General features: G+C 43.2%; 1 protein-coding gene and 3 non-coding genes across 4 annotated transcripts; all 4 read right to left on the bottom strand.

Moving 5' to 3' along the window:
• Positions 1-26,003: 26,003 nt before the first annotated feature.
• On the bottom strand, positions 26,004-28,605 carry LOC119301161 (60S ribosomal protein L17-1-like). The gene is made up of 7 exons (XM_037578068.1): positions 28,559-28,605; positions 28,422-28,458; positions 28,271-28,311; positions 26,699-26,929; positions 26,512-26,614; positions 26,354-26,421; positions 26,004-26,242 (listed from the first exon to the last, which is right to left on the bottom strand). Exons 1-7 carry the CDS (start codon positions 28,559-28,561, stop codon positions 26,213-26,215), a joined length of 513 nt encoding a protein of 170 aa, XP_037433965.1. The 5' UTR covers positions 28,562-28,605; the 3' UTR covers positions 26,004-26,212.
• LOC119304710 lies at positions 27,178-27,316 on the bottom strand. Its single transcript, XR_005148427.1, has one exon. It is a non-coding gene; the product is annotated as a small nucleolar RNA snoR74 (small nucleolar RNA).
• LOC119304709 lies at positions 27,422-27,562 on the bottom strand. Its single transcript, XR_005148426.1, has one exon. It is a non-coding gene; the product is annotated as a small nucleolar RNA snoR74 (small nucleolar RNA).
• Positions 27,715-27,853, bottom strand: LOC119304711. Its single transcript, XR_005148429.1, has one exon. It is a non-coding gene; the product is annotated as a small nucleolar RNA snoR74 (small nucleolar RNA).
• Positions 28,606-72,089: the final 43,484 nt, after the last annotated feature.

A 72,089-nucleotide genomic window follows, 5' to 3' on the forward strand; every position in this document is an offset into this window, starting at 1 on the left:
AGATGATAAACCTAGACTCATTAGACGGGTTCTTTTGTTACAAGAGTTTGACTTACACATCACTCATAGGAAAGGAGCTGAGAACCTTGTAGCTAATAACTTGTCTAGGTTAGAAAACATTCTTGATGACCCACTACCTATTGATGATAGCTTCCTCGATGAACAATAGCTGTCATAAATGCTTCTCAAAACACTGCTTGGTATGTAGACTATGCTAACTATATTGTTGCTAAATTTATACCACCTAGCTTCACATAACAACAAAAGAAAAAATTCTTCTATGATTTAAGACATTACTTTTGGGATAACCCACATCTATATAAAGAAGGAGTAGATGGTATTATTAGACGTTGTATACCTGAGCATGAACATGAACAAATCCTATGGAAATGTAACTCCGAAGCCTACGGAGGGCATCATGCGGGAGATAGAACTGCACATAAGGTATTACAATCTTGTTTTTATTGGCCTACTCTTTTTAAGGATGCTTGTAAGTTTGTCTTATCTTGTGATGAATGTCAAACAATTGGTAATATTGGTAGACGTCAGGAAATGCCTATGAATTATTCACTTGTTATTGAACCATTTGATGTTTGGGGCTTTGATTATATGGGACCTTTTCCTTCCTCTAATGGGTATACACATATTTTGGTTGTTGTTGATTATGTCACTATGTGGGTAGAAGCTATTCCAACTAGCAGTGTTGATCATAACACCTCCATTAAAATCCTGAAAGAAGTTATTTCCGAGGTTTGGAGTCCCTACATATTTAATGACTCATGGTGGTTCACATTTTATCCATGGTGCTTTCCGTAAATTGCTTTATAAATATGATGTTAACCATATAATTAAATCGCCTTATCACCCACAATCTAGTGGTCAAGTTGAACTTAGCAATAGAGAAATAAAGTTAATATTACAAAATACTATTAACAGATCTAGGAAAAATTGGTCTAAGAAACTCGATGATGCACTATGGGCTTGTAGAACTGCTTATAAAAATCCTATGGGTATGTCTCCATACAAAATGGTTTATGGAAAAGCTTCTCACTTGCCTCTTGAGTTAGAACATAAAGCATATTGGGCAATTAAGGAACTCAACTATGACTTCAAACTTGCCGGTGAGAAGAGGTTATTTGATATTAGCTCACTACATGAATGGAGAACCCAAGCCTATGAAAATGCCAAACTATTCAAAGAAAAAGTCAAAAGATGGCATGACAAAAGAATCCAAAAGCGAGAATTCAAAGTTGGTGAATATGTTCTATTGTACAATTCTCGTTTTAGTTTTTTTGTAGGAAAACTTCTCTCAAAGTGGGAAGGACCATATATCGTCGAAGAAGTTTATCGCTCTAGAGTTATAAAGATCAATAATGTCGAAGGCACTAATCTGAAGGTGGTCAATGGACAAAGAATGAAGCACTATATTTCAGGTATGCCTGTTAATGTTGAAACTAATATTATTCAAACCATGACACCAGAGGAATACATAAAAGAGACCTTCCAGAACATTGTACGTGATACGGTAAGTAAACCGACTCCAAAAATTCCGCAAAAATATTTTCTATCAATTTTGGAATATTAGAAAGAAATATTAAAAAAGAAACATGCGGGAAGGCAACCTAGGTGCCCACTAGGCACCAGGGCGCGCCTGCCCCACCTGGCGCGCCCTGGTGGGTAGTAGGCCCTCGGGCACCTTCTCGACTCCATTTTCCTGTGGTATACTTGTTTCCCAACATAAAAATTATTTATATATACCCCCGGACGATTTGAACATTGTATCGCAGAGAAATCCTCTGTTCTTGTTTCGTGTTGTTTTTCTAACAAATCTAGATCACCATGGCTGCACCAAGCTCTTCCAAGGATAAGTTCTTCGAGAAGGTCATCAACTCCTACCTACCAGAGGTGTTGAACCACCCTCAAGCCATTGAGATGCGTGAGGGGGTGCTCTACATCCGAGATGTTTAAGGGCCCAAGAAGATGGGAAGTGTGGAGGCCAGGCTCGAGGCAGTGGAGCAAGAGATCTTCAAGTGCCAAGGGATGGTGGAGCGTGGACTCGGTGCCAATCACTCCATGATTACGAAATTCACCCATGATCATAAGGTGGATGGCCGGTCTATCAAGGACATCGTCTTCACCTTCAACAAGCAAATAAATTTTCTGCAAAGCCAAATCTATGATCTTCAAAATCAAGTTTTTGAGTATGAAGAAAGATTTAAAGGTATGAGTTTAGCTGCCAGTTTCAAGACTTAGGGGACTCGTGCATCCTCTTATGATGGTGAACCCCTGCCATGAAAGCCGGAGGACAAGCTTACCACACCATCACCAAAGAAGGAGACCTAAGCACACGGGTATATGGGCACTCCCCTTGGCTTGTGCCAAGCTTGGGGGAGATGCCCCCGTATTGTATCACCAGCACTTTTATTATCTTTACTTATTTTAGTTCGATCCTTAGTTATTTCGTGACTTAGTTGAATAAAAGTTTAGTATGATCTATTTTCGAGTGCCAGTTTCATGTTCTATCTATCTATGTAATCGAGTGAGAGTTATATAATAAAGATTAGTTTGAGTTTTTGCTTCTTATTCTTTTTGTTTCAATCAAAATAAAGAAAAAATGAATATATCATATGCTAATCTTATGGAAAGTAATGACATTACATAAGGAAAAGTATAAGTGGTAAAATTTATTGAAAGTTGACAAACATAGCATTGGTCGATGATGCAATTCATGAAAGAATTAATAAGGGAAGAGAAGATTCGCATGCAAATACACTATCTTGGACACCTTTTATGATTGTGAGCCCCCATTAAATACTTTATGCCAAATTGTTGACATTGGACAAGGAAGACAATGTAATGATTTATGTTTATTCATATTCACATAGAAGTTATATTGTCATAGATGCTCCAACATGTGGTGCTTGCTCAATATCTTTGCTAGCCAAAAATCCACACTAAGTAGAGATACTATTTGTGCATCCAAAATCCTTAAACCCAATCTCAAGAGAGTCCACCATACCTACCTATGGATTGAATAAGATCCTTCAACTAAGTTGTCATCGGTGCATAAGACAATAAATTTCTTCTAAATGTGTATGACCTTTTAGTGTAAGGGAAAATAAGCGTTGTATGAACTTGTGATGGCAAAGTAATGAAAGAGACGGACTGCATAATAAAGGTTGCTATTATAAGGGGCAATATAATGTGATGTTCTTTTGCATTAAGAGCTTCTGCATTCAAAAACAAAACGTGCATGACAACCTCTGCTTCCCTCCGCGAAGGGCCTATCTTTTACTTTTATGTATTTACTTTTTATGCAAGAGTAAAAGTGTTCTCCTCTATTCCTTTTTATTTTTCTCTTTTGCAAGCATCATGTGGTGGGGAAAGATCTAGGCACATATATCCCATTGGATATGAGTAATCATGAGTTATTATTGTTGACATCAGCCTTGAGGTGAATAAGTTGGGAGGCGAAACCATAAGCCCATGTCTTTCTATGTGTCTGGCTGAAACTTTTTGCACCATATAAATGTTATGAGTGTTAGCAATCATAGAAGATTAAATGATGGTTGAGTATGTGGACTTGTCGAAACGCTCCGATAAGAGACCCTTCCCGAAAATATGGTGAACTGCAATTGCAAAGTTGACTGAGAACATAGTTTATTGGTCTTCAATAAAGTTTATGCTTTATACTTCAGTGTTGTGATGAATTGTTACTTGCTCATGAGAAGTTTTGTGATAAAGTTTATTGATGTTATAATAATAAGCATGATGCTACTATGTCTGTATTTTGTTTTGTCGACACCTGAGGGAGTCCTGGATTAGGGGGTCTCCGGACAGCCGGACTATATCCTTTAGCCGGACTATTGGACTATGAAGATACAAGATTGAAGACTTCGTCCCGTGTCCGGATGGGACTCTCCTTGGCGTGGAAGGCAAGTTAGGCAATACGGATATGTAGATCTCCTCCCTTGTAACCGACTCTGTGTAACCCTAGCCCCCTCCGGTGTCTATATAAACCGGAGGGTTTAGTCCGTAGGACAACATACAATCAGACCATAGGCTAGCTTCTAGGGTTTAGCCTCTACGATCTCATGGTAGATCAACTCTTGTAATACTCATATCATCAAGAACAATCAAGCAGGACATAGGGTATTACCTCCATCAAGAGGGCCCGAAACTGGGTAAACATCGTGTCCCCTGCCTCCTGTTACCATCCGCCTTAGACGCACAGTTCGGGACCCCCTACCCGAGATCCGCCGGTTTTGACACCGACATTGGTGCTTTCATTGAGCACTGTGCTGTCACCATAAGGCTTGATGGCTCCTTCGATCATCGGTAGCGATGCGGTCCAGGGTGAGGTTTTCCTCCCCGGACAGATCTTTGTATTCAGCGGCTTCGCACTGCGGGCCAATTTGCTTGGCCATCTGGAGAAGATCGAGAGCTACGCCCCTGGCCATCAGGTCAGATTCGGAAACTTAAACTACACTGCCGACATCCGCGTAGACTTGATCTTCGACGAATTCAAGCCCATGTCAGGTGCGCCGCACAGTCATGACGAGCATGACGTAACTCTGCCGTCGGACAATATTCGGGAAATCGCATCTGCAACTACTTCGGCCGTCAATCTGGAACAAATTGCGCCATCCGAGAGCGGAGGGATAGACCCCGCCATGGAGGCCGTACTCTCAGTGGCAATAGAGCCGGATACTGACTTCACCCCTTACGAGAGCCGTGTCGCCGAACCACTGGATTCACCGCCTACCACGGACTCCGAGCCGCTTACATCTATGCCCGTCGAATCCGACTGGGCGCCGATCATGGAGTTCACCTCCGCGGATATCTTTCAGCACTCGCCCTTCGGCGATGTGCTAAATTCATTAAGGTCTCTCTCCCTGTCAGGAGAACCTTGGCCGAACTATGTCCGGCTAGAATGGGATGCGAACGACGAAGAAATTCGCTGCCCGCCCACCACCCACTTAGTAGCCACTGTCGATGATTTAACCGACATACTCGACTTTGACTCCGAAGACATCGACGGTATGGACGACGATGCAGGAGACGAGCAGGAACCACCGCCCACAGGGCGCTGGACCGCTACCTCATCATACAACATATACATGGTGGACACCCCTAAAGAAGGCAATGGCGACGAGACAGCAGAGGATGACCCCTCCAAGAAGCAACCCAAGCGCCGACGTCAGCGGCGCCGCTCTAAGTCCTGGCACAGCAAAAGTAGTGATACCGGCACAGGAGATAATAACACTTCGGATAGTGCCGAAGACAACCACAATCCCCTCCAGCACGATGTAGAGCCGGAGGATGAACAAGCCAGCCCTCCAGAGCAGGCAGCAGATGGAGAACCGGAGGAGGACAATTACATGCCTCTCTCCGAAGACGAGGCGAGCCTCGGCGACGAAGAATTTGTCGTGCCTGAGGACCCCGTCGAGCAGGAGCGCTTCAAGCGCCGGCTTATGGCCACAGCAAATAGCCTGAAGAAAAAGCAACAACAGCTTCAAGCGATCAAGACTTGCTAGCAGACAGATGGACCGAAGTCCTTGCGGCCGAGGAATACGAACTCGAGCGCCCCTCCAAGAGTTACCCAAAACGCAGGTTGCTACCTCACCTTGAGGAGGAAGCATTGAAACCTCATTCACCTGTGTACGATGCGGCTGACCAGCCACTGCGTGGCCGAGCCAGATAGGCGTTTCAGCCTGAAGTTCAGCCTGCACCCCGCTGCCACTCAATCAAAAATACCAAGGCCTGGGGCAATGCACGGGACCTGCGAGGCGTATTGGATAGTAAGGCAAAACTTGCAAGGTCAATATACAGGTCACGGGCACGCGCGCCAACACGGGACGATGATCGTCGCACCGGATACACCAAAAGCAAAAATCCGGCCGGGGCGAATACAGCAGACAAGACTCATATGAACTGCGTCGTGATATAGCCTGGCACAGAGGCGCCGCACACCCCCTATGCTTCACTGATGAAGTTATGGATCACGAATTCCCGGAGGGTTTCAAACCCGTAAATATCGAATCATATGATGGTACAACTGTATGTATTGAGGATTTCCTCCTTCACATCCACATGGCTCGCGGTGATGATCTACATGCCATCAAGTACCTCCCCCTAAAACTCAAAGGACCATCTCGGCATTGGCTGAATAGCTTGCCAGCAGACTCCGTCCGCAGCTGGGAGGATCTGGAAGACGCATTCCTTGAAAACTTCCAGGGCACTTATGTGCGACCACCGGATGCTGATGACTTGAGCCATATAACTCAGCAGCCAGGGGAATCGGCCAGACAATTCTGGACTCGGTTCCTGACTAAGAAAAACCAAATTGTCGACTGTCGGACGCAGAGGCCCTAGCGGCATTCAAGCACAACATCCGTGATGAGTGGCTTGCCCGCCACCTTGGCCAGGAGAAGCTGAACTCTATGGCAGCCCTCACGACACTCATGACTCGCTTTTGCATGGGCGAGGATAGCTGGCTGGCTCGCAGCAATAACACATCGAGGAATTTGGGCACTTCGGATACCAAAGATGCCAATGGCAGACAACGTCGTAACATACCAAAGCGCCACAATAACGGCAATAATACCGAGGATACGACAGTCAATGCCAGATTCAGAGGCTCTAGATCCGGTCAGCGGAAAAAGCCATTTAAAAGAAGTACTCCGACTCCGTCCAGTTTGGATCGCATACTGGATCGCTCGTGTCAAATCCATGGCACCCCCGACAAACTAGCCAATCACACCAATAGAGAATGCTGGGTGTTCAAGCAGGCTGGCAAGTTAAATGCCGAAAACAAGGACAAGGGGCTGCATAGTGATGACGAGGAGGAGCCCCGGCCGCCGAACACGGGAGGACAGAAGGGGTTCCCCCCACAAGTGAAGATGGTGAACATGATATACGCAACCCACATTCCCAAGAGGGAGCAGAAGCGTGCACTAAGGGACGTCTATGCGATGGAGCCCGTCGCCCCAAAGTTCAACCCATGGTCTGCTTGCCCAATCACCTTTGATCGCAGGGACCATCCCACTAGTATCCGTCATGGCGGATCCGCCACACTGGTCCTAGACCCCATCATCGACGGATTTCACCTCACTCGAGTCCTTATGGACGGCAGCAGCAGCCTGAACCTGCTCTATCAGGATACAGTGCAAAAAATGGGCATCGATCCCTTGAGGATCAAATCCACCAAAACCACCTTCAAGGGCATCATCCCAGGTGTAGAGGCCCATTGCACGGGCTCAATCACACTGGAAGTGGTCTTCGGATCACCGGACAACTTCCGAAGCGAGGAGTTAATCTTCGACATCATCCTGTTTCGCAGTGGCTATCATGCACTGCTCGGACGAACTGCATTTGCAAAATTCAATGCAGTACCGCATTACGCATACCTCAAGCTAAAGATGCCAGGACCTCGGGGGGTCATAACAGTGAATGGAAACACAGAACGCTCGCTCCGCACGGAAGAGCACACTGCGGCCCTTGCAGCAGAACCACAAAGCAGTCTTTCAAGGCAAACCACTAATTTGGCGATACAACCCCCGAACACCTTCAAGCGTGTCCGGAGTAAACTGCACCAGGATCGCCTGGCACGTTCAGAGCTCGCCTAGCAATTCAGCCCCCGTCCCAGTCCCAGTCAAGCGATGAAATCCGTGCCGCGCGTACATAATTACGCACTGAAAATACCATGGACATAGGCGGGGGCACGATCAGGGCACGTCCTACAATGCGGCTTAACCGCCCTAGGGGCTATATATCTTTATCATTTCTTTTCTCTTTCAAGGCCTCACTCTCTGGAAGCCCTTTCCGGCAGTATGATTGCCGGACAAATTACGGGAAGGAACAACCAAGGCGGCAAGAAGCTAAGATGTACACGGGAACCCCCAAGTGGTCTCTAATAATAATACCCGCTTTCTACTATCCATACGCAGCTTGCCCTTGGATAGGACATTTCGAATAGTCCTACTTTCTGCTTATTGCACTACCTGTATCAGTACACTTCGACGTATTATTTAAATAACAATGCATAGCATTAGTCTATTATTGCATTATTCATTCTTTTTTTCCTTTATGTCCATTTACGACAATCCGCACCCGTAAATTCGGTACGGTCAGTATGCTAGGGGCTTTCGTTTACCCCATAATACGGCGCGAGAAGTCCGAACACTTTCGACAGTGCGGCACCCCGAACTTATAGCATTATATGCATCAGCTCCGAATCATGTCTTGGGTCAATAGTTGGGTTTGCCCGGCTCCCATGCTTTGGTACCTTACGTTCCGCTATATCGGCTAATGTAGCGGTGGGAGAACTACTGCGATTGTGCCCCGGTTCTTCCAGACGAGCACCTCAATAGAGAAAGCCGAAAACTGACTGTCATGATAAGGCGAGAGACGGGTCGCTGTTCGAGAGGTCTCAAGTCCTTAAAGACTTTTTTTGCTTCGGGCGAGGAGTTGGCCTTGTCCGACTTAGGCGTGTATAGCGCCCCAAATTCGGCCTTCCGAATACCAGGGGCTTCGCCAAAATTTAAAATTGTAGACTTCTATGGCTAAGTGAGAGTGATAATGCATTATAGTCCGATTGCCTGGTTCGTTGCGCTGAACACCTCCCTTGAAGGACCCAAAATTGGGGTAAAGAGTGCTCAAGTTTATCCCAAACACCCCAGTACTAGTTACATGGGGGCAGAAGCCGACGACTGGCCAACTCTCAGATTTTGTAAACGGCCGCACAGAAGGTAATGTTTTAAATTAAAAAGGCGTTGCATAGCGCAGATGAACTTGTTTCATATTATAGGATCACACGAGCATGTTCATTCAAAAATTACATCCCTGGCACATTCATCTGCCACAAGGCGGGAACCCTTCAGGACACTCTCATAATACATCTCGGGGTAGCGATGCTCATTGCCCTCCGGCGGCCCCTCCTTCACCAGCTTCACGGCGTCCAGCTTCGCCCAGTGCACCTTCGCCCGGGCAAAAGCCCTACGCGCACCCTCGATGCAGACGGGCCACTTTATGACTTCAAGCCGTGGGCAGGCGTCGACGAGCCGCCTCACCAGACCGAAGTATCTGCCGTACAGGGGCTCGCTAGGCCACATCCGTACTATAAGGCCCCTCATGGCTTGTTCGGCCGCCTTGTGAAGCTTGACCAACTGCTTCAGCTGGTCGCTCAAGGGCACGGGGTGTTCCGTCCCAGTATACTGAGACCAGATCAACTTCTCCGTCGAGCTCCCCTCCTCAGCTCGGTAAAACTCCGCGGCATCCAGTACACTGCGGGGAAGATCTGAAACGCTCCTGGAGAGCTCCGAACTCGGGTAAGAAAAAGAAAAGTTTCCTTCACATGCTTGCTTTGCATAATGAATGCCTTGCCCGCCTCTATCTTCTTCACTGCATCAATCTCCTGGAGGGCCTTGTGGGCTTCAGCCTTGGCGCTCCGGGCGCTTTCGAGCGCCTTCTCAAGCTCGGACTCTCGCATCTTAGAGTCAAGCTCCAAGGACTCGTGTTTCTTGGTGAGAGCCTCGAGCACTTGCTGCACCTCGCCCACTCGGGCTTCTTGTTTCTCCCGCTCAATGCGCTCCTTGGTCGCTTTGTCTTCCACCTCGGACACCGCCTTCTTCAGGGTCGCCACTTCGGTCGTGGCCCCTGGAAAATGCATGATGATCCTGTTACTTTACACCCAAACTTCTTTTATTTTATATAGACAAGGTATTGCTTACCTTTGCTCTCCTCGAGCTGCCTCTTGGTAAGGCCAAGCTCGTTCTTGGACCGCTCCAGGTCCTGCTTCAGCGCAGAGACCTCCGCAGTACGTGCGGCAGCGGCCAGCAGCGAAGCCTGCACATACACATAGATATATTCTGATTAGACTCCTGAGTCATCATTTGATCCTCTATTCGGCCTTTCTACTCGGAGGCTGGCTCAAGCTTCAGTCAGTCCATTTTTGGCGGAGTGAACTTTCTCGATCACCGCACTCATGATAGTACGGTGCTCTTCGTCGATGGAAGCGCCGCGAAGCGCTTCCAACAAGTTGTTCGGTGCCTCTGGATAGATAGAGGACACCAGCACGGGCGGCTTGCCCCCCTTAACGGAGGGTCGCCCGCCGGAGTCCGGAACCACCGAAGATTCCGGTGCAGTGTTTGGCTGGGGGGCGAACCTGGAGCCCACGGGAGTCCGGCTCCCTTTGCACCTAGGGTCTGGAAGGTCGCCTCGAGGCACCCCCAGGACTGCCTCCCCTTGGCCCAGTGCCTGTCGAGACAACACCTCGATGTTGTCCGTAGGGCAAGGGGTGGAGGCGGTCGGAAGAGAACCGTTGTTCATATCCGACAAGTCCAACGAACCGCTCGACGAAGATACGTCGAGATGAGCTCGGGACGGACTGCATAATCATGTTCGGCATGAGGAGAAGCAGTGTAGTAAAACATACCATGAATTACTATGGTGTCCGGATACTTACGACTTCGCCAGGGGCTTGACCCTGGGTAGCCACTCATTGCCGCTGTAGGCGGCCGTCATGGAGCAGTCCGGAGGGAGGGTCCTGCCCTTCTTGGACCCTTCGGCCTCCCCGCTTGGGTCAGCCTTCCTTTTCTTGTCTCCCCCGACTGGGGGAGAACTTTCTTCTTCCTCCTCCTCGTTTTCGTGGGAGGAGGGCGCGTCGGAGTTATCGAACGATGAGTCCGATACAACCTTGCATCGGAGACCCTTTCGGGTCCCCGCGGCCTTCTTCTTGGCCTTCTTCACCGGCACCTCGTAAGGTGCCGGAACCAGCATCTCCGTCAGGAGAGCATCTGCAGGATCTTCCGACAGGGGGGCGGGGCAATCGATCTGCTCCGTTGTCTTCACCCAGTCCTGTTAAAGGCATGGAAGGCTTAGATCCCGCACATGATTAAACTGGGGCAAATGGATACCCTGTGAAATATAAAAACTTACCGGATTGGCGCGACGCTTTGCGCTGAGTCCGCGGTCCTCGGTGAGGGAAGGAGGTACCTCGGCGCCCTTGAACAGCACCCTCCAGACGTCCTCGTGCGTCGTGTCATAGAGCTCTCGTAGCGTCTGGTGCTTGGTCGGGTCGAACTCCCACAAGTTGAATACCCGTTGTTCACACGGGAGAATCCGGTGGAAGAGCATGACCTGGACCACGTTGACGAGCTTGATTTTCTTGCTCATCATGTTCTTGATGCAGGTCTGGAGTCCGGTCAGCTCTACCGAGGAACCCCAGGACAGGCCCTTCTCTTTCCAGGAGGTGAGCTGTGTGGGGATTCCGGATCAGAATTTGGGGGCCGCCACCCAGTTGGTATCGCGCGGCTCGGTGATGTAGAACCACCCCGATTGCCACCCCTTTATGGTCTCCACATAGGAGCCTTCAAGCCAGGTGACATTAGGCATCTTGCCCACCATGGCGCCTCCGCACTCCGCTTGCTGGCCGACCACCACCTTCGGTTTGACATTGAAGGTCTCTAGCCACAGGCCAAAATGGGGCTTGATGCGGAGGAAGGCATCGCACATGACGATAAACGCCGAGATGTTGAGGATGAAATTGGGGGCCAGATCATGAAAATCCAGCCCGTAGTAGAACATGAGCCCGCGGACAAACGGGTGGAGAGGAAATCGCAGTCCGCGGACAAAGTGGGTAAGAAAAACTACCCTCTCATGGGATTCGAGCGTTGGGATGATCTGCCCCGCATCTGGCAGCCGGTGCGCGATATCCACAGCCAGATATCTGGCTTCCCATAACTTTTTGATGTTCTCCTCCGTGATGGAGACCATCCACTTGCCTCCTGCTCCGGACATGCTTGGAGTGGTTTGAGAAGAAGAACGCGAGCTTGGGCGCTAGAGCTCGAGTGTGCGGGAATGGGTAAGCAAGGAGGAAGAAGGCGTGGGTGAAAAGAGTGAATCTTTGTCCCTTTATAAGGGCGGAGGAGGCGATGCGCCTCCCCACTTGCCTGGTAAAATCGCTTATTCCCCAAGCATCGTAATTGATGGTGCGGTTGGGTTACCCACGTCCGTATTGATGAGAATCCCGTAATAACGGGAACACGATCTCTGCTTTGACAAGACGTGCCAAGAAAAGCGCCTCGCGATATGTGCGGTGCTGGTTGAGAAAAATGGTTCAAATAATGACCGGGCCATGGTGTGATGTCATGCTGTCAAAACGTGTCAGCAGATTAGATTTGTGGAAATATAATTCTCTCTACGGTGGTATGTGGAACTTGTTTTGCAGAGACGGACACTATCCTTGTGTTCAAAATCTTCCATGGAGTATTTGGAGGAGGAAGCCGCCTTGCAATGCCGAAGACAATACTGCGCGTCGGACTCATCGTCATTGAAGCCTGGTTCAGGGGCTACTGAGGGAGTCCTGGATTAGAGGGTCTCTGGATAGCCGGACTATATCCTTTGGTCGGATTGTTGGACTATGAAGATACAAGATTGAAGACTTCGTCCCGTGTCCGGATGGGACTCTCCTTGGCGTGGAAGGCAAGCTAGGCAATACGGATATGTAGATCTCCTCCCTTGTAACCGACTATGTGTAACCCTAGCCCCCTCCGGTGTCTATATAAACCGAAGGGTTTAGTCCGTAGGAGAACATACAATCAGACCATAGTCTAGGTTCTAGGGTTTAGCCTCTACGATCTCGTGGTAGATCAACTCTTGTAATACTCATACCATCAAGAGCAATCAAGCAGGACGTAGGGTATTACCTCCATCAAGAGGGCCCGAACCTGGGTAAACATTGTGTCCCCTGCCTCCTGTTACCATTTGCCTTAGACGCACAGTTCGGGACCCCCTACCCGAGATCCGCCGGTTTTGACACCGACAACACCTCTCTTTCTCTCTCACTCACTCACTCACTCTCTCTCTCTCTCTCTCTAAACATGTGGACATGATTTTCGATATCGGCTTTCACTTGAGGACAAGCGAGGTCTAAGCTTCGGGGAGTTGATACGTCCATTTTAGATCATGTTTTCCTACTGTTATTTATAGTGTTTTTATTCAATATGACACGTTATGGAGTAATTATAATGACTTTTCTCACATAATATGCAAGGTTTACACAAAGAGGGAGAATACCAGTAGCTGGAATTATGGACCTGAAAAAGCTACGTCAGAGATACCTATTCTGCACATCTCCAAATGAGCTGAAACTTTACGGAGAATTGTTTTGGAGTATATAAAAATACTGGAGAAAAGAAATACCGGAGGAAGCCACCCAGGTGCCTGCTAGGGACCAGGGCGCGCCTACCCCCCAAGTGCGCCCTGGTGGGTAGTGGGCTCTCTGGCCCACCTCTGGTGCCCATCTTCTAGTACATAAGGTCTTTTGTCCTAGAAAAAATAAGGAGAGGACTTTTGGGATGGAGCGCCGCCGTCTCGAGGCGGAACTTGAGCAGGACGACTTTTGCTCTCCGGCGGAGCGATTCCGCCGGGGATACTTCCCTCTCGGAGGGGGAAATCGAAGTTATCGTCATCACCAACAACCCTCTCATCATGGGAGGCCTAATCTCCATCAACATCTTCAACAACACCATCTCATCTCTAAACCCTAGTTGATCTCTTGTGTTCAATCTTTGTATCAAAACCTAATATTGGTACCTCTGGGTGACAAATAGTGTTGATTACATATTGTAGTTGATGCTAGCTGGTTTATTTGGTGGAAGATATATGTTCAGATCCATTATGATATTTATTACTCCTCTGATCTTGAGCATGAATATGTTGTGTGAGCAATTACTTTTGTTCTTGAGGACACATGAGAAGTCATGTTGCAAGTAATCATGTGAATTTGATATTTGTTCGATATTTTGATGATGTGTATGTTGTGATTCCCTTAGTGGTGTTATGTCAACGTCGGCTATATGACACTTCACCATATTTGGCCTAAGGGAATGCATTGTGAAGTAGTTATTAGATGATGGGTTGCTAGAGTGACAGAAACTTAAACCCTAGTTTATGCGCTATTTTGTAAGGGGCCGATTTGGATCCATATGTTTAATGCTATGGCTAGATTCTATCTTAATTCTTCTTTTATAGTTGCGGATGCTTGCGAGAGGGGTTAATCATAAGCGGGAGGCTTGTTCAAGTAAGAACAGCACCCAAGCACCGGTCCACCCACATATCAAATTATCAAAGTAGCGAACGTGAATCAAACCAACATGATGAAAGTGACTAGATGAAATTTCCGTGTGTCCTCAAGAACGCTTTGCTTACTATAAGAGATTGTATTGGCCTATCCTTTGCTACAAAAAGGATTGGCTACCTTTCCACACCTATTGTTACTATTGCTACTTGTCAGTTGTTACAAATTATCTTGCTATCAAATTACTTGTTACGATAATTTCAGTGCTTGCATAAATTACCTTACTGAAAACCGCTTGTCATTCCTTCTGCTCCTTTTTGGGTTCGGCACTCTTACTTATCGAAAGGACTATGATTGATCCCCTATACTTGTGGGTCATCAGTGAACCCTGGTCCTTGGTGACATAAGGGGTCTTGCTCTGTTCGTTTAGAGCATCTATAGCCGGACTCTGCAAATTCGGCCCCTCAAACGCCCGCGGACGCGTCCGCGAGCACTAACTGGTCACGCCTCAAATAATAAAATCCACATCCGGACACCTCAATTTGTTGGGGAACGTTGCAGAAAACAAAAAATTTCCTACGGTTTCACCAAGATCCATCTAGGAGTTCATCTAGCAACGAGTGATTAGATGCATCTACGTACCTTGTAGATCGCGAGCGGAAGCGTTCAAAGAACGGGGATGAGGGAGCCGTACTCGACGTGATTCGAATCACCGAAGATCCTAGCACCGAACGGACGGCACCTCCGCGTTCAACACACGTATGGAACAGCCACGTCTCCTCCTTGATCCAGCAAGGGGGGAGGAGAGGTTGAGGGAGATGGCTCCAGCAGCAGCACGACGGCGTGGTGGTGATGGAGCTGCAGTACTCCAGTAGGGCTTCGCCAAGCACTATGGAGGAGGAGGGGGTGTTGGAGAGGGAGAGGGAGGCACCAAAGGAAAAGGTAAGAAGTCCTCCATCTCCCCCACTATATATAGGAGGGCCAAGGGGGGGGCTCCGGCCCTAGGAGATCCAATCTCCTAGGGGGGTGCGGCCAAGGGGAGGAATCCCTCCTCCCCAAGGCACCTAGGAGGTGCCTTCCCCTCCTAGGACTCTTCCTTTAGGGTTTCCCCCACCCTAGGCGCATGGGCCCTAGGGGGAAGTGGCGCCCCAGCCCACTTTGGGCTGGATCCCTTCCCACTTCAGCCCATGGAACCCTCCGGGATAGGTGGCCCCACCCGATGGACCCCCGGGACCCTTCCGGTGGTCCCGGTACAATACCGGTGACCCCGAAACTTGTCCCGATGCCCGAAATAGCACTTCCTATATATAATTCTTTACCTCCGGACCATTCCGGAACTCCTCGTGACGTCCGGGATCTCATCCAGGACTCCGAACAACATTCGGGTTACTGCATATACATATCCCTACAACCCTAGCGTCACCGAACCTTAAGTGTGCAGACCCTACGGGTTCGGGAGACATGTAGACATGACCGAGACGACTCTCTGGCCAATAACCAACAGTGGGATCTGGATACCCATGTTGGCTCCCACATGCTCCTCGATGATCTCATCGGATGAACCATGATGTCGAGTATTCAAGCAACCCCGCATACAATTCCCTTCGTCAATCGGTATGTTACTTGCCCGAGATCCGATCGTTGGTATCCCAATACCTCGTTCAATCTCGTTACCGGCAAGTCACTTTACTCGTACCGTAATGCATGATCCCGTGACCAGACACTTGGTCACTTTGAGCTCATTATGATGATGCATTACCGAGTGGGCCCAGTGATACCTCTCTGTCATACGGAGTGACAAATCCCAGTCTTGATCCGTGTCAACCCAACAGACACTTTCGGAGATACCCGTAGTATACCTTTATAGTCACCCAGTTACGTTGTGACGTTTGGTACACCCAAAGCACTCCTACGGTATCCGGGAGTTACACGATCTCATGGTCTAAGGAAAGGATACTTGACATTGGAAAACTCTAGCAAACGAACTATACGATCTTGTGCTATGTTTAGGATTGGGTCTTGTCCATCACATCATTATCCTAATGATGTGATCTCGTTATCAATGACATCCAATGTCCATAGTCAGGAAACCATGACTATCTGTTGATCAACGAGCTAGTCAACTAGAGGCTTACTAGGGACATGTTGGTGTCTATTATTCACACATGTATTATGATTTCCGGATAACACAATTATAGCATGAATAAAGACAATTATCATGAACAAGGAAATATAATAATAATGCTTTTATTATTGCCTCTAGGGCATATTTCCAACAGTCTCCCACTTGCACTAGAGTCAATAATCTAGTTACATTGTGATGAATCGAACACCCATGGAATTCTGGTGTTGATCATGTTTTGCTCTAGGGAGAGGTTTAGTCAACGGATCTGCTACATTCAGGTCCGTATGTACTTTACAAATATCTATGTCTCCATCTTGAACATTTTCACGAATGGAGTTGAAGCGACTCTTGATGTGCCTTGTCTTCTTGTGAAACCTGGGCTCCTTGGCAAGTGCAATAGCTCTAGTGTTGTCACAGAAGAGCTTGATCGGCCCCGACGCATTGGGTATGACTCCTAGGTTGGTGATGAACTCCTTCACCCAAATTGCTTCATGTGCTGCCTCCGAGGCTGCCATGTACTCCGCTTCACGTGTAGATCCCGCCACGATGCTTTGCTTGCAACTGCACCAGCTTACTGCCCCACCATTCAAAATATACACGTATCCGGTTTGTGACTTAGAGTCATCCAGATCTGTGTCGAAGCTAGCCTCGACGTAACCCTTTACGACGAGCTCTTCGTCACCTCCATAAACGAGAAACATTTCCTTAGTCCTTTTCAGGTACTTCAGGATATTCTTGACCGCTGTCCAGTGTTCCTTGCCGGGATTACTTTGGTACCTTCCTACCAAACTCACAGCAAGGTTTACATCAGGTCTGGTACACAGCATGGCATACATAATAGAACCTATGGCTGAGGCATAGGGGATGACACTCATCTCTTCTATATCTTCTGCCGTGGTCGGACATTGAGCTGAGCTCAATTTCACACCTTGTAACACAGGCAAGAACCCCTTCTTAGACTGATCCATATTGAACTTCTTCAATATCTTATCAAGGTATGTGCTTTGTGAAAGACCTATGAGGCATCTTGATCTATCTCTGTAGATCTTGATGCCTAATATATAAGCAGCTTCTCCAAGGTCCTTCATTGAAAAACTCTTATTCAAGTAGGCCTTTATGTTGTCCAAGAGTTCTATATCATTTCCCATCAAAAGTATGTCATCTACATATAATATGAGAAATGCTACAGAGCTCCCACTCACTTTCTTGTAAACGCAGGCTTCTCCATAAGTCTGCGTAAACCCAAACGCTTTAATCATCTCATCAAAGCGAATGTTCCAACTCCGAGATGCTTGCACCAGCCCATAAATCGAGCATTGGAGCTTGCACACCTTGTCAGCATGCTTAGGATCGACAAAACCTTCCGGCTGCATCATATACAATTCTTCCTTAAGGAAACCATTAAGGAATGCCGTTTTGACGTCCATTTGCCATATTTCATAATCATAGAATGCGGCAATCGCTAACATGATTCGGACGGACTTCAGCTTCGCTACCGGTGAGAAAGTCTCATCGTAGTCAACCCCTTGAACTTGTCGATAACCCTTAGCGACAAGCCAAGCTTTATAGATGGTCACATTACCATCCGCGTCTGTCTTCTTCTTAAAGATCCATTTATTTTCTATGGCTCGCCGCTCAACGGGCAAGTCAGTCAAAGTCCATACTTCGTTTTCATACATGGATCCTATCTCGGATTTCATGGCTTCTAGCCATTTGTCGGAATCCGGGCCCGCCATCGCTTCTTCATAGTTCGAAGGTTCACCGTTGTCTAACAACATGATTTCCAAGACAGGGTTGCCGTACCACTCTAGTGCGGAACGTGTCCTTGTGGACCTTCGAATTTCAGTAGGAGCTTGATCAGAAGTATCTTGATCATCATCATTAACTTCCTCTCTAGTCGGTGCAGGCACCTCAGGAACATTTTCTTGAGTTGCGCCATTTTCCGGTTCAAGAGGTAATACTTCATCAAGTTCTACTTTCCTCCCACTTACTTCTTTCGAGAGAAACTCTTTATCTAGAAAGGACCCATTCTTGGCAACAAAGATCTTGCCTTCGGATCTGAGGTAGAAGGTATACCCAATAGTTTCTTTAGGGTATCCTATGAAGACGCATTTTTCCGATTTGGGTTCGAGCTTTTCAGGTTGAAGTTTCTTGACATAAGCATCGCATCCCCAAACTTTTAGAAACGACAGCTTAGGTTTCTTCCCAAACCATAATTCAAACGGTGTCGTCTCAACGGATTTCGACTGAGCCCTATTTAAAGTGAATGCGGCAGTCTCTAAAGCATAGCCCCAAAAAGAAAGCGGTAAATCGGCAAGAGACATCATAGATCGCACCATATCTAATAGAGTGCGATTACGACGTTCGGACACACCATTACGCTGAGGTGTTCCAGGCGGCGTGAGCTGTGAAACTATTCCACATTCTCTTAAGTGTGTGCCAAACTCGTGACTCAAGTATTCTCCTCCACGATCTGATTGCAGGAACTTGATTTTCCTGTCACATTGATTCTCAACCTCACTCTGAAATTCTTTGAACTTTTCAAAGGTCTCAGACTTGTGTTTCATTAAGTAGACATACCCATATCTACTCAAGTCATCAGTGAGGGTGAGAACATAACGATAGCCACCGCGAGCCTCAACACTCATTGGACCGCACACATCAATATGTATGATTTCCAATAAGTTGGTTGCTCGCTCCATTGTTCCTGAGAATGGAGTCTTGGTCATTTTACCCATGAGGCATGGTTCGCACGTGTCAAATGATTCGTAATCAAGAAGCTCTAAAAGTCCATCAGCATGGAGCTTCTTCATGCGTTTGACACCTATGTGACCAAGGCGGCAGTGCCACAAGTATGTGGGACTATCATTATCAACCTTACATCTTTTGGTACTCACACTATGAATATGTGTAGCATTACGCTCGAGATTCATTAAGAATAAACCATTCACCATCGGAGCATGACCATAAAACATATCTCTCATATAAATAGAACAACCATTATTCTCGGATTTAAATGAGTAGCCATCTCGTATTAAACGAGATCCTGATACAATGTTCATGCTCAAACTTGGCACTAAATAACAATTATTGAGGTTCAAAACTAATCCCGTAGGTAAATGTAGAGGTAGCGTGCCGACGGCGATCACATCGACCTTGGAACCATTCCCGACGCGCATCGTCACCTCGTCCTTCGCCAGTCTCCGCTTATTCCGCAGCTCCTGCTTTGAGTTACAAATGTGAGCAACTGCACCGGTATCAAATACCCAGGAGCTACTACGAGTACTGGTAAGGTACACATAAATTACATGTATATCACATATACCTTTCGTTTTGCCGGCCTTCTTGTCTGCTAAGTATTTGGGGCAGTTCCGCTTCCAGTGACCACTTCCCTTGCAATAAAAGCACCCAGTCTCGGGCTTGGGTCCATTCTTTGGCTTCTTCCCGGCAGCTTGCTTGCCGGGCACGGCAACTCCCTTGCCGTCCTTCTTGAAATTCTTTTTACCCTTGCCCTTCTTGAACTTAGTGGTTTTATTCACCATCAACACTTGATGTTCCTTTTTGACTTCTACCTCTGCTGATTTCAGCATTGCAAATAATTCGGGAATGGTCTTTTCCATCCCCTGCATATTGAAGTTCATCACAAAGCTCTTGTAGCTTGGTGGAAGCAACTGGAGGATTCTGTCAATGACCGCGTCATCCGGGAGATTAACTCCCAGCTGAGTCAAGCGGTTATGTAACCCAGACATTGTGAGTATGTGCTCACTGACAGAACTATTTTCCTCCATCTTACAGCTAAAGAACTTGTCGGAGACTTCATATCTCTCGATCCGGGCATGAGCTTGAAAAACCATTTTCAGCTCTTCGAACATCTCGTATGCTCCGTGTCTCTCAAAACATTTTTGGAGCCCCGGTTCTAAGCTGTAAAGCATGCCGCACTGAACGAGGGAGTAATCATCAGCACGTGTCTGCCAAGCGTTCATAACGTCTTGGTTCTGTGGGACGGGAGGGTCACCTAGCGGTGCTTGTAGGACATAATCTTTCTTGGCAGCTATGAGGATGATCCTCAGGTTCCGGATCCAGTCCGTGTAGTTGCTGCCATCGCCTTTCAGCTTGGTTTTCTCTAGGAACGCGTTGAAGTTGAGGACTACGTTGGCCATTTGATCTACAAGACATATTGTAAAGATTTTAGACTAAGTTCATGATAATTAAGTTCATCTAATCAAATTATTCAATGAACTCCCACTTAGATAGACATCCCTCTTCTAGTCATCTAAGTATAACATGATCCGAGTTAACTAGGCCGTGTCCGATCATCGCGTGAGACGGACTAGTCAATGTCGGTGAACATCTTCATGTTGATCGTATCTTCTATACGACTCATGCTCGACCTTTCGGTCTTCTGTGTTCCGAGGCCATGTCTGTACACATGCTAGGCTCGTCAAGTCAACCTAAGTGTTTTGCATGTGTAAATCTGTCTTACACCCGTTGTATGTGAACGTTAGAATCTATCACACCCGATCGTCATGTGGTGCTTCGAAACAACGAACTGTCGCAACGGTGCACAGTTAGGGGGAACACTTCCTTGAAATTATTATGAGGGATCATCTTATTTACCACCGTCGTTCTAAGCAAACAAGATGAAAAACATGATAAACATCACATGCAATCAAATAATAATAGTGACATGATATGGCCAATATCACATAGCTCCTTTGATCTCCATCTTGGGGCTCCATGATCATCTTGTCACCGGCATGACACCATGATCTCCATCATCATGATCTCCATCATTGTGTCTCCATGAAGTTGCTCGCCAACTATTACTTCTACTACTATGGCTAACGCGTTTAGCAATAAAGTAAAGTAATTTACATGGCGTTTCTCAATGACACGCAGGTCATACAAAAAATAAAGACAACTCCTATGGCTCCTGCCGGTTGTCATACTCATCGACATGCAAGTCGTGATTCCTATTACAATAGCATGAACATCTCATACATCACATATAGATCATTCATCATTCATCACAACTTTGGCCATATCATATCACAAAACACTTGCTGCAAAAACAAGTTAGACGTCGTCTAATTGTTGTTGCATGTTTTACGTGGCTGAAGTAGGGTTCTAGCAAGAACGTTTTCTTACCTACGTGAAAGCCACAACGTGATTTGTCAACTTCTATTTACCCTTCATAAGGACCCTTTTCATCGAATCCGCTCCAACTAAAGTGGGAGAGACAGACACCCGCCAGCCACCTTATGCAACTTGTGCATGTTAGTCGGTGGAACCGGTCTCACGTAAGCGTACGTGTAAGGTTGGTCCGGGCCGCTTCATCCCACAATACCGTTGAAGCAAGATAAGACTAGTAGCGGCAAGAAAGTTGACAACATCGACGCCCACAACAAATTGTGTTATACTCGTGCAAGAGAACTACGCATAGACCTAGTTCATGATGCCACTGTTGGGGAACGTTGCAGAAAACAAAAATTTTCCTATGGTTTCACCAAGATCCATCTAGGAGTTCATCTAGCAACGAGTGATTAGATGCATCTACGTACCTTGTAGATCGCGAGCGGAAGCGTTCAAAGAACGGGGATGAGGGAGCCGTACTCGACGTGATTCGAATCACCGAAGATCCTAGCACCGAACGGACGGCACCTCCGCGTTCAACACACGTATGGAACAGCCACGTCTCCTCCTTGATCCAGCAAGGGGGGAGGAGAGGTTGAGGGAGATGGCTCCAGCAGCAGCACGACGGCGTGGTGGTGATGGAGCTGCAGTACTCCGGTAGGGCTTCGCCAAGCACTATGGAGGAGGAGGGGGTGTTGGAGAGGGAGAGGGAGGCACCAAAGGAAAAGGTAAGAAGTCCTCCATCTCCCCCACTATATATAGGAGGGCCAAGGGGGGGGCTCCGGCCCTAGGAGATCCAATCTCCTAGGGGGGTGCGGCCAAGGGGAGGAATCCCTCCTCCCCAAGGCACCTAGGAGGTGCCTTCCCCTCCTAGGACTCTTCCTTTAGGGTTTCCCCCACCCTAGGCGCATGGGCCCTAGGGGGAAGTGGCGCCCCAGCCCACTTTGGGCTGGATCCCTTCCCACTTCAGCCCATGGAACCCTCCGGGATAGGTGGCCCCACCCGGTGGACCCCCGGGACCCTTCCGGTGGTCCCGGTACAATACCGGTGACCCCGAAACTTGTCCCGATGCCCGAAATAGCACTTCCTATATATAATTCTTTACCTCCGGACCATTCCGGAACTCCTCGTGACGTCCGGGGTCTCATCTGGGACTCCGAACAACATTCGGGTTACTGCATATACATATCCCTACAACCCTAGCGTCACCGAACCTTAAGTGTGCAGACCCTACGGGTTCGGGAGACATGTAGACATGACCGAGACGACTCTCCGGCCAATAACCAACAGCGGGATCTGGATACCCATGTTGGCTCCCACATGCTCCTCGACGATCTCATCGGATGAACCACGATGTCGAGTATTCAAGCAACCCCGCATACAATTCCCTTCGTCAATCGGTATGTTACTTGCCCGAGATCCGATCGTCGGTATCCCAATACCTCGTTCAATCTCGTTACCGGCAAGTCACTTTACTCGTACCGTAATGCATGATCCCGTGACCAGACACTTGGTCACTTTGAGCTCATTATGATGATGCATTACCGAGTGGGCCCAGTGATACCTCTCCGTCATACGGAGTGACAAATCCCAGTCTTGATCCGTGTCAACCCAACAGACACTTTCGGAGATACCCGTAGTATACCTTTATAGTCACCCAGTTACGTTGTGACGTTTGGTACACCCAAAGCACTCCTACGGTATCCGGGAGTTACACGATCTCATGGTCTAAGGAAAGGATACTTGACATTGGGAAACTCTAGCAAACGAACTATACGATCTTGTGCTATGTTTAGGATTGGGTCTTGTCCATCACATCATTCTCCTAATGATGTGATCTCGTTATCAATGACATCCAATGTCCATAGTCAGGAAACCATGACTATCTGTTGATCAACGAGCTAGTCAACTAGAGGCTTACTAGGGACATGTTGGTGTCTATTATTCACACATGTATTACGATTTCCGGATAACACAATTATAGCATGAATAAAGACAATTATCATGAACAAGGAAATATAATAATGATGCTTTTATTATTGCCTCTAGGGCATATTTCCAACACAATTATCATATCTCAAATCCATACAAACTCATGCTACTACATCGATGCACACATTGTCCGACTAGTCCACCACACTACACTAAACATCCATCGGACCACCAAAATTTGCCATGTTTGGCTATGGTGGAGATCATCCACGGCTGCCCTTGCCCTTCCCGGTGCCCTTGCCGTCCTTCTTGCGGAAGTACCGGTCGAAGACGTGGTAAGGATCGAGCCGGATCTACTCGTCGTCGGAGCTGTCCTCATCGTCGTTATCCTCCTTATCCTCCTTCGATGGCAGTCCGACCATGGCACGGACCGCCCGATTCTGCTCTCGGGGCGAGGGCGCGTGTGTTCCTCCGCTGTCGTTTCTTCATAATGCGGGCGCGGATGGCTCCCTCCTCTGCGACAGCCCGCGCCGCCGCATCAGCCGTCTCCGCCATTTCCGCCGCGATATGGTCCTCGGCGTCCCTTATCCTCTCCTTCCCATGGCGGGCTTCCCATTTCTGGGTGGGACTCATAGTCTGCCCAACCGGTGATGGGGAAGGAGAGATTTTCCGGCTATCGGGACCGCGATGATCCAGCCCCAGAGGACCAGAGCGCCCGTTGATCCTACTCAATGGAGTCATGCCAGACAAATCCGTCCGTCGGCCGGGCGCTGTCCTCCCTGGAGCGACGGAGTGCAATGCGGACCGCCATTGCCTCCTCCAACCCACACGAGATGACACCCCAGTTCACGGATTCGGACAGGTCGGAGTCAGACCCGCTGCCTGCCATGTCGAAGGGAGTGGAGGGAGAGAAGTGTGAAGTGGCTAGGGTTTGATCCGGCGAGCGGATGGGGACGAATATATGTGGGGTTGGGTGGGCCTGCTTGGGCCGGGTCCGACGTGGCAGACGCGCCCGGGGCCCCCATATCCGCCCCATTTTTGGGTTGAATATGAGGTGTGTCAGTCAGCCCGGGCGTTTAAGGTGTCCGTCTGGGTCGAAAAATCATGACCGGTCAGTGACCGGGCGGGCCGCCCTGGCATTTGAGGAGGGTTTGGGGCGCTCGGTTCTAGATGCTCTTAGAATCTATGCCCTGCTCATGAAGACGAGGCAGGGGGCAGCTTCCTGAAAATGGAATAAGGTTCACCCTGCCTAGCCTCCGTTCTGATGATGCGTCTAGAGTCATCCAAGAGCGTGTGGAGGTGTGTCTCCGGCGGATCTCACAGGATTTGCTCAGTGTTGGTCTTCAGTGGAGTGTTGGTCTTTAGTGGATCTATTTGGATCCACTCTTTCCTCGCCTTCGTTCATGTGTTTGCATGTTGAATCCTTTCGATCTATTATTCTCTCCATCGACGATGGTTGCTATTTCTCGTGCAATGGTCCTCTAGGGCCTTAACACGACGGCTTTTTTTATTTTCTACAGCAACAAGTTTGGCCCGGCTCCGGTTAGGGGCGGGCGATGAAGGTGGCATGCCTTCAGCTCACTCCAGTACTTGTAGTCATCGCTAGGTGATCTATAGGCATAAATGTAATTTTAGCTCACATGTTTTCATTGCAATCTCTCTTTATTATAAGACTGACTCCTCACATGTTTTCATTGCAATCTCTCTTTATTCTAAGACTGGCTCCTACTGGAGCATCTATGTTAAGCATGGCAAAGTCATCCACTCAATCTCAAGTTAGCTTAGACGGTAGATGCCTATTATGGGTTTATCATCACGCGCAAGGGGGCGTCAGATACATTTGGCCATGGCCGCAATGTAGTAATTTCATCGACAATGTAGTTCCCGAGGATGCATGTTGTAAGTTTCATAACAGAAAAAAAAAAGGAAGGCGGATGATAGCTCGCCGTCATCCGTCTCAAACTGTCAAATGCACATCATCACAGCCGTTGCTCGTCCCGATCCACATCCACGCCTTCCCTCCCGTAACACCCGCAGTTCCATCCGCAAACACCCGTTCGCAGCATGATGGTGCCTGCGCGACTCACAGCACCATGTCAGGATGTCGCCTACGTACATCCTATTACCCGCCCTCGCAACATGTCGGTGAGCAGTTTCATAGCAGGTCGAGGAAGTGGCTGGACTTCCAAGATCTGTCTCACAGCACCGCCGAGGAAGTGGCCGGCCTTTCAAGATCAGATTGCAATAATGGCTGTTGTTTATGACCACGCCGTGCAGCACCGTAGCTTGGGCGCCATCGAGGTCCTGCATAGACAAACAGATCTTCTGGTCCATATAAAGCCCTCGTTGTTGGCTTGCAGCAGCCTGGCTGTTGGAACGAGGGAGTCACTCGACTAAGACATCTATGGAGACGACTTGAACAGCGGACAAGAACTACAAAGGTTTAGGTCTTCTTTGATTCATAGAATAAAAATTTTATAGAAATAGAAAAATCATAGAAAGTGAGACGACACAGGAATTCCTACAAAAATCATAGGAATTCCTACAAAAATCCTACAAACAAAGAGGCCTTAAATACACAGCACGGTTCGTAAGAATCTGTTTTGTTCGTCGAGGACACCGCAAAGGTCATTTAAAATCATGGTTTGGGCGATTTTTTATAAGCAATTTATGCGTTCCCTCAACTAAGTTATACAATGATGCAGGATAGCATAACGTAGGGATCATTTGAGGGATCAAACAGGAAAAACTCATACGATGAAAAATATTCCAAAACACAACAATATTGAATCCAGTACATGAGACGATCATGGGTTTCACAAAGTATGAGCTAGCAGTATTTAGACGACACAGATAACAGGCCAAAAATTTCCACTCAGCCAAACCAGATGCTACAAACTGCTCTAACGAATAGGCGGATAGGTTATGTAGAGCTTCCTTCTCTAGGCCTTCCTGGCGATCTGGGACTCAGCCTGCGCGAATAAAGATCAAAACACCTATTAGGAGAGCTCAAAACAGCATATACAACAAGAGCATCGCATAGCATGAGCAGCTGAGCAAGGATAAATGGAAAGAATACGCACCTCCTTCTTCACCGGCTCTTCCTTCTCCGACAAGATCAGCTCAATGTGGCATGGGTTGGACATGTAGGCTGCAACAAGATAGAGGGAGCCATGAGCAATTTTCAAAGATTGCCTGAAACATTACTACTAAGATGAAGCAGGTGTTTCAACAAACTTACGGTTGATGCGTCCATGGGCACGGTAGGTCCGGCGCCGCTGCTTCTGGGCCTGGTTCACTTGGATGTGTGAAATGTAGAGAGCATCAACATCAAGACCTTTCACCTGTAGAGCAGATACTGGAGTTATAAAAAGCTGACAAGTTATCATGGACACATAAACTAAGGCAGTCATGGTAAGATAACGGACCTCAGCATTGCTCTCAGCGTTCTTTAGAAGATCCAGAACGAACTTAGCAGACTTGGCAGGCCAGCGTCCCTGACCATTGGGCTGACGGTTCTTCACCTGGGCTGTGCGTCCAACACCACGGCAGTACCTCCGGAACGGGATGGCTTGCTTGTGTGCCAACACATCCTCAAGGTACCTCTTGGCCTTGTTGAGCGACATCTTCCTCAGGGCAAGCGCTGTTTCCCTAGTGTTCTGCAATTTCAACCATCCAGGTCAGGAAATCAACACTGGTAGCTTTACAACAACAGTTAGGCAGATCAGATAATACACCAAACATCAATATGAACAGACAGAGTTCTATCATTTAAGGTTCAAAAAAAGAGCCAAGTATAACTGCAAGCTCAACTTAACTAACAAGGACACCATGCATTGTATGGGCAAGAACACAAAAAATCAGCAATCAGACATTGGAACACAGATCAATAAAAGTCTGAATAACAAAATGTGTCATCGTTTATTGAACCAAAAGACATAAAACACATAGTACTGTGTCCAATGGTTCACCCAAGAACAATGATCATAATGTTCCTAAAGCTTATGGGGACACTGCTTATAAAGAGCAAAGCATCCTGCTTTTTTTTCTTTAGGGTCACAACAAAAGAAGCAGCTCCAGACATAGCAGGTAACTCATTACCTCAAAATAGTGAGGTTACCAGTCAACCACAAAAAATTGACATTACCAAGGAATGTGTCTTCGTTTACTGAACCAATAGACATAAAACACAAAGTACTGTGTCCATCGGTTCACCCAATAACAATGACAATGTGATCTTCCTAAAGTTTACGGGGACACTGCTTATAGAGAGCAAAGCATCCTGCTTTTTTACTTTAGGGTGATAGCAAAAGAAGATCAAGAACAATAGCTAACTAACAACCAGGAGTGAACTGTATCCATAGCTTGGTGAAAGTAGGCATTTGTTGTGGCATATTGAACAACAAACCCAACATTTAACGGTGAAGTGCATATAATTGACATAAAATGTGCCATCATTTACTGAACCAATAGACATAGAACACAAAGTACTGTGTCCACTGGTTCACCCAAAAACAATGAAAATAATATTCCTAGAGATTACGGGGACACTGCTTATAGAAAGCAAAGCATCCTGCTTTTTTTCTTTAGGATGCAAATGAAAATGCGAACTGCCACAGAAGCTGCACTTGTTTTCAAGTTTCAGAGGATTGCATTTTCCTGAGTCTAGAGGATACTGTATAACTTATAAACCACACCCTGCTTACGAGACTTGTCACTTAAAACTGTCTCAGGTGGTACATAGAGGAACTAATGCACTAAATCACTAGCTGGTTCATCACATGCCAAACAATGGGATTATGGGAATTTGTGGCTGCAGCCAAATCGGTTAGTATACTATTCGAACTAAACTATAACTACCAGCCTTATCAAAGATAAATGCACACCACACATCGAGACCAGCTAATCCTTCTAACGATAGGCTTCCAAACTTAAGTTGACAAGCCATTCAGTGAAAGATCCGTTGAAAAGCGTTATCGGGATTAGACTCGGGAGCTCACCTTGAAATGAACACGCAGGTCCCGGCCCATGGCCTTGGCGGCTGCAAGAATCAAGGGAAAATGCACACATGAGTAATCAGCAGATCTGCGGAAATCATCATACGACACGGCGAAAACAAATCCATCCGTCTCCTCGAGCAGGGGAACTTACACTTGGTGGGATTGGCGGGATCCGTCGAGTACTTCACCTGGAAACCAAGAACGAGAAACGAAACACACGGAGTCAGAGCAAAACAAAGGAACATAGACGCTGGGCAAACGGGCGTGAGAGGGGGAGAGAGAACGAACCATGGCTGCGGCGGCGCGGGAGAGAAGGCAGCGGCGGCGGCGAGAGCGAGGGGATGGGAAGGTTGGGAGAAGCGGTCATTTATATAGGAGCATCGAGACCTAGAAGCAAAACCCTATCGGGCTTCGAATGGGCCAATCTGTGGTCGCGGGGTCGAGTATGAAGCCCAGTTACAAACAGTAGGCTGAAGCCCAGCCCAGTGACCAGACCACCAGACCCGATATCGGTTGTCCTCTTCTTCTTCTGTTTTACCTTTTTTCGTGTGCAATTTAGAGGGCTTTATTCAGAAAATGCATCTATATCTGTACTAATATAAAAATACTTTAAGAGGCAGATCCTACTAATCTCGTCCATTAAATCAGGTCGATCCACCGACTAAACTGCTCCAACGACGAGCGCACAACATGTTTAGCGTGTAATTAATATCATACCAAATATAGCACGAATCACGTTGATAGGTTTTGACGAACTTTATTTTTCGCAAAATAACAAAGGAAAAAACCCAAATAGGGAAGACATGTTTCTCTTTCCGAGAGACATGACCGTGCCACTCACGAAAGCAAATTCACGTCTCCACGAGAAGTAAATCCATGTCTATTGCGAAAGGAAAAAAATACGATTTTTTTTCTTTTCCAAGAGGCATGGTCATGCCTCGCAGAAGCAAATTTGTGTCTCTCATGGCAGGAAAAAACGCCTTTTTTTACCTTTCTACGAGAGGCACGACTGTGCCTACGCGTAAGCAAATTCGTGCATCTCATGGTAGGAAAAAACATGTTTTTTTTTCTTTTATGAGAGGAAGGGTTGTGCCTCTCGTGTAAGAAAATCTGTGCCATAAGTAAATTTATGTCTCTCGTGGAAGAAGAAAAAATGCATTTTTTCTTTTTCGAGAGGCAAGATCCACGGAAGCAAATCCTTGCCTCCACCAGAAGTAAATCTATGCCTTTCACTAAAGCAAATCCATGTCTCCATGGGAAGTAAATCCATGTCTATTGCGAAAGGAAAAAAATACATTTTTTCCAAGAGGCATGGTCATGCCTCGAGGAAGCAAATTTGTGTCTCTCATGGCAGGAAAAAACGTCTTTTTTTACATTTCTGCAAGAGGCACGACTGTGCCTACGCGTAAGCAGATTCGTGCATCTCATGGTAGGAGAAAACATGTTTTTTTGTGAGAGCAAGGGTTGTGCCTCTCGTGTAAGAAAATCTGTGCCAGAAGTAAATTTGTGTCTCTCATGGAAGAAGAAAAAATGCATTTTTTTCTTTTTCGAGAGGCACGGTCCGCAGAAGCAATTCCGTGCCTCCACCAGAAATAAATATGTGTCTCACGTGATCATTTAGATGACTCGATGGATGTCTATCTAACTGGGAGTTTTTAAGTATTATGATTAACTGAACTTAATTTATCATGAACTTACTCCTGATAGTATTTGCATTTTTATGTTGTAGATCAATAGCTCGCGTATATCTCCTCTGTTTTATTTTTGATATGTTCCTAGAGAAAAACTATGTTGAAAGATGATAGTATCAATGGTACGGACTGGGTCTGTGATCTGAGGATTATACTCATTGTTGCACAGAAGAATTATGTCCTTGATGCACCGCTAGGTGACAGACCTATCGCAGGAGCAGATGCAGACGTTATGAACGTTTGACAAGCTCGATATGATGACTACTTGATAGTTTAGTGCACCATGCTTTACGGTTTAGAACCGGGACTTCAAAAATATTTTGAACGTCATGGAGCATATGAGATGTTTCAAGAGCTGAAAATGATATTTTAAACTCATACCCGTGTTAAGAGGTATGAGACCTCTGACAAGTACTTTGCCTACAAGATGGAGAAGAATAGCTCAGCTAGTGAGCATGTGCTCAGAATGTCTGGGTACTACAATCGCTTGAATCAAGTGGGAGTTAATCTTTCAGATAAGATAGTGATTGGCAGAGTTCTCTGATACGTCCATTTTGCACCATGCTTTTATATCGATATTTATTGCATTATGGGTTGTTATTACACATTATGTCACAATACTTACGCATATTCTATCTTATTTTACAAGGTTTGCACGAAGAGGGAGAATGCCGACAGCCGGAATTCTAGACTGGAAAAGGAGCAAATATTAGAAACCTATTCTGCACAACTCCAAAAGTCTCGAAACTCCACGGAAGTCAGTTTTGGAATATATAAAAAATATTGGACGAAGAAAGCACCGGAGGGGGGCCACCCACCATCCACGAGGGTGGGGGCGCGCCCCCTGCCTCATTGCTCCCCCTGGCAGGCCTCCGGTGCCCATCTTTGGCTATATGAAGTCTTTCGCCCTGGAAAAAATCATAAGCAAGCTTTCGGGACGAAACTCCGCCGTCACGAGGCGGAACCTTAGCGGAACCAATCTAGGGCTCCGGCGGAGCTGTTCTGCCGGGGAACATCCCTCCAGGAGGGCGAAATCATCACCATCGATCCTCTCATCGGGAAGGGGTCAATCTCCATCAACATCTTCACCAGCACCATCTTATCTCAAACCCTAGTTCATCTCTTGTATCCAATCTTTGTCTCAAAACCTTAGATTGGTGCGTGTGGTTTGCTAGTAGTGTTGATTACTCCTTGTAGTTGATGCTAGTTGGTTTACTTGGTGGAAGATCATATGTTCAGATCCTTTATGCATATTAATACCCCTCTGATTATGAACATGAATATGATTTGTGGGTAGTTATGTTTGTTCATGAGGACATGGGAGAAGTCTTGCTATAAGTAGTCATGTGAATTTGGTATTCGTTCGATATTTTGATGAGATGTATTTTGTCTTTCCTCTAGTGCTGACATGTGAACGTTGACTACATGACACTTCACCATTGTTTGGGCCTAGGGTAAGGCATTGGGAAGTAATAAGTAGATGATGGGTTGCTAGAGTGACAGAAGCTTAAACCCTAGTTTGTGCGTTGCTTCGTAAAGGGCTGATTTGAATCCATATGTTTCATGCTATGGTTAGGTTTACCTTAATACTTCTTCTGTAGTTGTGGATGCTTGTAAGAGGGGTTAATCATAAGTGGGATGCTTGTCCAAGGAAGGGCAGTACCCAAGCACCGGTCCACCCACATATCAAATTATCAAAGTACCGAACTCGAATCATATGAACGTGATGAAAACTAGCTTGGCGATAATTCCCATGTGTCCTCGGGAGCGCTTTCCTTTACATAAGAGTTTGTCCAGGCTTGTCCTTTGCTACAAAAAGGATTGGGCCATCTTGTTGCACATTATTTACTTTTATTACTTGTTACCCGTTATAAATAACCTTATCACAAAACTATCTGTTACCGATAATTTCAGTGCTTGTAGAGAATACCTTACTGAAAACTGCTTATCATTTCCTTCTGCTCCTCGTTGGGTTCGACACTCTTACTTATCTAAAGGACTACTATAGACCCCCTATACTTGCAGGTCATCAAGACTCTTTTCTGGCGCCGTTGCCGGGGAGTGAAGCGCCTTTGGTAGGTGGAATTTGATAAGGAAAAATGTATATAGTGTGCTGAAATTTACTGTCACTTGTTACTATGGAAAGTAATCCTTTGAGAGGCTTGTTCGGGGTATCTTCACCCCGATCAGTAGAGCAAAGAGTTGCTCCTCAACCTACTGAACCTACTGAAAATGTTACTTTGAAATTCCTTGGGGTATGATAGAGAAACTGCTAACTAATCCTTTTACAGGAGATGAAACATTGCATCCCGATTTGCACCTAATCTATGTGGATGAAGTTTGTGGACTATTTAAGCTTGCAGGTATGCCCGAGGATGTTATCAAGAAGAAGGTCTTCCCTTTATCTTTGAAGGGAAAGGCATTGACATGGTTTAGGCTATGTGATGATATGGGATCATGGAACTACAAACGATTGAAATTGAAATTTCATCAGAAGTTTTATCCTATGCATCTGGTTCATCGTGATCGTAATTATATATATAATTTTTGGCCTCGTGAAGGAGAAAGCATCGCTCAAGCTTGGGGAAGGCTTAAGTCAATGTTACATTCATGCCCCAATCATGAGCTCTCGAGAGAAATTATTATTCAAAAAATTTAAGCTCGGCTTTCTCTCAATAATCGCTCCATGCTCGACACTTCTTGTAATGGTTCTTTTACGATGAAGACTATTGAATTCACATGGGATTTATTGGAAAGAATTAAATGCAACTCTGAAGATTGGGAACTCGACGAAGGTAAGGAGTCGGGTAGAACACCTAAGTTTGATTGTGTTAAATCTTTTATGGATACCGATGCTTTTCGTGAATTTAGCACTAAATATGGACTTGACTATGAGATAGTAGCTTCTTTTTCTGAATCCTTTGCTACTCGTGTTGATCTCCTTAAGGAGAAGTGGCTTAAATATCATCCTCCCATTGAAGTAAAAATAGTTGAACCTATTAAAGTTGAAGAAAATACTATCACTTATAATGTTGATCATATTGTTCCTACCACTTATATTGAGAAACCACCTTTCCCTGATAGAATGAAGGATCGTGCTAAAGCTTCAACTGTGGTTCGTAAGAGTAATACTAGAACACCTACACCCTCTGAGCAAATTAAAGTTGAACCAAGTATTGCTATGGTTAAAGATCTCTTGTCTGATAATATTGATGGGCGTGTTATTTACTTTTGTGATGAAGCTGCTAGAATTGCTAGACCTGATACTAAAAATAAACATAGACCTGCTGTAGGCATGCCTGTTATTTCTGTTAAAATAGGAGATCATTGCTATCATGGCTTATGTGATATGGGTGCTAGCGCGAGTGCAATACCTCATTCTTTATATGAAGAAATTATGCATGATATTGCACCTGCTGAGATAGAAGGTATTGATGTTACAATTAAGCTTGCCGATAGAGATACTATTTCACCGATTGGGATTGTTAGAGATGTTGAAGTCTTGTGTGGGAAAGTTAAATATCCTGCTGATTTTCTTGTTCTTGGTTCCCCACAAGATGACTTTTGTCCCATTATATTTGGTAGACCCTTCTTGAATACTGTTAATGCTAAGATATATTGCAAAAAATATATTGTTTCTGTTGGTTTAGGGGATATGTCTCATGATTTTAATTTTTCTAAATTTCGTAGACAACCCCATGATAAAGAATTTCCTAGTAAAGATGAAATTATTGGCCTTGCTTCCATTGTCGTGCCTCCTAATGATCCTTTAGAACAATATTTGCTAGACCATGAAAATGATATGTTTATGAATGAAAGAAGGGAAATAGATGAAGTATTCTTTAAACATGGACCTATTTTGAAACACAACTTGCCTGTCAAAATTCTAGGGGATCCTCCTCCACCCGAAGGTGATCCCGTGTTTAAGCTTAGACCATTGTCTGATACTCTTAAATATGCTTATCTTGATGAAAAGAAGGCATATCCTGTTATTATTAGTGCTAACCTTTCAGAATAGGAAGAAGAGAAATTATTGAAAACTCTGAAGAAGCACCGTGCTGCTTGATACGTCTCCAACGTATCTATAAGTTTTGATTGTTCCATGCTATTATATTATCTGTTTTGGATGTTAATGGGTTTTATTTTACACTTTTATATTATTTTTGGGACTAACCTATTAACCCAAGGCCCAGCGCAAATTGCTGTTTTTTTCCTATTTCAGTGTTTAGCAGACAAGGAATATCAAACGGAGTCCAAACAGAATGAAACCTTCGGGAGCGTGATTTTGGAACAAACGTGATCCAGAGGACTTGGAGTGGACGTCAAGCAACCAACGAGGAGTCCATGAGGCAGGGGGCGCGCCTACCCCCCTAGGCGCACCCTCCCCCCTCGTGGGCCCCTCGTGGCTCAACCGACCTACTTCTTCCTCCTATATATGTTCACATACCTCGAAAACATCCATAAGCACCACGAAACCCTATTTCCACCGCCGCAACCTTCTGTACCCAAGAGATCCCATCTTGGGGCCTTTTTCGGAGCTTCACCGGAGGGGGCATTGAACATGGAGGGCCTCTACATCAACTCCATGGCCCCTCCGATGATGTGTGAGTAGTTTACTTCAGACCTTCGGGTCCATAGCTAGTAGCTAGATGGCTTCTTCTCTCTCTTTGGATCTCAATACAAAGTTCTCCTCGATCTTCTTGGAGATCTATTCGATGTAACTCTTTTTGCGGTGTGTTTGTCGAGATCCGATGAATTGTGGGTTTATGATCAAGTCTATCTATGAACAATATTTGATTCTTCTCTAAAATCTTTTATATGATTGGCTATCTTTGCAAGTCTCTTCGAATTATCAGTTTGGTTTGGCCTACTAGATTGATCTTTCTTGCAACGGGAGAAGTGCTTAGCTTTGGGTTCAATCTTGCGGTGCTCGATCCCAATGACAGAAAGGGAAACGACACGTATTGTATTGTTGCCATCGAGGATAAAAAGATGGGGCTTATATCATATTGCTTGAGTTTACCCCTCTACATCATGTCATCTTACCTAAGGCATTGCTCTGTTCTTATGAACTTAATACTCTAGATGCATGCTGGATAGCGGTTGATGTGTGGAGTAATAGTAGTAGATGCATGCAGGAGTCGGTCTACTTGTCACGGACGTGATGCCTATATACATGATCATGCCTAGTTATTCTCATATTTTCTCGCTTTTCTATCAATTGCTTGATAGTAATTTGTTCACCCACCGTAATACTTATGCTATCTTGAGAGAAGCCACTAGTGAAACCTATGGCCCCCGGATCTATTCTCCATCATATAAGTTTCCAATCTATTTTATTTTGCAATCTTTACTTTCAATCTATATCATAAAAATACCAAAAATATTTATCTTATCATATTGTCTCTATCAGATCTCACTCTCGTAAGTGACCGTGAAGGGATTGACAACCCATTTATCGCGTTGGTTGCGAGGTTCTTATTTGTTTGTTTAGGTACGAGGGACTTGCATGTGACCTCCTACTAGATTGATACCTTGGTTCTCAAAAACTGAGGGAAATACTTACGCTACTTTGCTGCGTCACCCTTTCCTCTTCAAGGGAAAACCAACGCAGTGCTCAAGAGGTACCAAGAAGGATTTCTGGCGCCGTTGCTGGGGAGTCTATGCACAAGTCAAGACATACCAAGTACCCATCAAAAACTCTTATCCCTCGCATTACATTATTTGCCATTTGCCTTTCATTTTCCTCTCCCACTTCACCCTTGCCGTTTTATTCGCCCTATTTTTCCGTTCCCCTTCTCTTTTCTAGTTTGCCTCTTTTGCTTGTTTCTTGTTTGCTTGTGTGTTGGATTGCTTGCTCGTCATGATGGCTCAAGATAATACTAAATTATGTGACTTTTCCAATACCAATAATAATGATTTTATTAGCACTCCGATTGCTCCTCTTACCGATGTTGAATCTTGTGAAATTAATGCTGCTTTGCTGAATCTTGTCATGAAAGATCCGTTTTCCGGCCTTCCTAGTGAAGATGCTACTACCCATCTAAACAACTTTGTTGATTTGTGTGATATGCAAAAGAAGAAAGATGTGGATAATGATATTGTTAAACTGAAGCTATTCTCGTTTTCTCTTAGAGATCGTGCTAAAACTTTGTTTCCGTCTTGCCTAAAAATAGTATTGATTCATGGAATAAGTGCAAAGATCCTTTTATCTCTAAGTATTTTCCTCCCGCTAAGAACATCACTCTTAGAAATGATATTATGAATTTTAAGCAACTTGATCATGAACATGTTGCACAAGCTTGGGAGAGGATGAAATTAATGATACATAATTGCCCTACACATCGTTTAAATCTTTGGATGATTATACAAAAAATTTATGCCGGATTGAATTTTGCTTCTAGAAGTCTTTTAGATTCGGCCACGGGAGGCACTTTTATGGAAATCACTTTAGGAGAAGCTACTAAAATCCTAGATAATATTATGGTTAATTATTCTCAATGGCATACTGAAAGATCTACTAATAAAAAGGTGCATGCTATAGAAGAAATCAATGTTTTGAGTGGAAATATGGATGAACTTATGAAATTGTTTGCTAATAAAAGTGTTTCTTCTGATCCTAATGATATGCCTTTGTCTATTTTGATTGAGAATAATAATGAATCTATGGATGTGAATTTTGTTGGTAGGAACAATTTTGGTAATAACGCGTATAGAGGTAATTTTAATCCTAGGTCGTTTCCTAGTAATTCCTCTAATAATTATGGTAATTCCTACAACAATTATTATGGAAATTATTATAAGATGCCCTCTGATTTTGAATCTGATATTAAATAATTTATTAGTTCGCAAAAAAGTTTCAATGCTTTGATTGAAGAAAAATTGTCTAAGATTGATGAGTTGGCTCGGAACGTGGATAGAATTTCTCTTGATGTTGATTCTTTGAAACTTAGATCTATTCCACCTAAGCATGATATCAATGAGTCTATTAAAGCTATGAGAATTTCCATTGATCAGTGCAAATAAAGAACCACTAGGATGCGTGCTAAAAAGGATTGCTTTGTGAAAGCATGTTCTTCTAGTTTCCATGATAATAAATATGAAGATCTAAAAATGATTAATGTGTCCCCTATTAAATATTTGTTTTGCAATATGAATCTTGATAATGATGGGACTGGAGATGAATCAACTTTAGTTAGAAGGCGGCCCAATGATTCAGAGTTTTTAGATCTTGATGCAAAAAATTGATAAAAGTGGGATTGGAGAGGTCAAAAATTTAAATAGCAATGAACCCACTATCTTAGATTTCAAGGAATTTAATTATGATAATTGTTATTTATAGATTGTATTTCCTTGTTGCAATCCGTGCTAAATTTTCCGCATGCTTATTGTCAAAATAAAACTTTCACTAAACATATCGTTGATGCTTTAATGCAATCTTATGAAGAAAAGCTTGAATTGGAAGTTTCTATCCCTAGGAAACTTCATGATGAGTGGGAACCTAGTATTAAAATTAAGATTAAAGATCATGAATGCTTTGCTTTATGTGATTTGGGTGCTAGTGTTTCCACGATTCCTAAAAGTTTGTGTGATTTGCTAGGTTTCCGTGAATTTGATGATTGTTCTTTAAACTTGCATCTTGTGGATTCCACCATTAAAAAACCTATGGGAAGAATTAATGATGTTCTTATTGTTGCAAATAGGAATTATGTGCCCGTAGATTTCATTGTTCTTGATATAGATTGCAATCCTACATGTCCTATTATTTTTGGTAGACCTTTCCTTAGAACGATTGGTGCAATTATTGATATGAAGGAAGGGAATATTAGATTCCAATTTCCGTTAAGGAAGGGCATGGAACACTTTCCTAAAAAAATTACCTTATGAATCTATTATGAGAGCCACTTATGGATTGCATACCAAAGATGATAATACTTAGATCTATCCTTGCTTTTATGCCTAGTTAGGGGCGTTAAACGATAGCGCTTGTTGGGAGGCAACCCAATTTTATTTTTGTTTATTGCTTTTTGATTCTGTTTAGTAATAAATAATTTATCTATCCTTTGTTTAGATGTGGTTTTATGCTTTAAATTAGTGTTTGTGCCAAATAGAACCTTTGGGAAGACTTGGGGAAAGTCTTTGCGATCTTGCTGTAAAAAGCAGAAACTTTAGCGCTCACGAGATTTGCTGTCATTTTTTATTGGAGAGTGCTATTTAGTTAATTCTTTTTTCAGATGATTAATAGATAAATTACTCACGTCCAGCAATTTATTTTAGAATTTTTGGGGTTCCAGAATTATTCGAAACCTACAGATTACTACAGATTGTTCTGTTTTTGACAGATTCTGTTTTTCGTGTGTTGTTTGCTTATTTTGATGAATCTACAGATAGTAATAGAGTTTATAGGCCATAGAAAAGTTGGAATACAGTAGGTTTAACACAAATATAATTAAATAATGGGTTCATTACAGTACCTTAAAGTGGTGGTTTGTTTTCTTTTACTAATGGAGCTCACGAAGATTTTCTTTTAAGTTTTGTGTTGTGAAGTTTTCAAGTTTTGGGTAAAGATTTGATGGATTATGGAACAAGGAGTGGCAAGAGCCTAAGATTGGGGATGCCCAAGGCACCCCAAGGTAAAATTCAAGGACAACCAAAAGCCTAAGCTTGGGGATGCCCTTAAGGCATCCCCTCTTTCGTCTTCGTCTTGGAGCTATATTTTTATTCGCCACATGATATGTGTTTTGCTTGGAGCGTCTTGTATGATTTGGGTCTTTGCTTTTTAGTGTACCGCAATCATCCTTGCTTGAATTGGAATTTATTAGAATACTCTATGTGCTTCACTTATATCTTTTAGAGCACAACGATGATTTTATTTTATAGAAATAATTGATCTCTCATGCCTCACTTACATCATTTTGAGAGTCCTTTAGAACAACATGGTAATTCACTTTGATTATAAATTTTAAATGCTAAGAGAAGTTGGATGCTTGATAGATTGTTTTGAGATATAAAGGTGGTAGTATTAGAGGCATGCTAGTTGAGTAATTGTGAAATTAATGAATACTTGTGTTGAAGTTGGCAAGTCCCGTAGCATGCACGTATGGTGTAACATCCCAAAATTTTCAATTTGGAATGTTATACATAGGTCATTCATGCATATCATATTTTATGGCATTTCGTTTCGCGATCCTCAAAATTCTAAGCAACTTAAGGACCCTCGGAGAGAGTTGGGGATTTCACCGTGTTCATATTTGAATTTTATCAAATATTGGAACGAGGATCACTTTGGTTTGATTTTATTTTCTCTCCAAAAATATTTCATATTAAAAATATATGAGAGGAGATAATATGACTTCTCCAAAATAAATGAAATATGGGAGGAAATATATTAAAATCAATATTTGATTTTTTATTCGGATTTTATTGCAATTTTATTTGAATTAGGAAAAATACACATTTTTCAAAATTACATTATAGGCCCAAATAAATGTTCACCCTGCCCGGCATTTTTTAGAGGACGGGGAAAATTTATTTCAGGATTTTTGGAGTATGTTTAGTATTTCTTTTCTTTATTTTTTTGCATGTCGGAATATTAAAAAAAAGGAAACCGACTCCGGGCCGTAACCGACCGGGACTCCGCCCGGCCGGCCTTTTTAAGCCGAGGCCGCCAGCCCCGCAGCCCACCCCGACGCGCGCCTCCCCAAATCCTAGCGCGCCGCCACCGCCGCTCGCTAGCCGCCGCCCCGCTTTGCCGCGCCGCCACCTCGCCGCGCCGCCCCACCACCTCGCCGCCGCCGCCTTGCCTCGCCGGAGCCACGCCGCCGCCCGTCGACCCACCGGATTTCGAGGTAGCCGTTGTTTTTTTAAAACCGTTCGGTTTTATTTTGAAAAACCCTAGTTTTGTTTTTTTGAATAGATCGGTTTTTCCGTCGGTTTCGTTCGTTTAAACGAACGCCGTTCACCCGTTAGTCACAGACAGCGAATGTTCGCTCGTTAGTCTGTTTGTTAGTTTTTCTTTTTCCAGGGTTTTTCGCGATTATTTTCGATCGCGATTTCTAATCCGATTTTCGTTTTAGTTTAACTTTTCGCTCGTTTATCGGAATCACGCGATTCAAGCGCCTGGATCTTCGTCTCGAAACCCTCTTTCCATTTAACCAACTTGAACAAGATTTTGGTACTGTAAAATTTGACTTTAGTCCATATTAGTAATTAGATCTTGTTTCTTTCGCAGTTTGAGTTTCGTTGCTCCGTTTGAATTAATTCTTTTTGCAAACCGGAGTTCTTAAGTTGAACTTTCTGGTTATTTCTTCTTATTTGAGTTTTACCCGTGCATCTTTGCTTGATTGCTTATGTATGCTATTGTTTTTTTGTGATAGAACACCCGGAGTGCGAAGCGTGCTACTACGAGTCTCTAGGTTTTGCGGATCATCAGCAAGGCAAGTAACACATTGATCATATTCTTTTCATACCCAGTTTTTATGCATTAGTACCAATCCTCAAACATTGCATGACTAGGGTATGATTTAACTTGTGGGTTTTTGTGAAGTAGATGATGAGTTAGAACCTATTACCTGTTTTACTATCAAACCCTGGGAGTTACATCTACGTTGTGCTTATATTGCTATGCTATGCTCGTAGATGTGGTTTGGTTTGAGAGATCCATGACAGATGTAAGGTTGTTAATTAATGGTTCAACTTAAGGTGGCAACTTTAATACACATCTGGGTGGATTGCTTGTTTGGGCACCTGGGGATATACCAGTGTTGTCAAGGAGATCCCGGGGTTATACCGTGTGATCCTCCTACAGTCCGCCACCCAGGCTCAAAGGGATCATGAGATTTTTCATGCTGGAAACTTTCGTGTGCAGCCACAAGCCATTATGGCTCTGGCATAGTTGAGTATGTTGTGTGACCTCTTTCAGTGGTGGGCTAGCAAATGTAGAGGGAAAGTAGGTGTAACTGTCCACCCGGAGTAAAGAGTTAATGCTTCTGAAAGACTGTGTCTCGGTCATCCGTTTCTCAAACACCATGTAGTGCGAGAAATCCAACGTAGGAGATCGAGTCTTGTGGGGAAAAGTGCGCAAACCTCTGTAGAGTGTACAAACTAATCATGGTTAGCCGTGTCCCCGATTATGGACATCTTGAGTATCTAGTACTTGGATTTTCCTATTGTATCACATCACTTAAATCTAATTTGTTGGGTTGGTAATTACTTTTAATTGGGATTGAGATGGGGGTACCATTCTCAATGTTTCAACTACCATGATAGTTAAAAATTAAATTTATTCCTTTGTTGTAGGGGAAAATTGGCTTTTCGCAAAAACATATAACAGTAGAGCCTCCACCAGCCATATATGCATATTGTGATAGCATTTATCTGTTCATTGCTCTACTGTGTTATATTGCCAGCATATTCCATGTGCTGACCCATTTTCGGGCTGCAACGTATTATGTTGCACACTTTTCAGACGACGAGTAAAGGTGTGATAGGTCGTTGTCATGCACTCAGCTATGCCGTTGGAGTTGATGGACTCACTTTATCTTCCAAGCCTTCCACTGTTATCGTATTAGATGGCCTTAAGCCATATTTATTGTTATAAGTTCTCTTTTGAGACATTCAGTGTAATAAGTGTGTGATTGCTACTCTGTTATAAATCCTTCGAGTATTGTGTGTGTCAGCATTACCGATACAGGGATGACACTGAAACACAGAGGCTTGAACGTTTGAGGTCAGGTCGCTACAAGATGGTATCAGAGCACACGCTGAATGTAGGACACAATCACTAAGAAACAGCCATAGGTCACTCTTCTCTACTCATTTATGACTCCTCTCCATTTTCTACTCTTTAGGATGGCGGACACAAGGAACAAGTTTGCACAACCGGATAAAGACACCCCCTTTAGACGACACTTGAAGGAAGTCACTAGATACCTGAACATTGGAATACCAAGCTTCACCGGGACCTACAATGCCACTTTACCAGAAGAGAAGCGTTGGATGATCCAAGTTCAATTTCCAGGAAGGACGTTCATGCCAGTCACTGAGTCCATAGAGTTTTCCTTTGATGCACCCACCTAGAGTCTAGGCAAGAGCATGGCAGCCCACATCGCCATGGGGCGCATTGGCGAAGTTTACCATAAGGATCTCAAGGATACTATCTACCAGATATGTGGGCGCCGGGATGAGCAATGGGAGATGATCAACACCAGGAAGGACAATTCCATTGCAGCATTCATCCAGGAGCTAAACCAGCACATTCGTCGCCAGGAGAACCAGATGTGCATAGGCATGATTGATTTGAAGAAGGCGTTGACAAGGATCACCGAGCTAGAAGAGGAACTCAAGGCTACACGCGACGATTATGAGGAGGAAATCGTTGTACTAGTGGAGAAGAATGACGACCTAACAAGGTAGCTAGGAGTTTTCATGGGAGACCCCGCACCAGGAGGAGAAGATGACGAACCTAAGGAGATTCGTTCTAAAGACTAAAGCATCATCAACGACATCGACTCCGACCCCGACGATAGTGATGATGACTATGAAGACGAAGTTGGAGCGGATATCATGGAGTCTTCCACCAGACTATATTTCTAGATGACCACCATATGATTAGTAGTATTTCCCCATGTAAATAGTATAGTCCGAGCACATTAACGATAGTTCTAGACTATTTGTATGCCCTTGCTTGATTGATTGAGTGATATGATTGTGTTTGTCTCATGTGCATATGGGTAGTTCTTTCTCACTAGACCTAAATTCTATTCTACTCTCTTCCCTCTAAACCCTCAGATGCCTCCGAGACGTGACCCCGAATTTACCTTTCCACCGGAGCTCACTCAGTTGATCCAGCAGCAGAATGCCTTGATGCAGTTGTTAGTTCAGAACCAAGGCAACAACAACAACCCACCGCCACCACCTCCAGTTGATAACTTAGCCCGCTTTCTGAGGTTGCAACCGCCGGTGTTTTCTAGTAGCACCGAGCCCATAGTTGCGGATGATTGGGTCCACGGGATTGGAAGGGAGTTGACCACTGCAGGATGTATAGATGCTGAGAAGGTGTGTTTTGCCGTGCACCAATTGGATCGACCAGCATCCTCATGGTGGGAGAATTACACAGCCACTTTTCCTATAGCCAGCGTTACATGGGACCAGTTTCAGCAGGCCTTTCGCACTGCCCATGTATCAGTAGGAGCTATGGCCATGAAGAAGCGTGAGTTTCGCAACTTATGCCAAGGAGGACGCACTGTTGACCAGTATGTGGATGACTTTAGTAAGCTAGCACGTTATGCCCCAGATGACGTTACTACAGATGCAGCTAAGCAAGAGAAGTTTCTGGAAGGACTAAATGATGAGCTAAGCATGCAGTTGATGGTAGCAACTTTCACTAACTACCAGGAGTTGGTAGATAGAGCTCTCATGATTGAAGGGAAGCAGCAGCAGATTGAGAATCGCAAGAGTAAGTATGGACAGGGGAAGTACAATTCTGGAGCACAGTAGAAGCCCCGTCTCACCCCGAACTCGGGAGGACTTGTCCATAACCATGGAGGCCACACTCACCATGGAGGAAGTTCGCATAATCATAATGGCCCAAGGAATGGGAATGGGAACGGAGCAAGTAGCAATCAGAACCGCTCGAACCCAGCCACACCCGCCAAGAAGGATTAAAGTCATGTTACTTGTTTCAAGTGCGGGAAGACTGGACACTACGCCAACAATTGTCTGGAATTGAAGAACGGCAATGGTAATGGAAGCGCTGGGAAGAAGCCCAACCCTTTCGATAGGGGACAAGTGAACCATGTGAACGTGGAGGAAGTTGAGGAGCAGCATGATGCAGTTATGGGTAAGTTTTTGGTTAACTCTTTTACTGCACTCGTTCTTTTTGATACTGGTGCATCGCATTCATACATATCAAGGGGATTCATGGATAAGTATAAGTTGCCCACTAAGATACTTAGGACACCCATGTTAGTAAGTTCACCAGGAGCTGAGTATATGGCAAGTCAAGGATGTTTTTAGATGCCATTGACCATTGGAAGACATGTTTTCCCCTCAGACCTGATAATTTTGGAGTCACAAGGATTGGATGTGATACTAGGAATGGATTGGCTATCGATGTATGAGGGAACATCGATTGCGCGAGTAAGTCAATTTTACTCACCACCCCTGAGGGAAAAAGGATCAAGTATGTATCTAGGCATGTGCCTAGGAGGAGCCAAGTAAATTCTCTCAGGGAGTTGTCCAGGAGGAAGTGCTGGTAGTGCAGGATTACCCGGATGTATTTCCAGAAGAGCTACCAGGCATGCCGCCAGATCGGGACATCGAGTTTTTGATAGAGTTGTTGCCGGGCACCGGGCCAATATCAAAGAGGCCACACCGGATGCCCGCAAATGATCTAGAAGAGATCAAGAAGCAGATTAAGGAGTTATTGGAGAAAGGTTACATTCGATGGAGCTCATCCCCATGGGGAGCCCCAGTGTTGTTGGTTGATACGTCCATTTTGCATCATGATTTTATATTACTATTTATTGCATTATGGGTTGTTATTACACATTATGTCACAATACTTATGCCTATTCTCTCTTATTTACAAGGTTTACATAAAGAAGGAGAATGTCAGCAGCTGGGATTCTGGGCTGGAAAAGGAGCAAATATTAGAGACCTATTCTGCACAGCTCCAAAAGTCCTGAAACTTCACGGAAGACGTTTTCAGAATATATAAAAAATACTCAGCGGAAGAAGTTCACCGGGGGGCCACACCCTGCCCACGAGGGTGGGGGGCGCGCCCCTACCTCGTGGGCCCCCTGGTGGCCATACGGTGGCCATCATCTGCTATATGAAGTCTTTCAATGAGAAAAAAGATCATAAGCCATCTTCTCAGACGAAACTCCGCCGCCACGAGGCGGAACCTTGGAGGAACCAATCTAGGGCTCTGGCGGAGCTGTTCTGCCGGGGAAACTTCCCTCCGGAAGGGGGAAATCATCGCCATCGTCATCACCAACGCTCCTCTCATCGGGAGAGGGCAATCTCCATCAACATCTTCATCAGCACCATCTCCTCTCAAAACCCTAGTTCATCTCTTGTATCCAATTCTTGTCTTCAAGTCTGGGATTGGTGCTAGTAGGTTGCTAGTAGTGTTAATTACTCCTTGTAGTTGATGCTAGTTGGTTTATTTGGTGGAAGATCATATGTTCAGATCCTATATGCATATTAATACCCCTCTGATTATGAACATGATTATGCTTTGTGAGTAGTTACGTTTGTTCCTGAGGACATGGGAGAAGTCTTGCTATTAGTAGTCATGTGAATTTGGTATTCGTTCGATATTTTGATGAGATGTATGTTGTCTCTCCTCTAGTGGTGTTATGTGAACGTCGACTACTTGACACTTCACCATTATTTGGGCCCAGAGGAAGGCATTGGGAAGTAATAAGTAGATGATGGGTTGCTAGAGTGACAGAAGCTTAAACCCTAGTTTATGCGTTGCTTCGTAAGGGTTTGATTTGGATCCATATGTTTCATGCTATGGTTAGGTTTACCTTAATACTTTTGTTGTAGTTGCGGATGCTTGCAATAGAGGTTAATCATAAGTGGGATGCTTGTCCAAGTAAGGACAGTACCCAAGCACTGGTCCACCCACATACCAAATTATCAAAGTATCGAACGCGAATCATACGAACGTGATGAAAACTGGCTTGATGATATTCCCATGTGTCCTCGGGAGCGCTTTTCTCTATATAAGAGTTTGTCCAGGCTTGTCCTTTGCTACAAAAAGGATTGGGCCACCTTGCTGCACTTTATTTACTTTTGTTACTTGTTGCTCATTACAAATTATCCTATCACAAAACTATCTGTTACCACTTATTTCAGTACTTGCAGAGAATACCTTGCTGGAAATCGCTTATCATTTCCTTCTGCTCCTCGTCGGGTTCGACAATCTTTCTTATCGAAAGGACTACGATAGATCCCCTATACTTGTGGGTCATCAAGACTCTTTTCTGGCGCCATTGCCGGGGAGTGAAGCGCCTTTGGTAGGTGGAATTTGGTAAGGAAAAATTTATATAGTGTGCTGAAATGTATTGTCACTTGTTGCTATGAAAAGTAATCCTCTGAGGGGCTTGTTCGGGGTATCTTCACCCCGACCAGTAGAGCAAAGAGTTGCTCCTCAACCTACTTAAAATGAAAATATCTGCTTTGAAATTCCTTCAGGTATGATAGAAAAACTGCTAGCTAATCCTTTTTGTAGGAGATGGAACAAAGCATCCTGATGAGCATCTAATATATGTGGATGAAGTTTGTGGATTATTTAAGCTTGCAGGTGTACCCGGAGATGTTGTTAAGAAGAAGGTCTTCCCTTTATCTTTGAAGGGAGATGCATGGACATGGTATAGGCTATGTGATCATATGGGGTCATGGAACTACAGACGATTGAAATTGGAATTTCATCAGAAGTTTTATCCTATGCATCTTGTTCATCGTGATCGCAATTATATATATAATTTTTGGCCTCGCGAAGGAGAAAGCATCGCTCAAGCTTGGGGGAGGCTTAAATCAATGTTATATTCATGCCCCAATCATGAGCTCTCAGGAGAAATGATTATTCAAAAAATTTATGCTCAACTTTCTGATAGCAATCGCACCATGCTTGATACTTCGTGTGCTGGCTCTTTTATGATGAAGACTATTGAATTCAAATGGGATTTATTGGAAATAATTAAACGCAACTCTGAAGATTGGGACCTCGACAAAGGTAAGGAGTCAGGTATGACACCTAGGTTTGATTGTGTTAAATCTTTTATGGATACCGACGTTTTCCATAAATTTAGCACTAAATATGGACTTGACTCTGAGATAGTAGCTTCTTTCTGTGAATGTTTTGCTACTTATGTTGATCTCCCCAAGGAGAAGTGGTTTAAATATCATCCTCCCATAGAAGTAAAAGTAGCTGCACCTATTAAAGTTGAAGAAAACATTGTCACTTATAATGATCCAATTGTTCCTACTTCTTATGTTGAGAAACCACCTTTCCCTGTCAGGATAAAGGATCATGCTAAAGCTTCAACTGTGGTTCGTAAAAGCAATATTAAAATTATACACCTTCTGAGCAAATTAAAGTTGAACCTGATATTGCTATTGTTAAAGATCTCTTGGCTGATAATATTGATGGGCATGTTAGTTATTTCTGTGATGAAACTGCTAGAATTGCTAAACCTTGTGCTAAAGATAAACCTAGACCTGTGGTAGGCATGCCTGTTATTTCTGTTAAAATAGAAGATCATTGTTATCATGGCTTATGTGATATGGGTGCTAGTGCTAGTGCAATACCTATTAGCCTATATAGAGAAATTATGCATGATATTGCACCAGTTGAGTTAGAAGATATTGATGTCACAATTAAACTTGCCAATAGAGATACTATATCACCAATGGGAATTGTTAGAGATGTTGAAGTATTGTGTGGGAAAACTAAATATCCTGCTGATTTTCTTGTTCTTAGTTCCCCACAAGATAGCTTTCGTCCCATTATATTTGGTAGACCCTTCTTAAACACTATTAATGCTACCATAGATTGCAAGAGGGATCTTGTTACTATCGGTTTAGATGATATGCCTCATGAATTTAATTTCTCTAAATTTAGTAGACAACACCGTGAAGAAGAATTACCTAGTAAGGATGAAATTATTGGTCTTGCTTCTATTGCCGTACCTCCTAGTGATCCTTTAGAACAATATTTGCTAGACCATGAAAATGATATGTTTATGAATGAAAGAAGGGAAATAGATGAAGTATTCTTTAAACAGGAACCTATTCTGAAACACAATTTGCTTGTTGAAATCCTAGGGGATCCTCCTCCACCCAAGGGTGATCCCATGTTTGAGCTTAAACTGTTGCCTGATACTCTTAAATATGCTTATCTTGATGAGAAAAAGATATATCCTGTTATTATCAGTGCTAACCTTTCAAAGCACGAGGAAGAGAGATTATTGAAAACTCTGAAGAAGCACCGTGCTGCTATTGGGTATACTCTTGATGATCTTAATGGCATTAGTCCCATTCTATGTCAACATAAAATAAATTTGGAAGAAGATGCTTAACCAGTTCGTGATCATCAACGACGGCTGAATCCTAAAATGAAGGAAGTGGTAAGAAAATAAATACTAAAGCTCCTTGAGGCAGGTATAATTTATCCCGTTGCTGACATTCAGTGGGTAAGCCCTGTCCATTATGTCCCTAAGAAGGGAGGTATTACTGTCATTCCTAATGATAAAGATGAATTGATTCCTCAAAGAATTATTACAGGTTATAGGATGGTAATTGATTTCCGCAAATTAAATAAGGCCACTAAAAAGGATCATTACCCCTTACCTTTTATCGATCAAATGCTAGAAAGATTATCCAAACATACACATTTTTGCTTTCTAGATGGTTACTCTGGTTTCTCTCAAATACCTGTGTCAGCCAAAGATCAATCAAAGAATACTTTTACTTGCCCTTTCGGTACCTTTGCTTATAGACGTATGCCTTTTGGTTTATGTAATGCACCTGCTACATTTCAAAGATGCATCATGGCTATATTCTCTGACTTTTGTGAAAAGAATTGTGAGGTTTTCATGGACGATTTCTCCGTCTATGGGTCTTCTTTTGATGATTGCTTGAGCAACCTTGATCAAGTTTTGCAGAGATGTGAAGAAACTAATCTTGTCTTGAATTGGGAAAAGTGCCACTTTATGGTTAATGAAGGTATTGTCTTGGGGCATAAAGTTTCCGAAAGAGGTATTGAAGTTGATAAAGCCAAGGTTGATGCTATTGAGAAGATGCCATGTCCCAAGGACATCAATGGTATAAGAAGTTTCCTTGGTCATGCCGGATTTTATAGGAGGTTCATTAAGGACTTCTCAAAAATTTCTCGGCCACTAACTAATTTATTACAAAAAGATATACCATTTGTCTTTGATGATGATTGTGTAGAAGCATTTGAAATAGTTAAGAAAGCATTGATCTCTGCACCTATTGTTCAGCCACCTGATTGGAATTTACCCTTTGAAATTATGTGTGATGCTAGTGATTATGCTGTAGGTGCTGTTCTAGGACAAAAAGTTGATAAGAAATTAAACATTATTCAATATGTTAGTAAAACCCTAGACAATGCCCAAAGAAATTATGCTACTACTGAAAAAGAATTCTTACCAGTTGTATTTGCTTGTGATAAGTTCAGACCTTATATTGTTGATTCTAAGGTAACTATTCACACGGATCATGCTGCTATTAACTATCTCATGGAAAAGAAAGATGCTAAACCTAGACTTATTAGATGGGTTCTCTTGCTACAAGAATTTGACTTACATATTGTTGATAGAAAGGGAGCTTAGAACCCCATTGCAGACAACTTGTCTAGGTTATGTGCTTGATGACCCACTACCTATTAATGATAGCTTTCCTGATGAGCAATTAAATGTCATAAATGCCTCTCATACTGCTCCATGGTATGCTGATTATGCTAATTACATTGTTGCTAAGTTTATACCACCTAGTTTCACATACCAGCAAAAGAAAAAGTTCTTCTATGATTTGAGGCATTACTTTTGGGATGACCCACATCTTTATAAAGAAGGAGTAGATGGTGGTATTAGACGTTGTGTGCCTGAGCATGAACAGGAACAAATCCTACGCAAGTCTCACTCCGAAGCTTATGGAGGACACCATGCTGGAGATAGAACTGCACATAAGGTATTGCAATCTGGTTTTTATTGGCCTACTCTCTTCAAGGATGCCCGTAAGTTTGTCTTATGTTGTGATGAATGTCAAAGAATTGGTAATATTAGTAGACGTCAAGAAATGCCTATGAACTATTCACTCGTTATTGAACCATTTGATGTTTGGGGCTTTGACTATATGGGACCCTTTCCTTCCTCTAATGGATATACACATATTTTAGTTGCTGTTGATTACATTAATAAGTGGGTAGAAGCTATTCCAACTAGTAGTGCTGATCATAACACTTCTATTAAAATGCTTAATGAAGTTATTTTTCCAAGATTTGGAGCCCTAGATATTTAATGACTGATGGTGGTTCACATTTTATTCATGGTGCTTTCTGTAAAATGCTTGCTAAATATGATGTTAATCATAGAATTGTATCCCCTTATCACCCTTAGTCTAGTGGTCAAGTACAATTGAGTAATAGAGAGCTCAAATTAATTTTGCAAAATACTGTTAATAGATTTAGAAAGAATTGGTCCAAGAAACTTGATGATGCATTATGGGCCTATAGAACTGCATATAAAAATCCTATGGGTATGTCTCCGTATAAAATGGTTTATGGAAAAGCATGTCACTTACCTCTCGAACTAGAACACAAGGCATATTGGGCTATTAAAGAGCTCAACTATGATTTTAAACTTGCCGGTGAGAAGAGGTTATTTGATATATATTAGCTCACTCAATGAATGGAGAACCCAAGCCTACAAAAATGCCAAGTTGTTTAAAGAAAAAGTTAAAAGATGGCATGATAAAAGGATACAAAAGCGTGAGTTTAATGTAGGTGATTATGTATTGCTATACAACTCTCGTTTAAGATTTTTTGCTAGAAAACTTCTCTCTAAATGGGAAGGTCCTGACGTTATCGAGGAGGTCTATCATTCCGGTTCCATAAAAATCAACAACTTCGAAGGCACAAATCCGAAGGTGGTGAACGGTCAAAGAACCAAACATTATATCTCAGGTAACCCCATAAATGTTGAAACCAATGTTATTGAAACTGTAACCCCGGAGGAATACATAAGGGACACTTTCCGGAATGTTCTAGGCTCCGAAAAGGAATAGGTATGTGGTACGGTAAGTAACCGACTCCAAAACAGTTTTTAAGGCAATATTTCTCTGTTTTGGAATATTTAGAAAAATAAGAAGCAGTCCGGGAAGGACACGAGGCCTCCACGAGGGTGGAGGGCGTGCCCTACCCTACTGGGCGCGCCCCCTACCTCGTGGGCACATCGTGTGCTCTCCGGACTCCGTTTTCGTACACATTACGTATTTTGGTCGGTAAAAATTCATTATATAACCTCTCGGGGGTTTTTGACTCCCGTATCACGCAAATATCTATTGTCTTTGTTTTGAGCTGTCCTACTGCAGATAGAGCAACATGTCGTCCCAGGATTCGGAAGGAGAAAGCTATGTGGCTGATTACCTTGCAGATCCTAAGGTCTATGGGGATGTGGAGCATTGTGGTTGGACTACGGAAGAAGAAGAGGACTATGAACCCAAGGGAAAGGAGGAGACGAGCTCAGATGAAGATGAAGTCCCACTACCTCAACCTGGGGACATGCATGTGGAGTTCAAAAAGTCAAGCCTCCCGGATAGAGTAAAGAAACCTAAGATCAGGTTTATCCCTTTTCGCCTCTTGCAGGAAAACAAGCAGGAACTATGCAAAAAGATACTGAGCATGGAACAGGAGATCGAGGACCTAAGGGACCAAAATTCTGTCCTCAAGTGCAAATTAAGGAAGAAGCCTACGCCATCAACAAAACCATCACCTTCTCCACCAACCAAGAAGAATTGAGTATCTGGTATGGGCACTCCCCTTGGCAACTGCCAAGCTTGGGGGAGTGCCCCGGTATCGTATCACCATCACTTTTATCTTTACCATTTTTCTTAGTTTGATCCTTTTGGTAATATCTTGATCTAGTAGAATAAAAGTTCTTAGTACAATCTAGTTGTGAGTTTTGCTTTATAATTCCTCTATGTAATCGAGTCAGTGAGCTATATAATAAAGATTAGTGTTGAGTCAAGTGCTTGATTATTTTTCCATGATCCTAAGGGAATAAAAGAAAAGAGAAAGAAATAAAAAGAAACAAAGAGATCATGTGAATCTTATGGAGAGTAGTGAGCTCACATAGAAAAAGTAGGATAAATAAAAGTTGTTGAGAGTTGACAAACATAGTTTTGGTCATCATTGCAATTAATAGGAAGTAATAAAGAAAGAGAGGTCTTCACATATAAATGTACTATCTTGGACATCTTTTATGATTGTGAGCACTCATTAAAATATGATATGCTAAAGAGTTGATGTTGGACAAGGAAGACAACATAATGGGTTATGTTTTCTTACATATGAGATAAATTATATTGTCATGGATCATCCAACATGGTTGAGCTTGCCTTTCCCCCTCATGCTAGCCAAATTCATCGCACCAAGTAGAGATACTACTTGTGCTTCCAAATACCCTTAAACCAGTCTTGCCATGAGAGTCCACCATACCTACCTATGGATTGAGTAAGATCCTCCAAGTAAGTTGTCATCGGTGCAAGCAATAAAAATTGCTCTCTAAATATGTATGACTTATTAGTGTGGGAGAAAATAAGCTTTATACGATCGTGTGATATGGAAGAAATAAAAGCGACATACTGCATAATAAAGGTCCATATCACAAGTGGCAATATAAAGTGACGTTCTTTCGCATTAAGATTATGTGCATCCAACTATAAAAGCACATGACAACCTCTGCTTCCCTCTGCAAAGGGCCTATCTTTTACTTTTATCTCCTACCTTGCATAAGAGTCATGGTGATATCCACCCTTCCTTTTTTTACATTTTATCCTTTGGCAAGCATAGTATGTTGGAAAGATCCTGGTATATATGGCTAATTAGATGTGAGTTTTCATGAACTATTATTGTTGACATTACCCTTGAGGTAAAACGTTGGGAGGCAAAACTATAAGCCCCTATCTTTCTCTGTGTCCGATTAAAACTCCATACCCATAAGTATTGCGTGAGTGTCAGCAATTGTGAAAGACTATATGATAGTTGAGTATGTGGACTTGCTGAAAAGCTCTTATACACTGACCCTTTCCTATGTTATGATAAATTGCAATTGCTCCAATGACTGAGATTATAGTTTGTTAGTTTTCAATGAAGTTTATGATTCATACTTGAAATTGTGATTGAATTATTACTCTAGCATAAGAAATCATATGACAAGAATTATATAAGTTGCTGTTCTAAGAATGATCATGATGCCCTCATGTCCGTATTTTATTTTTATCGACACCTCTATCTCTAAACATGTGGACATATTTTTCGATTTCGGCTTTCGCTTGAGGACAAGCGAGGTCTAAGCTCAGGGGAGTTGATACATCCATTTTGCATCATGCTTTTATATTAATATTTATTGCATTATGGGCTGTTATTACACATTATGTCACAATACTTATGCCTATTCTCTCTTGTTTTACAAGGTTTACATAAAGAGGGAGAATGCCGGCAGCTGGTATTCTAGGCTGGAAAAGGAGCAAATATTAGAGACCTATTCTGCACAGCTCCAAAAGTCCTGAAACTTCACGGAAGACGTTTTCAGAATATAAAAAAATACTCAACGGAAGAAGTTCACCAGGGGGCCCACACCCAGGCCACGAGGGTGGGGGGCGCGCCCTACCCCCTGGGCGTGCCCCCTACCTCGTGGGCCCCCTGGTGGCCCTCCGGTTGCCATCTTCTGCTATATGAAGTCTTTCGATGAGAAAAAAACCATAAGCCATCTTCTCGGACGAAACTCTACCGCCACGAGGCGGAACCTTGGCGGAACCAATCTAGGGCTCTGGCGGAGCTGTTCTGCCGGGGAAACTTCCCTCCGGGAGGGGGAAATCATTGCCATCGTCATCACCAACGCTCCTCTCATCGGGAGAGGGCAATCTCCATCAACATTTTCATCAGCACCATCTCCTCTCAAAACCCTAGTTCATCTCTTCTATCCAGTTCTTGTCTTCAAGTCCTGGATTGGTGCTAGTAGGTTGCTAGTAGTGTTAATTACTCCTTGTAGTTGATGCTAGTTGGTTTATTTGGTGGAAGATCATATGTTCAGATCCTATATGCATATTAATACCCCTCTGATTATGAACACGATTATGCTTTGTGAATAGTTACGTTTGTTCCAGAGGACATGGGAGAAGTCTTGCTATTAGTAGTCATGTGAATTTGGTATTCGTTCGATATTTTGATGAGATGTATGTTGTCTCTCCTCTAGTGGTGTTATGTGAACGTCGACTACATGTCACTTCACTATTATTTGGGCCCAGAGGAAGGCATTGGGAAGTAATAAGTAGATGATGGGTTGCTAGAGTGACAGAAGCTTAAACCCTAGTTTATGCGTTTCTTCGTAAGGGGCTGATTTGGATCCATATGTTTCATGCTATGGTTAGGTTTACCTTAATACTTTTGTTGTAGTTGCGGATGATTGCAATAGAGGTTAATCATAAGTGGGATGCTTGTCCAAGTAAGGACAGTACCCAAGCACCGGTCCACCCACATACCAAATTATCAAAGTACCGAACGCGAATCATACGGACGTGATGAAAACTAGCTTGATGATATTCCCATGTGTCCTCGGGAGCGCTTTTCTCTATATAAGAGTTTGTCCAGGCTTATCCTTTGCTACAAAAAGGATTGGGCCACCTTGCTGCACTTTATTTACTTTTGTTACTTGTTGCTCGTTACAAATTATCCTATCACAAAACTATATGTTACCACTTATTTCAGTACTTGCAGAGAATACCTTGCTGGAAACCACTTATGATTTCCTTCTGCTCCTCTATGGGTTCGACACTCTTACTTATCGAAAGGACTATGATAGATCCCCTATACTTGTGGGTCATCATTGGTTGAGAAGAAGGATAAGTCCCTAAGAATGGTGGTTGATTATCGGGCATTGAATGAAGTGATGATCAAGAACAAGTACCCACTGCCGATGATCAATGATCTATTTGACCAGTTGACAGGAGCTAAAGTGTTCTCGAAGATCGATCTGCGATCGTGATATCACCAATTGAAGATCCGGGAGAAGGATATACCTAAGACAGCGTTCACCACAAGGTACAGGCTGTATGAGTATACAGTTATGTCATTTGGATTGACTAACGCCCCTGCCTATTTCATGATTATGATGAACAAGGTGTTCATTGAGTTCTTAGATAAGTTTGTTGTGGTTTTCATTGATGATATTTTGGTATACTTGAAGAATGAAGAGAAACATAAGGAGCATTTGCGTCTAGTTCTCGAGAAGCTCAGGGAACATCAGTTGTATGCCAAGTTCAGCAAATGCGAGTTCTGGTTGAAGGAAGTTGGATTTCTTGGACATGTTATATTAGGAGAAGGTATAGTAGTGGATCCCAGCAAGGTTCAGTCAGTCACGGAGTGGTTGGCACCCACCTCAGTCGAAGAAATCCGCAGTTTTATTGGACTCGCGGGATACTATCGGAGATTTATTGAGAATTTCTCTAAGATTGCAAAACCTATGATGACATTGTTGAAGAAGGACACTAAGTTCCATTGGACTAATGAATGTGAAGCAAGTTTCCAGGAGTTGAAGAAACATTTGACTACAGCCCCAGTGCTGATTCCGCCGGATATACGCAAGGATTTCCAAGTGTATTGCGACGCTTCTCGCTTATGACTTGGAGGAGTACTGATGCAAGACAGGAAAGTTGTTTCGTATGCCTCACGACAACTTAAACCGCACGAATTAAACTATGCCACCCATGATTTGGAGTTAGCAGCTGTGGTGCACGCGCTCAAGACCTGGAGACACTTTCTCATTGGAAATCGTTGTGATGTATACACGGATCACAAGAGTTTGAAGTACATATTCAATCAGAAGGAGCTTAACCTTAGGCAGAGGAGATGGCTGGAGCTTATAAAGGATTATGACATGAAGCTGCATTATCACCCAGGAAAGGCCAATGTCGTAGCAGACGCTTTGAGCCGTAAGAGTTATCTTAACACCCTCGTAAGCGGAGGGATGCCAAAGGAGTTAGCCGGGGATCTCAGGGAGCTACGTTTGGAGATTGTTCCTAGAGGTTTTGTTGTAGCAATGGATGTTCAGTCTACATTGTTAGGAAATATTCGTGAAGCTCAGGAGGATGACAAGGCGATTGCCGAGATAAAGGAGAAGATGAGTGAAGGGAAAGCCAAAGGTTTCCGTGAGGATGAGCACGACACCTTGTGGTTTGAAGACTGTATATATGTGCCCAATAATGCAGAGATCAAGAAGTTGATACTACATGAAGCTCATGACTTGCCATACTCGATACACCCCGGAAACACCAAGATGTATTTAGATTTGAAGGAGCGTTTCTGGTGGACGGGTATGAAGAAGGATATTGCCGAGTATGTAGCCGTATGTGATGTATGTCAGAGAGTAAAGGCAGAACATCAGGAGCCAGCAGGATTACTACAGCCTATGCCGATACCCAAATGGAAGTGGGATAAACTTGGCATGGATTTCATCACCGGATTGCCCAGGACCAAATCAGGATATGATTCAATATGGGTAGTCGTTGATCGCTTGACCAAAGTAGACCACTTTATCCTAGTGAAAACCACCTATACAAGTGCGAAGTTGGCCAAGATATATATGAAGAGGATCATATGTCTGCATGGAGTTCCGAGGACCATGGTACCGGATAGAGGAACACAATTTACCTCAAAGTTTTGGCACCAGCTGCACCAGACCTTGGGTACCAGGCTAGAGTTCAGTACAGCTTTTCACCCGCAGACAGATGGACAGACAGACAGAGTCAATCAGATTCTGGAGGACATGTTGAGAGCTTGTGCGCTAGACTACGGGTCTAGTTGGGATGATAATTTGCCCTACGCGGAGTTCTCATACAACAACAGCTACCAGGCCAGTTTGAAGATGGCACCTTTCGAAGCCCTATATGGAAGAAGATGCCGAACATCGTTGATGTGGGATGAAGTTGGAGACCGTCAGTTGTTTGGACCAGATTTGATTAAGGAGTCCGAAGAGAAGGTTAAGCTGATTCGAGATAGACTAAAGGTAGCCCAGTCCCGACAGAAAAGTTATGCAGATTCAAAACGTAAGGAGGTGGTTTATGAAATCGGAGACAGAGCGTATCTGCGAGTATCACCACTTCGAGGAGTTAAGCGTTTTGGAGTTAAAGGAAAGTTAGCCCCGAGATTTGTGGGACCGTACCGTGTTTTGGAACGCATGGGAGAGGTTGCCTACAAGTTGGAATTACCCAAAGAACTGTCGGGAGTACATGATGTGTTTCACGTGTCCCAGTTGAAGAAGTGCCATGCAGAGATGGCCGATATCCCTCTGAGGGATACAGTACCATTGGAAACGATTCAGTTGGACAATGATTTGACATATGAAGAGAAGCCTGTTAAGATCCTAGAGTTTGCCAGCCGGGTTACTCGCAGCAAGGTTATCAAGTTTTGCAAAGTTTAGTGGAGCCACCATACCGAGGATGAAGCCACCTGGGAACAAGAGGATGATCTTCGCAAAGACCACCCGCACCTATTTTCTAGCCAACCCGAATCTCGAGGGCGAGATTCATCTTAAGGGGGGGTAGGTTTGTAACATCCCAAAATTTTCAATTTGGAATGTTATACATAGGTCATTCATGCATATCATATCTTATGGCATTTCGTTTAGTGATCCTCGAAATTCTAAGCAACTCAAGGACCCTCGGAGAGAGTTGGGGATTTCACCGTGTTCATATTTGAATTTTATCAAATATTGGAACGAGGATCACTTTGGTTTAATTTTATTTTCTATCCGAAAATATTTCATATTAAAAATATATGAGAGGAGATAATATGACTTCTCCAAAATAAATGAAATATGGGAGGAAATATATTAAAATCAATATTTGATTTTTCATCGGATTTTATTGCAATTTTATTTGAATTAGGAAAAATACGCTTTTTTCAAAATTGCATTATATGCCCAAATAAATGTTCACCTTGTCCGACATATTTTTAGAGGACGGTGAAAATTTATTTCGGGATTTATGGAGTACGTTTAGTATTTCTTTTCTTTCTTTTTCTGCACGTCGGAATTTTTTTAAAGGAAACCGACTCCGGGCCATAACCGACAGGGACTCCGCCCGGCCGGCCTTTTTAAGCCGAGGCCGCCAGCCCCGCAGCCCACCCCGACGCCCGCACCTCCCTAAACCCTAGCGCCCCGCCGCCACCGCCGCCCCGCCGCGCCGCGCCGCCGCCTCGCCGCGCCGCCACCTCGCCGTGCCGCCACCGCCTTGCCCCGTCAGAGCCGCGCCGCCGCCCGTCGACCCGCCGGATTTTAAGGTAGCCGTCGGGTTTTTTAAAACCGTTCGGTTTTATGTCGAAAAACCCTAGTTTCGTTTTTTAATAGATCGGTTTTCCCGTCGGTTTGTTTATTTTGGCAGATGTTCGTCTGTTCATTCGTTTAAACGAACTCCGTTCACCCGTTAGTCACAGGCAACAAACATTCGTTCGTTAGTCTGTTTGTTAGTTTTTCTTTTTCAGGGTTTTTCGCGATTATTTTCGACCGCGATTTCTGATCCAATTTTCGTTTTAGTTTATCTTTTCGCTCGTTTATCAGAATTAGGCGATTCAAGCGCCTGGATCTTCGTCTCGAAACCCTCTTTCTGTTTAACCAACTTGAACAAGATTTTGGTACTGTAAAATTTGACTTTAGTCCAGATTAGTAATCGGGTCTTGTTTCTTTCGCAGTTTGAGTTTCGTTGCTCCATTTGAATTAATTCTTTTTGCAAACCAGAGTTCTTAAGTTGAACTTTCTAGTTAGATCTTCTTATTTGAGTTTTACCCGTGCATCTTTCCTTGATTGCTTATGTATGCTATTATTTGTTTGCGATAGAACACCCGGAGTGCAAAGCGTGCTACTACGAGTCTCTAGGTTTTGCGGATCATCAGCAAGGCAAGTAACACATTGATCATATTCTTTTCATACCCAGTTTTATGCATTAGTACCAATCCTCAAACATTGCATGACTAGGGTATGATTTAACTTGTGGGTTTTGGGGAAGTAGATGATGAGTTAGAACCTATTACCTGTTTTACTATCAAACCCTGGGAGTTACATCTACGTTATGCTTATATTGCTATGCTATGCTCGTAGACATGGTTTGGTTTGAGAGATCCATGACAGATGTGAGGTTGTTAATTAATGGTTCAACTTAAGGTGGCAACTTTAATACACATCTGGATGGATTGCTTGTTTGGGCACCTGGGGATATACCAGTGTTGTCCGGGAGATCCCGGGGTTATACCGTGTGATCCTCCTATGGTCCACCACCCAGGCTCAAAGGGATCGTGAGATTTTTCATGCTGGAAACTTTCGTGTGCAGCCATAAGCCATTATGGGCTCTGGCATAGTTGAGTATGTTGTGTGACCTCTTTAAGTGGTGGGCTAGCAGATGTAGAGGGAGAGTAGGTGTAACTCTCCACCCGGAGTAAAGAGTTAATACTTCTGAAAGACCGTGTCTCGGTCATTCGTTTCTCAAACACCATGTAGTGTGAGAAATCCAACGGAGGAGATCGAGTCTTGTGGGGAAAAGTGCGCAAACCTCTGCAGAGTGTACAAACTAATCATGGTTAGCTGTGTCCCCGGTTATGGACATCTTGAGTATCTAGTACTTGGATTTTCCTATTGTATCACATCACTTAAATCTAATTTGTTGGGTTGATAATTACTTTTAATTGGGATTGAGATGGGGGTACCATTCTCAATGTTTCAACTACCATGATAGTTAAAAATTAAATTTATTCCTTTGTTGTAGGAAAAAATTGGCTTTTCGCAAAAACATATAACAATAGAGCCTCCACCAGCCATATATGCATATAGTGATAGCATTTATCTGTTCATTGCTCTACTGTGTTATATTGCCAGCATATTCCATGTGTTGACCCATTTTCAGGCTGTAACGTATTATGTTGCAGACTTTTCAGACGACGAGTAAAGGTGCGATAGGTCATTGTCATGCACTCAGCTATGCCGTTGGAGTTGATGGACTCACTTTATCTTCCAAGCCTTCCGCTGTTATCGTATTAGATGGCCTTAAGCCATATTTATTGTTATAAGTTCTCTTTTGAGACATTCGATGTAATAAGTGTGTGATTGCTACTCTGTTATAAATCCTTCGAGTACTGTGTGTGTTAACATTACTGATCCAGGGATGACACTGAAACACAGAGGCTTGACCGTTTGAGGTCAGGTCGCTACATATGGTAAATGTTATGTGACAAATTTGAAGCATGGGGTGTTCTTTGATTACTTTCCCTATGAGTGGCGGTCGGGGTCGAGCGATGGTCTTTTCCTACCAATCTATCCCCCTAGGAGCATGCGCGTAGTGATTGGTTTTGATGACTTGTAGATTTTTGCAATAAGTATTTGAGTTCTTTAAGACTAATGTTGAGTCCATGGATTATACGCACTCTCACCCTTCCATCATTGCTAGCCTCTTCGGTACCGTGCATTGCCCTTTCTCACCTTGAGAGTTGGTGCAAACTTCGCCGGTGCATCCAAACCCCGTGATATGATACGCTCTATCACACATAAGCCTCCTTATATCTTCCTCAAAATAGCCATCATACCTACCTATTATGGCATTTCCATAGCCATTCCGAGATATATTGCCATGCAACTTTCCACCGTTCCATTTATTATGACATGCATCATCAGTGTCATATTGCTTTGCATGATCATGTAGTTGACATCGTATTTGTGGCAAAGCCACCATGCTTAATTTTTCATACATGTCACTCTTGATTCATCGCAATCCCGGTACACCACCGGAGGCATTCACATAGAGTCATATTTTGTTCTAAGTATCGAGTTGTAATTCTTGAGTTGTAAGAAAATAAAAGTGTGATGATCATCATTAGAGCATGTCCCATGTGAGGAAAGGATGATGGAGACTACGATTGCCCCACGAGTCGGGATGAGACTCCAGACAAAAAAAAGAGGCCATAAAAAAGAGAAATAAGGCCCAAATAAAAAAAAGAGAAAAAGAGAGAAGGGACAATGTTACTATCCTTTTTCCACACTTGTGCTTCAAAGTAGCACCATGATCTTCATGATAGAGAGTCTCTTATTTTGTCACTTTCATATACTAGTGGGAATTTTTCATTATAGAACTTGGCTTGTATATTCCAATGATGGGCTTCCTCAAATGCCCTAGGTCTTCGTGAGCAAGCGAGTTGGATGCACACCCACTTAGTTTCTTTAATGAGCTTTCATATATTTATAGCTCTAGTGCATCCGTTGCATGGCAATCCCTACTCCTTGCATTGACATCAATCGGTGGGCATCTCCATAGCCATTGATTAGCCGCGTCAATGTGAGACCTTTTCCCTTTTTGTCTTCTCACACAACCTAAATCATCATATTCTATTCCACCCATAGTGCTATGTCCATGGCTCGCGCTCATATATTGCGTGAAAGTTGAAAGAGTTTGAAAAGGCTAAGTATGAAACAATTGCTTGGCTTGTCATCGGGGTTGTGCATGATGGGAGCATTTTGTGTGACGAAAATAAAGCACTGCCAAACTATATGACTTTGTATGGATAAGTTTTCTTTGGCTATGGTATTTTGATAAGACATAATTTCTTGATTAGCATACTTGGAGTATTACTATTTTTATGTCAATAATAAACTTTTATCTTGAATCTTTCGGATCTGAACATTCATGCCACAATAGAGAAAAATACATTGAAGAACATGCTAGAAAGCATTCCACATCAAAAATTCTGTTTTTATCATTTACCTACTCGAGGACGAGCAGGAATTAAGCTTGGGGATGCTGATATACGTCTCCAACGTATCTATAATTTTTTATTGTTCCATGCTATTATATTATCTGTTTTGGATGTTAATGGGCTTTATTTTACACTTATATATTATTTTTGGGACTAATCTATTAACCCAAGGCCCAGTGCAAATTGCTGTTTTTTGCCTATTTCAGTGTTTCACAGAAAAGGAATATCAAACGGAGTCCAAACGGAATGAAACCTTCGGGAGCGTGATTTTTGGAACAAACATGATCCAGAGGACTTGGAGTGGACGTCAAGCAACCAACGAGGAGTCCACGAGGCAGGGGGGTGCGCCTACCCCCTAGGCGCGCCCTCCCCCTCGCGGGACCCTCGTGGCTCAACCGACCTACTTCTTCCTCCTATATATGTTCACATACCCCGAAAACATCCAGGAGCACCACGAAACCCTATTTCCACCGCCACAACCTTCTATACCCAAGAGATCCCATCTTGGGGCCTTTTCCGAAGCTCCGCCGGAGGGGGCATTGATCATGGAGGGCCTCTACATCAACTCCATAGCCCCTCCGATGATGTGTGAGTAGTTTACTTCAGACCTTCGGGTCCATAGCTAGTAGCTAGATGGCTTCTTCTCTCTCTTTGGATCTCAATACAAAGTTCTCCTCGATCTTCTTGGAGATCTATTCGATGTAACTCTTTTTGCAGTGTGTTTGTCGAGATCCGATGAATTGTGGGTTTATGATCAAGTCTATCTATGAACAATATTTGATTCTTCTATGAAATCTTTTATATGATTGGTTATCTTTGCAAGTCTCTTCGAATTATCAGTTTGGTTTGGCCTACTAGATTGATCTTTCTTGCAATGGGAGAAGTGCTTAGCTTTGGGTTCAATCTTGCGGTGCTCGATCCCAGTGATAGAAAGGGAAACAACACGTATTGTATTGTTGCCATCGAGGATAAAAAGATGGGGTTTATATCATATTGCTTGAGTTTATCCATCTACATCATGTCATCTTACCTAAGGCGTTACTCTGTTCTTATGAACTTAATACTCTAGATGCATGATGGATAGCGGTCGATGTGTGGAGTAATAGTAGTAGATGCAGGCAGGAGTCAGTCTACTTGTCACGGACGTGATGCCTATATACATGATCATGCCTAGATATTCTCATAATAATTCGCTTTTCTATCAATTGCTCAACAGTAATTCGTTCACCCACCGTAATACTTATGCTATCTTGAGAGAAGCCACTAGTGAAACCTATGGCCCCTGGGTATATTCTCCATCATATAAGTTTCCAATCTATTTTATTTTGCAATCTTTACTTTCAATCTATATCATAAAAATACCAAAAATATTTATCTTATCATTATTATCTCTATCAGATCTTACTCTCTTAAGTGACCGTGAAGGGATTGACAACCCCTTTTATCGCATTGGTTGCGAGCTTCTTATTTGTTTGTGTAGGTACGAGGGACTTGCACGTGGGCTCCTACTGGATTGATACCTTGGTTCTCAAAAACCGAGGGAAATACTTATGCTACTTTGCTGCATCACCTTTCCTCTTCAAGGGAAAACCAACGCAGTGCTCAAGAGGTAGCACTGCTATTGGATATACTGTTGATGATCTTAAGGGCATTAGTCCCACTCTATGCGAGCACAAAATAAAATTGGAGAAAGACTCTAAACTGGTTGTTGATCACCAACGACGGTTAAATCCTAAAATGAAAGAAGTGGTAAGAAAAGAAATACTGAAGCTTCTTGAGGGAGGTATAATTTATCCCGTTGCTGATAGTCAGTGGTAAGTCATGTCCATTGTGTCCCTAAGAAGGGAGGTATTACTGTTGTTCCTAATGATAAAGATGAATTGATCCCACAAAGAATTATTACAGGTTATAGAATGGTAATTGATTTCTGCAAATTAAATAAAGCTACTAAAAAGATCATCACCCCTTACCTTTTATTGATCAAATGCTAGAAAGATTATCTAAACATACACATTTTTGCTTTCTAGATGGTTATTCTGGTTTCTCTCAAATACATGTGTCAAAAGAGGATCAGGAAAATACCACTTTCACTTGCCCTTTTGGTACCTTTGCTTATAGACGCATGCCTTTTGGTTTATGTAATGCACCTACTACCTTTCAAAGATGTATGACTGCTATATTCTCTGACTTTTGTGAAAAGATTGTTGAGGTTTTCATGGATGATTTTTCTGTATATGAAACTTCTTTTGATGATTGCTTAAGCAACCTTGATCGAGTTTTGCAGAGATGTGAAGAAACTAATCTTGTCTTGAATTGGGAGAAGTGCCACTTTATGGTTAATGAAGGTATTGTCTTGGGGCATAAAATTTCTAAAAGAGGTATTGAAGTTGATAAAGCTAAAGTTGATGCTATTGAAAAGATGCCGCGTCCTAAAGACATTAAAGGTATAAGAAGTTTCCTTGGTCATGCTGGTTTTTATAGGAGGTTCATTAAATAATTCTAAAAAATTCCAGGCCTCTGACTAGTCTCTTACAAAAAGATGTTCCTTTTGTCTTTGATGATGATTGTATAGAAGCATTTGAAATACTTAAGAAAGCTTTGATTTTTGCACCCATTGTTCAGCCACCTGATTGGAATTTACCTTTTTAAATTATGTGCGATGCTAGTGATTATGTTGTAGGTGCTGTTCTAAGACAAAGAGTTGATAAGAAATTAAATGTTATCCAATATGCTAGTAAAACTCTAGATAGTGCCCAAAGAAATTATGCTACTACTGAAAAAGAATTTTTAGCAGTTGTATTTGTTTGTGATAAGTTCAGACCTTATATGTTGATTCTAAAGTAACTGTTCACACTGATCATGCTGGTATTAAATACCTTATGGAAAAGAAAGATGCTAAACCTAGACTTATTAGATGGGTTCTCCTACTACAAGAATTTGATTTGCATATTCTTGATAGAAAAGGAGTTGAGAACCCCATTGTAGACAACTTGTCTAGGTTAGAGAATGTTCTTGATGACCCACTACCTATTGATGATAGCTTTCCTGATGAACCATTAGCTGTCATAAATGCTTCTCGTACTGCTCCATGGTATGCTGATTATGCTAATTACATTGTTGCTAAATTTATACCACCTAGTTTCACATATCAGCAAAAGAAAAAGTTTTTCTATGATTTAATACATTACTTCTGGGATGACCCACACCTTTATAAAGAAGGAGTAGATGGTGTTATTAGACGTTGTGTACCTGAGCATGAACAAGAATAGATCCTACGCGAGTGTCACTCTGAGGCTTATGGAGGACACCATGCTGGAGATAGAAATGCACATAAGGTATTGCAATCCGGTTTTTATTGGCCTACTCTCTTCAAGGATGCCCGTAAGTTTGTATTGTCTTGTGATGAATGTCAAAGAATTGGTAATATTAGTAGACGTCAAGAAATGCCTATGAATTATTCACTTGTTATTGAACCATTTGATGTTTGGGGCTTTGATTATATGGTACCGTTTCCTTCCTCTAATGGGTATACACATATTTTAGTTGCTGTTGATTACGTTAATAAGTGCGTAGAAGCTATTCCAACTAGTAGTGTTGATCATAACACCTCTATTAAGATGCTTAAAGAAGTTATTTTTCCGAGGTTTGGAGTCCCTAGATACTTAATGACTGATGGTGGTTCACATTTTATTCATGGTGCTTTTCGTAAAATGCTTGCTAAGTATGATGTTAATCATAGAATTGCATCCCCATATCACCCACAGTCTAGTGGTTAAGTAGAACTGAGCAATAGAGAGCTTAAATTAATTTTGCAAAATACTGTTAATAGATCTAGAAAGAAGTGGTCCAAGAAACTTGATGATGCATTATGGGCCTATAGAACTGCATATAAAAATCCTATGGGTATGTCTCTGTATAAGATGGTTTATGGAAAAGCATGTCACGTACCTCTCGAACTAGAACATAAGGCATATTGGGCCATTAAAGAGCTCAATTATGATTTCAAACTTGCCAGTGAGAAGAGACTATTTGACATTAGCTCACTTGATGAGTGGAGAACCCAGGCCTATGAGAATGCCAAACTGTTTAAAGAAAAAGTTAAAAGATGGCATGACAAAAGGATACAAAAATGTGAGTTTAATGTAGGTGATTATGTATTGTTATACAACTCTCGTTTAAGATTTTTTGCAGGAAAACTCCTCTCTAAATGGGAAGGTCCTTATGTTATCGAGGAGGTCTATCGTTCCGGTGCCATAAAAATCAACAACTTCGAAGACACAAATCCGAGGGTGGTGAACGGTCAAAGAATCAAACATTATATCTCAGGTAATCCTATAAATGTTGAAACTAATGTTATTGAAACCGTAACCCCGGAGGAGTATATAAGGGAAACCTTCTAGAACATTTCAGCCTCCCGAAAGGAAGAGGTATGTGGTACGGTAAGTAAACCGACTCCAAAACAGTTCTAATAGCAGTTTTTCTCCGTTTTGGAACATTTAAGAAAATAGGAAAATAAAAAGCAGTCCGGAAAGGACACGAGGCGTCCACGAGGGTGGAGGGGCCCCCTGCCTCGTGTGCCCTCCGGACTCCGTTTTCTTGCACGATACTTCTTTTGGTCGGTAAAAATTCACTATATAATCTCCCGAAGGTTTTGACCACCGTACCATGCAAATATCCTCTATTTTTGTTTTGAGTTGTTTTCTGCCAGAGTTGTCAAGGCCAGGCATCATTTCGTCCCCCTCCCCCAACAATGAGGGCGACCATGCTTGGCTAATGAAGATAGAGCTGAAGAGAGAAGAACCTAGGGAGATCAACAAGATGATATGATCAAGAAGGCCACGGAGATTGAAGCTTTCAAGATGATTGAGTTTGCTCGCATACAAAACAAGTATCTCACACATGAAAATATTTTGTTGAAGGAGCATATCACCGCACTCAAGGGCATTATTCGGAAATTAGAGGATCTCCTATGCTCGATGTGCAACACTACATCATCAACAACTCCATCATCACCACCTCCGAAGAAAGAGTCATAAACACATGGGTATGGGCACTCCCCTTGGCAACTGCCAAGCTTGGGGGAGTGCCCCGGTATTGTATCACCATCACACTTTTATATTTACCGTTTTTCTTAATTCGATCCTTCCTTTTGGTAATATCTTGATCTAGTAGAATAAAGTTTTAGTATGATCTAGTTTTGAGTTTTGCTTTATGATCCTTCTATGTAATCAAGTCTGTGAGCTATATGTAATAAAGATTAGTGTTGAGTCAAGGGCTTTGTTATCTTGCTATGATCTTGAGGGTATAAAGATAATAGAAAAGAGAAAGAATAAAAAGAAATAAAGATATCGTATTGATCTTATGGAGAGTAATGACTTCACATATAAAGAGTATGATGAATAAAGGTTGTTGAGAGTTGAAAAACATAGTTTTGGTCATCGTTGCAATTAATAGGAAGTAATAAAGAAAGAGAGGTTTTCACATATAAATATACTATCTTGGACATCTTTTATGATTGTGAGCACTCATTAAAATATGACATGCAAAAAAGTTGATGCTGGACAAGGAAGACAACGTAATGGTTTATGTTTTCTTACATCCGAAATAAATTATATTGTCATGGATCATCCAACATGTTGAGCTTGCCTTTCCCCCTCATGCTAGCCAAATTCTTTGCACCAAGTAGAGATACTACTTGTGCTTCCAAATATCCTTAAACCCAGTTTTGCCATGAGAGTCCACCATATCTACCTATGGATTGAGTAAGATCCTTCAAGTAAGTTGTCATTTTTGCAAGCAATAAAAATTGCTCTCAAAATATGTATGATTTATTAGTGTGGAGAAAATAAGCTTTATACGATCTTGTGATGTGGAAGAAATAAAAGCGATGGACTGCATAATAAAGGTCCATATCACAAGTGGCAATATAAAGTGACATTCTTTTGCATTAAGATTTCGTGCATCCAACCATAAAAACACATGACAACCTCTGCTTCCCTCTGTGAAGGGCCTATCTTTTATTCTCGTCTTATACTTTATACAAGAGTCATGGTGATCTTCACCTTTCCTTTTTACATTTTATCCTTTGGCAAGCACTGTGTGTTGGAAAGATCCTGATATATATAGCTAATTGGATGTGAGTTTTCATGAACTATTATTGTTGACATTACCCTTGAGGCAAAAGGTTGGGAGGCAAAACTATAAGCCCCTATCTTTCTCTGTGTCCGATTAAAACTTCATACCCATAAATATTGCGTGAGTGTTAGCAATTGTGAAATACTAAATGATACTTGAGTATGTGGCCTTGCTGAAAAGCTCTTATATTGACTCTTCCTGATGTTATGATAAATTGCAATTGCTTCAATGACTGAGATTATAGTTTGTTAGTTTTCAATGAAGTTTCTGATTCATACTTGAATTGTGAATGAATTGTTACTTTATCATAAGAAATCATATGACTATATATATATGTTGTTGTTCTAAGAATGATCATGATGCCCTCATGTACGTATTTTATTTTATTGACACCTCTATCTCTAAACATGTGGACATATTTTTCGATATCGGTTTCCGCTTCAGGACAAGCGAGGTCTAAGCTTGAGGGAGTTGATACGTCCATTTTGCATCATGCTTTTATATCGATACTTATTGCATTATGGGCTGTTATTACACATTATGTCACAATACTTATGCCTATTCTCTCTTATTTTACAAGGTTTGCATGAAGAGGGAGAATGGCGGCAGCTGGAATTATGGGCTGGAAAAAGGAGCAAACATTAGAGACCTATTCTGCACAACTCCAAAAGTCCTGAAACTCGACAAAAGTCAGTTTTGGAATATATAAAAAATATTGGGTGAAGCAAGCACCAGAGGGGGCCACCCACCATCCACGAGGGTGGGGGGCGCGCCCTACCCCCCTAGGCACGCTCCCCTGCCTCATGGGCCCCCTGGTAGGCCTCCGATGCCCATCTTTGGCTATATGAAGTCTTTCGCCCTGGAAAAAATCATAAGCAAGCTTTCGGGACGAAACTCCGCCACCACGAGGCGGAACCTTGGCAGAACCAATCTAGGGCTCTGGCGGAGCTGTTCTGCCGGGGAAACATCCCTCCGAGAGGGGGAAATCGTCACCATCGATCCTCTCATCGGGAGGGGGTCAATCTCCATCAACATCTTCACCAGCACCATCTCATCTCAAACCCTAGTTCATCTCTTGTATCCAATATTTGTCTCAAAACCTTAGATTGGTACCTGCGGGTTGCTAGTAGTGTTGATTACTCCTTGTAGTTGATGCTAGTTGGTTTACTTGGTGGAAGATCATATGTTCAGATCCTTTATGCATATTAATACCCCTCTAATTATGAACATGAATATGATTTGTGAGTAGTTACGTTTGTTCCTGAGGACATGGGAGAAGTCTTGCTATAAGTAGTCATGTGAATTTGGTATTCGTTCGATATTTTCATGAGATGTGTGTTGTCTTTCCTCTAGTGGTGTCATGTGAGCATCGACTACATGACACTTCACCATTGTTTGGGCCCAGGGGAAGGCATTGGGAAATAATAAGTAGATGATGGGTTGCTATAGTGACAGAAGCTTAAACCCTAGTTTATGCGTTGCTTCGTAAGGGGCTGATTTGGATCCATATGTTTCATGCTATGGTTAGGTTTACCTTAATACTTCTTTTGTAGTTGCGGATGCTTGCAAGAGGGGTTAATCATAAGTGGGATGCTTGTCCAAGGAAGGGCAGTACCCAAGCACCGGTCCACCCACATATCAAATTATCAAAGTACCGAACGCGAATCATATGAACATGATGAAAACTAGCTTGACGATAATTCCATGTGTCCTCGGGAGCGCTTTCCTTTACATAAGAGTTTGTCTAGACTTTTCCTTTGCTACAAAAAGGATTGGGCCATCTTGCTGCACCTTATTTTCTTTTGTTACTTGTTACCCGTTACAAATTACCTGATCACAAAACTATCTGTTATCGATAATTTCAGTGCTTGCAGAGAATACCTTACTGAAAACTGCTTATTATTTCCTTCTGCTCCTCGTTGGGTTCGGCACTCTTACTTATCGAAAGGATTACGATAGATCCCCTATACTTATGGGTCATCATTCTCTAGTCACTATCACCAAGTTACTAGAACTTCGTGATGAACTATAATATGCAAGGGATGACGTAAATGATTCCCAAGCTCTTCGCAATGCTGAAATCAGCGAAGGAAGAAATCAAGAAATAGCATCAAGTGTTGATGGTTAACAAGACCACTAGTTTCAAGAAAAGGGCAAGGGAAAGAAGGGGAACTTCAAAAAGAATGGCAAGCAAGTTGCCACTCTCGTGAAGAAGCCCAAAGCTAGACCTAAGCCTAAAACTAAGTGCTTCTACTGCAAATGGAATGATCACTGGAACTGGAACTACCCCAAATACTTGGCAGATAAGAAGGATGGCAAAGTGAACAAAGGTATATTTGATATACAGGTTATTGATGTGTACTTTACTAGTGTTCATAGTAGCCCCTGGGTATTTGATATCGGTTTAGTTGCTAAGATTAGTAACTCAAAACAGGAGTTGTAGAATGAACAAAGACTAGTTAAGAGCGAAGTGATGATGTGTGTTGGAAGTGATTCCAAGGTTGATACGATCACCATCACACACTCCCTCTACCTTCGGGATTAGTGTTGAACCTAAAATAAATGTTATTTGGTGTTTGCGTTGAGCATGAATATGATTGGATCATGTTTATTGCAATACTGTTATTCATTTAAGTCAAAGAATAATTGTTATTCTGTTTACATGAATAAAACCTTCTATGGTCATACACTCAATATAAATGGTTTATTGAATCTCGATCATAGTGATATAAATATTCATAATATTGATGCCAAAAGATGCAAAGTTGATAATGATAATGCAACATATTTGTGGCACTGCCATTTAGGTCATATTGGTGTAAAGCGCATGAAGAAACTCCATGTGGATGGACTTTTGGAATCACTTGATTATGAATCATTTGATGCTTGCGAACCATGCCTCATGGGTAAGATGACTAAGACTCCGTTCTCCAGAACAATGGAGCGAGCCACTGACTTATTGGAAATAATACATACCGATGTATGCGGTCCGATGAGTGTTGAGGCTCGCGATGGGTATTGATACGTCCATTTTGCATCATGCTTTTATAGCGATATTTATTGCATTATGGGCTGTTATTACACATTATGTCACAATACTTATGCCTATTCTCTCTTATTTTACAAGGTTTGCATGAAGAGGGAGAATGCCGGCAGCTGGGATTCTGGGCTGGAAAAGGAGAAAATATTAGAGACCTATTCTTATGCCTATTCTCTCTTATTTTACAAGGTTTGCATGAAGAGGGAGAATGCCGGCAGCTGGGATTCTGGGCTGGAAAAGGAGAAAATATTAGAGACCTATTCTGCACAGCTCCAAAAGTCCCAAAACTTCACGGAAGTTATTTCCAGAATATTTAAAAAATACTAAGTGAAGAAAGTTCCAGAGGGGGGCCACACCCTGGCCACGAGGGTGGGGAGCGTGCCCTACCCCCCTGGGCGCGCCCCCTGCCTCATGGGCTCCCTGGTGGCCCTCCGATACCCATCTTCTGCTATATCAAGTCTTTCGTTGAGGAAAAAAGCTTTGGGGAAGAAACTCCGCCGCCACGAGGCGGAACCTTGGCGGAACCAATCTAGCGCTCCCGCAGAGCTGTTCTGCCGGGGAAACTTCCCTCCGGGAGGGGGAAATCATCACCATTGTCATCACCATCGATCCTCTCATCAGGAGGGGGTCAATATCCATCAACATCTTCACCAGCACCATCTCATCTCAAACCCTAGTTCATCTATTGTATACAATCTTTGTATCCAAACCTCATATTGGTACCTGTGGGTTGCTGTAGTGTTGATTACTCCTTGTAGTTGATCCTAGTTGGTTTACTTGGTGGAAGATCATATGTTCATATCCATTATGCATATTAATACCCCTCTGATTATGAACATGAATATGCTTTGTGAGTAGTTACGTTTGTTCCTGAGGACATGGGAGAAGTCTTGCTATAAGTAGTCATGTGAATTTGGTATTCGTTCGATATTTTGATGAGATGTATGTTGTCATCCCTCTAGTGGTGTCATGTGAACGTCGACTACCTGACACTTCACCATTGTTTGGGCCTAGAGGGAGGCATTGGGAAGTAATAAGTAGATGATGGGTTGCTAGAGTGATAGAAGCTTAAACCCTAGTTTATGCGTTGCTTCGTAAGGGGCTGATTTGGATCCATATATTTCATGCTATGGTTAGGTTTACCTTAATACTTCTGTTGTAGTTGCGGATGCTTGCAATAGAGGTTAATCATAAGTGGGATGCTTGTCCAAGTAAGGGCAGTACCCAAGCACCGATCCACCCACATATCAAATTATCAAAGTACCGGACGCGAATCATATGAACGTGATGAGAACTAGCTTGACGATAATTCCCATGTGTCCTCGGGAGCGCTTTCCTTCATATAAGAGTTTCTCCAGGCTTGTCCTTTGCTATAAAAAGGATTGGGCCATCTTGCTACACCTTATT

This window comes from Triticum dicoccoides, chromosome 5A, assembly GCF_002162155.2.
Source record: "Triticum dicoccoides isolate Atlit2015 ecotype Zavitan chromosome 5A, WEW_v2.0, whole genome shotgun sequence".
NCBI classification, from domain to species: domain Eukaryota; kingdom Viridiplantae; phylum Streptophyta; class Magnoliopsida; order Poales; family Poaceae; genus Triticum; species Triticum dicoccoides.

Coding starts and splice junctions, on each gene's coding strand:
- LOC119301161 (XM_037578068.1), bottom strand. Junction 28,312..28,421: donor TCCCGCCAATCCCACCAAGT/GTAAGTTCCCCT, acceptor TGATTCTTGCAG/CCGCCAAGGCCATGGGCCGG. Junction 26,930..28,270: donor ACCTGCGTGTTCATTTCAAG/GTGAGCTCCCGA, acceptor TTGAAATTGCAG/AACACTAGGGAAACAGCGCT.